General features: G+C 59.7%; 2 protein-coding genes across 4 annotated transcripts in view; both read left to right on the top strand.

Annotated features, from left to right (window-relative positions):
• Positions 1-370: 370 nt before the first annotated feature.
• Positions 371-42,535, top strand: TMC3 (transmembrane channel like 3; the record flags this gene model as incomplete). The annotated part of the gene is given in 24 exon segments (XM_084907445.1): positions 371-459; positions 3,082-3,219; positions 7,326-7,401; positions 8,575-8,656; positions 9,529-9,635; positions 11,166-11,264; positions 12,846-12,988; positions 14,061-14,208; positions 15,633-15,676; positions 16,954-17,101; positions 18,876-18,985; positions 20,341-20,419; positions 24,433-24,612; positions 26,211-26,339; positions 26,554-26,621; positions 28,587-28,686; positions 28,688-28,716; positions 31,444-31,554; positions 33,491-33,613; positions 34,149-34,227; positions 35,119-35,161; positions 38,618-38,834; positions 41,061-41,152; positions 41,676-42,535. Coding segments are annotated over 24 exon segments (3,294 nt in total).
• Positions 42,536-51,723: 9,188 nt separating this feature from the next.
• The window catches only part of STARD5 (StAR related lipid transfer domain containing 5), an 8,518-nt gene continuing 4,559 nt past the window's right edge, over positions 51,724-55,682 (top strand). For all 3 annotated transcript variants that reach the window (XR_014793855.1, XR_014793856.1, XM_084907446.1), the window contains exons 1-4: positions 51,724-51,980; positions 52,444-52,493; positions 53,904-54,036; positions 55,055-55,172. Coding sequence is in view for 1 of the 3 variants with exons in the window: in XM_084907446.1 (XP_084763572.1) it covers positions 51,882-51,980; positions 52,444-52,493; positions 53,904-54,036; positions 55,055-55,172 (400 nt within the window). In the remaining 2 variants the exon portion in view is untranslated. The remainder of the gene's footprint in view (positions 51,981-52,443; positions 52,494-53,903; positions 54,037-55,054; positions 55,173-55,682) is intronic.

A 55,682-nucleotide genomic window follows, 5' to 3' on the forward strand; every position in this document is an offset into this window, starting at 1 on the left:
GGTCAAGGGCATGGACCTTGGTTGCGGGCACATCCCCAGTAGGGGCTGTGCAGGAGGCAGCCGATCGATGTTTCTAACTCTCTATCCCTCTCTCTTCCTCTCTGTAAAAATATTAATAAAATATATTTAAAAAAATAAAATAAAAACAATGCATATTCATGATTACACACATATTCATGAGCTGTGCGCATATTCATGAGCTGCGTGCATATGCATGAGGGGGCGTGCATATTCATGTCTGGCCTCTGGCCTCTCCCTGCCCAGCCCCAGCTGCAGGCAGACCTGCTCTGGTGGAAGAGGGGGAGCAGCTGGCAGCCCGTCTAGAAACTTCCAGACACCTGCTCCCGTGCCGTGCTCATCCTTAGGGACCATGACCCCCTCCAGGGCGTCCCCGCGCCCCAGAGGCCCCCGGAGAAATGCCAGCCAGCCCTACCTGTGCTCGGAGTCCCTGCTGCTCAGGTGAGCCGGGGGGCAGTGCCCATGGGGGGGCAGGGGTGTGGGGTTCGGGAGGGGGGTGGAGGGGCTGGCTCCCATCGGGCCTGAGGGCTGAGTCCCCATCCTGCTCAGGGAGACCCCCCCCCCCCAGGTGCCTGGGCACCTGCCCCCGGGGCAGCCTCTGCAGGTGCAGGGGGCAGGGGGATGGGGGTGGCACTGCCCTCTTGCCCTCTTCCTAGCCAGGGGCCCGATCCCCACCCCCCTGCACCTCCCCCCGCCCCCGGGCTCCCTGCCGGCCAGGCCCCGGGCGCCCCGGGTCCCTCCCTGGAGCTCAGGAGGCAGATAATCATCACATCTGTCTTCATAAGCCCGCGGCGTCTGCCGGCAGGGCCTGCGGGCGGCCGAGGTCTGTCCGCACTTGTCTGACGTGTGCAGGGTGGGTGAGCCCTCTGTGCCCTCCGAGGAGGCAGAGGGCAGAGCTGTCTTTCCAACAAGGACGGGGGGACCCTCTCCATCGCTGGAAAGCGTCTTCCCCGCGCCGGCCGGTGTGGCTCAGTGGGGCCGGCCTGCAGCCCGAAGGGTCCTGGGTTCCATTCCTGGTCCGCTCTGGCCCCGGGGCCCCTGGTCGGGGGCAGGGGGCTGGGGTGTGTGCAGGAGGCAGCCCATCGCTGAGTCTCTCTGCCATCGACGTTCCTCTCTGCCTCTCCCTCCCTCCCCTCTCTCTCTGAAAGTCAGTGGGAATGAACAGGAATAGCGACCATGAAATAACAGTCAAGCACATCCCTGAGGGACAGAGCCCTGCGGAGGGCGCCGATGCCACCCGCGGGGGGCCCTCAGGGCCTCAGGGGCGCCCCCGGGCGTTCCTGGGGTGGAGCTGCGGCTCGCGGGGAAATGAATTCTCCCAAAGAGCCGTGTCCCCGAGGTGCTGGCCCCCCTGCGTTCCCTCCTCCGCCTCCCGGAGGTCAGGTTTCCGAGGGACCCAGGCAGGATGGATGGCCGCGAGGGAGTCTCTGGGGCCAGCGTTTGGGTTTCTAGTCCATTTTATTTATTTCTATTTTTATTTTATGTCCTTGTTCGCTACACACGGAGCGGCCAGGTTATGAGGATCGCTGAAGGCATCGTCATCCGGCCCCTCCGTGTGTGTGTGTGTGTGTGTGTGTGTGTGTGTGAGTGTGTGTGTTAGAGGCCCGGTGCATGCATTCGTGCATGGGTGGGGTCCGGCCAGCCTGGCCAGGGGGAGGGGACATGGGCGGTTGGCCGGCCTGCCTGCTGGTCGGACTCCTGGCCGAGGGGACCGTGTGCATATTGGCCTTTTATTCTATAGGGTACACACAGAGTGGCCGGATTATTATGCGTTCAGAGATCATCCTCATCATCTGGCAACTCAGTGTGTGTGTGTGTGTATTAGAGGCCCGGTGCATGAATCCGTGCATGGGTGGGGTCCAGCCAGCCTGGCCAGGGGGAGGGGACATGGGCGGTTGGCCGGCTGCCTGCTGGTCGGACTCCTGGTCGAGGGGACCATGAGCACATTAACCTTTTATTCTATAGGATATGCACGGAGTGGCCAGATTATTATGCGTTCAGAGATCATCCTCATCTGGCCGCTCAGTGTTTTTCTGGATGTCAGAGAGGAAGGGGGAGGGAGAGAGAGGGAGAGAGAGAGAAACGCCCACGATGAGGGAGAATTAGGGACCGGCTGCTTCCCGCACGCCCCTCCCTGGGGATGTGCCCGCCACCCGGGCCTGGGGCCGGACGGGAATCGAACCCTGACCCCCTGGCGCCCAGGGGACGCTCGGCCACGGGGCCTGAGGCCGGGCTCTCTGTGTTTCCCGCCGAGCTGGGCGGCCCTGTGCCGGGCCCAGCCGCTCCTCGGGGCTGGGAGCGGCCGTGGGGCCACCGAAGGCGCTGCCCCGGCCCCTCTCATGGCGCCTTCGGGGGATGGCTCATCCCAGATGGGGGGCCCGCGCCGGCCCCCAGTGAGGGGGCCCCTGGCTGCAGGTGCTCCCCTTCTCCCTCCTCCCTCCCCCTCCCTCCCCTCCCTCCTCTCCCTCCTCTCCCCTTCCTTCCTCCCCCTCCTGCCCCCTCCCTCCCCTCCCTCCCCCTCCCTCCTCTCCCCTTCCCTCCCTACCCCCTCTCCTTCCTTCTCCTCCCTCCTCCCCTCCCTCCTCTCTCTCCTCTCCCCTTCTCCCTCCCCCTCCTCCCTCCCCTCCCTTCCTTCCTCCTCCCCTTCCCTCCCTCCTCCTCCTCCCCTTCTCTTCCCCCTCCCTCCTCCTTCTCCTTCCTTTCTCCTCCCTCCCTCCCCTTCTCCTCCCCGCCTCCTCTTCCCTCCCTCCCTTCCCCCTCCCTCCTCTCTCTCCTTCCTTTTCCTCCCTCCCTCCCCCTCCCTCCTCTCCCCTTCTCTCCCTCCCCCCTCTCCTTCCTTCTCCCCCCTCCCTCTCCCCTCTCCTCTCCCCCCTCCTTCCCCTCCCTTCTCCCCCCTTCCTCCCTCCTCCCCCTCCTCTCCCCTTCCCTCCCTCCTCCCTCTCCTTCCTTCTTCTCCTCCTCCCGCTCCCTCCCTGGGGCAGGCTGCACAGACCCCGCAGCGCCCCTGGCGGCCAGAGCGCGCGGTGCAGCCCCTGACCCCCCTCCCCTCCCTCCTCCGCGCAGGGAGGAGGGGCTGCCGGCGGACATGGGGGACAGCAGCGACCCCGAGCGCATCTTCCAGAGCCTGCAGTCCCAGAAGGACCTCATGGCCAACATCCGCTGCCGGCCCTGGGCCATGCGCCAGAAGCTGCGGGCGCTCCGGTGAGGCTGGGACGGTCGGACGGACGGTCGGACGGGCTGTGATGGGGCGGGGCTGTGGTGGACGGCTGGAGGCAGACCCTGTGCCATGGGCAGGCAGAGCCTCCGGGTATTTTTATGGATTTCAGGGAGGAAGGGAGAGGAAGAAAGAGAAAGAGAGGGATATAGCCTCAGGTGAGACATTTTTAAAAAATAACAACACTGCCGAAACCGGTGTGGCTCAGTGGATAGAGCGTCGGCCTGAAGGGTCCTGGGTTTGATTCCGGCCAAGGGCATGGACCTTGGTTGCGGGCACATCCCCGATGGGGGGCGTGCAGGAGGCAGCTGATGGATGATTCTCTCTCGTCGGTGTTTCTGACTCTCTATCCCTCTCCCTTCCTCTCTGTAAAAAATCAATAAAATATATTTAAAAAAAAATAACAACAACAACACACACACACACACACACAAAATCACAGAAAAAAAATCCTTTGTCCCCACAAGTGCCCCCCCCCGTCACTGGGGAAGCTAAGGCAGCTGGACGCTGACCCCTGACCCCTGACCCCTGACAGCGGGGACCAGATGGGAGCGGGGGTCCGGTCTGCATCTGGGCAGCGGCCCTGCCCGGGGGCTGTCCCCCACACCTCTGAGCCTGTGGTCAGTCCCCGGATGGGCACTGATCCCCGCTCCCCAGGGAGGCCCCTCTGTCCGCCCACCCTCCTCCCAGCTCAGCCACGCCCGCTCGCTCTCTCTCTCTCTCTCTCTCTGGCTCTCCTCCCTGATGGCTCCCGGGCCCTCCGAGGGGTGTGCCAGGCGGTGTGTGGGTGTGCACACCCCCTCTCTCCCTGCCCGGCATTAGGCTGATGGCGCCTTTTTGCCTTTTTCCCGAAGGAGGTGCTCTGAGTGCAGGGGGGCGGGTGGGGAGGGCCGGGGAGGGGCCGAGGCCCGGTCTGCTTCCAGGAATTCCAGAGGAGTGAGCTCGGATGGCCCCCATGGGAATGCCTCCCCTTCTCCCCCCAGAGAGCACACTCCCTCGGGGTGTGGCACCAACTTTGGCTGCAAGGTCAGTAAGGGACTCTCGGACGGACGGACAGCAGGGCGTGAGCAGGGAAGCTGGGACCCACCTCACGGGCAATGATGGGGCCTGTGTGGTCCTTGTGTCCACATCAGGAGATCGGTGTTACCCGGACCTACTGTGTGTTAGCGGGACCTACTGTGTGTTAGCGGGACCTACTGTGTGTTAGCCGGACCTACTGTGCGTTAGCCCAACCTACTGTGCGTTAGCCTGACCTACTGTGTGTTAGCGGGACCTACTGTGTGTTAACCGGACCTACTGTGTGTTAGTGGGACCCACTGTGTGTTAGCGGGACCTACTGTGCGTTAGCCCAACCTACTGTGCGTTAGCCTGACCTACTGTGTGTTAGCGGGACCTACTGTGTGTTAACCGGACCTACTGTGTGTTAGTGGGACCCACTGTGTGTTAGCGGGACCTACTGTGTGTTCCCATCACAGCACTCAGACCTGCAGAGAGTTTTTTTTTTTTTTAAATATATTTTATTAATTTTTTACAGAGAGGAAGGGAGAGGGATAGAGAGCCAGAAAAGTCAATGAGAGAGAAACATCGACCACCTGCCTCTTGCACACCCGCTACCGGGGATGCGCCCGCAACCAAGGTCCATGCCCTTGACCGGAATGGAACCTGGGACCTTTCAGTCCGCAGACCGACGCTCTATCCACTGAGCCACACCGGTTTCGGCTGCAGAGAGTTTCTGTGAGTGTCTGTGGACAGTTGCCGGGAAGCAGAGCCCCCACGGGTGGGGATGAGGCTCCGGAGAATGGGGTTCCCTCTGTGCTCACACGTCGCCCTCAGAGGAGGGACGCGGGCGGGTGACAGGAAGTCCCTGGGGGACGGACCAGGGAGGCGGGAGCAGGCAGAGCGGGGGCCCTGGGATTGGATAGAAGGTGACATGACGGACACACACTCAGGCGGGTGCAGGGACCGTGCACGTGGCCATGAGGGGTCTGTGGCCTCTGTCCTGGCGCCCAGCACCGCGGGCTGTGCCCTGAGGGGCCCGGGAAAAGGGGGGCACAGGGCACCCCGACCTCTCCAGGGGGTGTGACCCCAGAGGCAGACAGACGGACGGGCTCCGTGAGGGCAGAGGCCGACCTTGTCAGGGAGACGCCGGCCTGGGAGGGGACCCCCCACCCCTGCTTCTCGTCCCAGTTTAATGTCAGACCGCCCTGTGGGGGGCGCCAGGGCTCTGAGTCTGCGAGGCCGCCACACAGGCCTCCCCGGGGCCGTCAGGTCCGCACAGGCCCCTGGCGTCCACACGTGGAAATGGCCTCACAATTATCTCCCCATGACACCGGAGAGCCGTGGTTTGTGTGGCTTCCATTAAAGGGAAAAGGGGAAACAGTGAACAGAGACCTTGCTGGGTCCGTATAAGATATATACCACCACCCCCTATCCGAGACCGGTGTGGCTCAGTGGATAGAGCGTCGGCCTGCGGACTGAAGGGTCCCGGGTTCGATTCCGGTCAAGGGCATGGACCTTGGTTGCGGGCACATCCCCAGTGGGGGGTGTGGAGGAGGCAGCTGATGGATGTTTCTCTTTCATCGATGTTTCTAACCCTCTCTCCCTCTCCCTTCCTCTCTGAAATCAATAATATATATATATATATATATATATATATATATAATATATATTTTAAAATATTAAAAAAATATATATATAGACCCCTCCGCCCTCCATCTTGGATAACCACAGGCCTGATCTCTCAGAAAATACTTAAAACATATATATATATAAATATATATATATATATATATATATATATATATATATATATATATATATATGTGTGTGTGTGTGTGTGTGTGTGTGTGTACTTTTATTGATTTCAGAGAGAGGAAGGGAGAGGAAGAGAGAGAGAGAAGCGTCCATGATGAGAGAGAATCCCGGATCGGCTGCCTCCTGCACGCCCCCCACTGGGGATTGAGCCCGCCACCCAGGCCTGCGCCCTGACCATGAGGACAAAAGGGCAGAGCCTGCTACCGAGGTCCATGCCCTTGACCAGACTCGAACCCGAGACCTTTCTGTCCGCAGGCCGACGCTCTACCCACTGAGCCACACTGGCCTCGGCCGCGTCCCTCCTCTGATGGCGACGTGTGAGCACAGAGGGAACCCCATTCTCCGGAGCCTCCTCCCCACCCGTGGGGGCCCTGCTTCCCGGCAACTGTCCGCAGTTGGGCTCCAATAAACTCACAGAAATTCTTCACAGGTTTCCACGTTTTTGTTTTTTACATTAACACCAGGAATTGAACCCGGGGGACCCTTCGGTCCACAGGCCGAGGCTCTATCCACTGAGCCACACTGGCCAGGGCTCAGAACATCATATATATATAAAAAATCAATATATATATATATGTTTTTTTTTTTACAGAGAGGAAGAGAGAGGGATAGAGAGTTAGAGACATCGATGAGAGAGAAACATCCATCAGCTGCCTCTTGCACACACCCCCTGGGGATGTGCCTGCAACCCAAGGTACATGCCCTTGACCGGAATCAAACTCGGGACCTTTCAGTCCGCAGGCTGAGGCTCTGTCCACTGAGCCACACCGGCCAGAGCTCAGAACATTTAAAAAATATATATATATATTTTATTGATTTCTGTACAGAGTGGAAGGGAGAGAGATAGAGAGTTCAAAACATCAATGAGAGAGAGTCATTGATCAGCTGCCTCTTGCACACCCCCTACTGGGGATGTGCCCGCAACCCAAGGTCCATGCCCTTGACCGGAATCGAACTCGGGACCTTTCAGTCCGCAGGCTGAGGGTCTATCCACTGAGCCACACCGGCCAGAGCTCAGAACATCTTTTTTTTTTTTTTTTTTTTAAAGAGAGTTTCCCAGTAACCAGAACCCGGGAGATGTGAGCCCTGTGCGGAGGCACGCCCCCACCCCCACCCCCAGCGGCCGCCCCGGGGGACCGGGTCCTGTGCCTGCTGGACGGTCCCGCCTTCTGCAGAACCTGAATAACCACAGGCCTGATCTCTCAGAAAATACTTTAATATATTTTAGTATTTTAGCTCAGGGCCGCGTCTGTCGCCCCCGCCACCCCCCCCCCCGCAGGCGGGCCAAGGAGGTCGTGCTGCGGTTCGAGGGCCGGCTGACCAGGACCCGGGGCTACCAGGCAGCGGGCGCGGAGGTAAGGACCCCGAACCTCGGCCTCAGTCCCGGACACCGTCACGTGGCCATAGACCCATCCCGCCACTTCCTGACTCAGCCACCTCGCCTGGGGGGGGGGGGGGGTCTCCCTCACCAGGAGCTCTGGTAAAGAGAAAGGTACAGCCCCGGCAGGTGTGGCTCAGTGGGCAGAGCGTCGGCCTGCGGACCGAGGGGGTCCCGGGTTCGATTCCCCGGTCAAGGGCATGGGCCTCGGTGGCAGGCTCCTCCCTGGCCCGGACCCCTGGTCAGGGCTTGTGCAGGAGGCAACCCGTTGCTGTGTCTGCCTCACATCGATGTGTCGCTCTGGCTCTCCCCCTCCCTCCCACGCTCCCTAGAAATCAATGGGAAAATGTTCTCAAAACAAACAAAAAACACACGTCTTGAAACATTTAGCAATTGCATCTTTTTTTTAAAAAAAAAATATGTTTTATTGATTTTTTTTACAGAGAGGAAGGGAGAGGGACAGAGAGTTAGAAACATCGATGAGAGAGACACATCGACCAGCTGCCTCCTGCATAGCCCCCACTGGGGATGTGCCCACAACTAAGGCACAGGCTCTTGACCGGAATCGAACCTGGGACCCCTGAGTCTGCAGGCCGACGCTCTATCCACTGAGCCACACTGGTTAGGGCAGCAATTGCATCTTTTAAAAAATTTTTAAATTAAATTATTATCTTTGTGCATATACCATCGCCCCCCTCCCTCCTATACATGCCCTCTCTCCCCAGAGTTTTGTATCCATTGGTTGCACTTATAGGCATGTATACAAGTCCTTCGGTTGATCAATTGCATCTTTTTTTTTTTAAAAAAAAAATATATTTTATTGATTTTTGTACAGAGAGGAAGGGAGAGAGATAGTTAGAAACATCGATGAGAGTCATCGATCAGCTGCCTCTTGCACACCCCCTACTGGGGATGTGCCTGCAGCCAACGTACATGCCCCTGCCCGGAATTGAACCTGGGACCTTTCAGTCCGTAGACTGACGCTCTACCACTGAGCCACACCGGTCAGGGCAGCAATTGCATCTTAAGGGTGAAGTCCTCATTGAAGGCCTAAGGTGGTGCCGGGAGCCCCGCCCCCGTGCAGGACTGTGGCACCTGAGGTCAGAGGTCAGGGGTCATCGCTCTGACCCTGCCCCTCCCCCCCCCCCAGCTCTGGCGGAAGTCCGCGCGCCTGGCCTGTAACTTCGCGGTGCTCTTCATCCCCTGGGAGACGAGGATCAAGAAGATCGAGAGTGAGTGGGTGCTGGGCGGGGCGGGCGGGCAGCGGGGCTGGGGGTAAGGGGGGGGGTTGGGGAGGCCACGGGACACACACCCTGGATGACCCCGCTGGTCACAGGACACCGCAGGGGACACTGCCCACCCCCCACTGCAACCCGGGTGTCCCATCCGCTCATTCCCTGGACACCACACAGACCCAGAAGACTGGAGTGAAAAACTGTAGTGCCTGGCCGGTGTGGCCCAGTGGGTAGAGCGTCGGCCTGCAGACTGAAGGGTCCCGGGTTCGATTCCCGGTCAGGGCCTAGGCCCAGGTTCCAGGCTCCATCCCCAGTAGGGAGGGCGTGCAGGAGGCAGCCCAATCCATGATTCTCTCATGGATGTTTTCCCCTCTCCCTTCCTCTCTGAAATAAATATATATATATATATATATATATATATATATATATATATATATATATTTTTTTTTAAAAACACAAACTATATGCTGAAACCGGTGTGGCTCAGTGGATAGAGCGTCGGCCTGCGGGCTGAAGGATCCAGGGTTCGATTCCGGTCAAGGGCATGTACCTTGGTTGCAGGCACATCCCCAGTAGGGGGCGTGCAAGAGGCAGCTGATGGATGATTCTCTCTCATCGATGTGTCTAACTCTCTATCCGTCTCTCTTCCTCTCTGTAAAAAATCAATAAAATATATTTTAAAAAATAAAAATAAAAAAACACACAAACTATAGATCAATCAGAGAGGAAGGCGGGCAGTCGGAAAACAGAAACACACTGTCCCCCGCTGCTCCGAGACCTGTCGCTGTGGGGGCAGGTGACTCGGCTCTCTCTCTCCTCTCTCTCTCTCTCTCTCTCTCTCTCTCTCCCCTCCCCCCTCCACCCCCCAGGTCACTTTGGCTCCGGTGTGGCCTCCTACTTCATCTTCCTACGGTGGCTCTTTGGGGTCAACGTCGTGCTGGCCGTCATGACGGGGGCTTTCATCGTGGCCCCAGAGGTGAGCACCGTCCGGAAATCATTCGTCTTCCGATGAAGAAAAAAGGGCCCCTTAGAAAAACGTGCAGGGAATTCTCAAGACGGAGACCGATACACAGGACACACGGAACAGTGTAGCTTCTGGGGAGAGAAAAGGGTGCCATCGGTTCAAAAAGAACCGTTACAGCCCTGGCCGGTGTGGCTCAGTGGATAGAGTGCCGGCCTGCAGACCGAAGGGCCCCGGGTTCGGCTCCGGTCAAGGGCATGGTCCTTGGTTGTGGGCACGTCCCCGGCCCGGGCACTGGTTGGGGCATGTGCAAGAGGCAGCCCATCGATGTGTCTCTCTGTCTCTCCCTAAAAAATCAATGCGAAAATACCCTCGGGTGAGGATGAACAGCAAATAAAATAAGAAAAATAAGTAAAAAAAATAAATAAAAGAGCCGGGACAGCCCTACCCTGGGCCGCTCGCCCTCCCGATGGGGGTGGGGGTGGGAGTTGGAGGTTGGGGGGCCAGGGTGGGGGGTGCTGGGAGGAGCTGGCAGAGCTCGCACACAGTGAATCTGGCTCACAGGTTCTGAAATCATCCCCTACAATTCTTGTGTCCCAAGACACTGTTCTTCTCTGGAGTTTCCCCACCATTTTCATGAGTTTAATTTGACTTTGTGAATCCTCCCCCGAGGGCATTTCCCCATGGATTTTTAGGGAGCGTGGATAAGAGAGAGGAAGAGACTGGGAGAGAGACACATCGATGGGAGAGAGACACATCGATGGGCTGCCTCCTAACCCTAAGCCGACCAGGGGCTTGTACCTGGCTCGAACCCCAGACCCTTCGGTCCTCAGGCCTGTGCTCTACCCACTGAGCCGCCCGGGCCAGGGCGATCCCCTCCTCTCCCCCCATTTCAGTAAAAGCGAAGCGCATTCAGCTCTCAGCCCTCCAAGGAGTCCTCCCTGTGCACATCAAACCTTCCCAACCCAACTTGATCCTAAGAGGTGGATGGACGGAAGACCATGGGGGCCATTCCGAGCCCTCGGGGAGCCCCGGGCCCTCAGCGGTCCCCCCAAAGGAAACACGTGCAGCCCTGACCCCGCAGGAAGGACTTCCGGGCCACGCCGCTCATGTCCCGTCAGCCAGGGATGGGCGGAAACCCGCCCCCCTGACCCCGGGAAATCTCGCGAGACCTCCCTTCACCTGACGACCCCTCACGTGACGTCCCCTCGCGCTACGTCCTCTGGCAACGTCCTCTCACGCCACGTCCTCTCGCGTGACGTCCCCTCGCCTCACGTCCTCTCGCGTGACATCCCCTTGCCTGACGTCCTCTCTCATGATGTCCTTTCACACCATGTCCCCTCGCCTTACATCCTCTCATGTGACGTCCCCTCATGTGACGTCCCCTCGCCTGACGTCCTCTCATGTGACATCCCCTCGCCTGACGTCCCCTCATGTGACGTCCCCTCGCCTGACGTCCCCTCATGTGACGTCCCGTCATGTGACGTCCTCTTGCATGACGGCCCCTCACACCATGTACTCTCGCGTGACGCCCTCTCTCCCCAGCTCATCGCCGGCCAGCCCTTCGGGAGCACCCCCAGCAAGAGCGTCCCCGCGGCGCAGGCCGCCTCCGCCCAGGACCTGGACACCGTGTGGTCCCTGGGGGTGAGCGGCGGCCGGAGGGCGGTGGCGGCGGTGATGGTGATGGCGGTGGCGATGGGGATGGTGTTGGTGATGGTGGTGATGGTGATGGTGGTGATGGTGGTGGTGATGGTGATGGTGGTGGTGATGGTGATGGCGGTGGCGATGGTGGTGATGGTGGTGGTGATGGTGGTGGTGATGGTGATGGTGATGGTGATGGCGGTGGTGATGGCGGTGGTGATGGTGATGGTGGTGGTGGTGGTGGTGATGGTGACGGTGGTGATGGTGATGGTGATGGTGATGGTGGTAATGGTGGTGGTGATGGTGATGGTGATGATGGTGATGGTGATGGTGATGGTGGTGGTGGTGGTGGTGATGGTGATGGCGGTGGTGATGGCGGTGGTGATGGCGATGGCGGTGGTGATGGCGGTGATGGTGGTGATGGTGATGGTGGTGATGGTGGTGATGGCGGTGATGGTGATGGCGGTGATGGTGATGGCGGTGATGGTGATGGTGGTGATGGTGATGGCGGTGATGGTGATGGTGATGGTAGTAATGGTGGTGGTGATGGCGGTGATGGTGATGGTGATGGTGGTGATGGTGGTGATGGTGATGGTGATGGCGATGGCGATGGCGGTGGTGATGGCGGTGATGGTGGTGATGGTGGTGATGGTGATGGTGGTGGTGATGGTGGTGATGGTGATGGTGATGATGGTGATGGTGGTGGTGATGGTGGTGGTGATGGTGATGGCGGTGGTGATGGCGGTGATGGTGGTGATGGTGATGGTGGTGATGGCGGTGATGGTGACGATGGTGATGGTGATGGTGGTGATGGTGGTGGTGATGGTGATGGTGATGATGGTGATGGTGATGGTGGTGATGGTGGTGGTGATGGTGATGGTGGTGGTGATGGCGGTGATGGTGACGGTGACGATGGTGATGGTGATGGTGATGATGGTGATGGTGATGGTGGTGATGGTGATGGTGGTGGTGGTGGTGGTGATGGTGATGGTGGTGATGGCGATGGCGGTGGTGATGGCGGTGATGGTGATGGTGGTGGTGGTGATGGTGATGGCGGTGATGGTGGTGGTGATGGTGATGGTGATGATGGTGATGGTGATGGTGGTGATGGTGGTGGTGATGGTGATGGTGGTGATGGTGATGGTGGTGGTGATGGTGGTGATGGTGGTGGTGATGGTGATGGTGATGATGGTGATGGTGATGGTGGTGATGGTGGTGGTGATGGTGATGGTGGTGATGGCGATGGCGGTGGTGATGGCGGTGATGGTGATGGTGGTGGTGGTGATGGTGATGGCGGTGATGGTGATGGCGGTGATGGTGATGGCGGTGATGGTGATGGCAGTGATGGCGGTGGTGATGGCGATGGCGATGGCGATGGCGGTGGTGATGGCGGTGATGGTGATGGTGGTGATGGTGATGGCGGTGATGGTGATGGCGGTGATGGTGATGGCGGTGGTGGTGATGGTGATGGCCGTGGTGATGGTGATGGCGGTGGTGGTGATGGTGGTGGTGATGGTGGTGGGCGGGTGTTGGACCGGCCTGCTCCGGCCCCACCGGGCTGACAGGCGCGGTGCGGCCCCGCAGGGCTACCTCCAGTCCTCCGTCCTCTTCTACGGCTTCTACGGCCGGGAGCGGCGCATCGGGAGAGCGGGCTACCGGCTGCCGCTGGCCTACTTCCTGGTGGGGATGGCCGTGTTCGCCTACAGCTTCCTCGTGCTCCTCCGAAAGTACGGGTCCCCTTCCCCGCCGCCCGCCCTGACCCTGCGGCCCCCGCGCCCACCCGGTGACACCCAGCCAGACGTGTGCATGGATCCCTGAGAGGGAGGGAGGGGGGGGAGAGAAACATCCACGAGGAGAGAGAATCACTGATGGGCTGCCTCCTGCGCGCCCCCTGCTGGGGATCCAGCCCTGACCCACAGGGTCCCAGGGGGGCGCTAACCACTGAGCCACACGGGCTGGGCGCGATGCCCGTGTCCACCAGCTCTCCCCGGGCAGCTCCCGTGTGGGGTGCGGAGGGAGCAGAATGAAAGGGACTTAGCAGGCTGGACACAGCGGGGTGGGGGGTACCCTCAGGGCAGAGGCCCTGGGAAGACTGATGTTCTCAAAGGAAAGAATTTTGTTTCACAGGAGCCCCGCTGGGCGAGGCTCAGGGGTTGAGTGTCGACCTAAGAACCAGGAGGTCAGGGTTCGATTCCCGGTCAGGGCACAGGCCCCGGGTTGCAGGCTCCATCCCCAGTGAGGGGCGTGCAGAAGGCAGCCGATCCATGATGCTCTCTCATCGTGGATGTTTCTCTCTCTCTCTCTCTCTCTCTCTCTCTCTCTCCCTCCCTTATTCTCTGAGATCAATTAAAAAAAAAAAAAAAGAAAAGGTAGCCGAAACCGGTTTGGCTCAGTGGATAGAGCGCCGGCCTGCAGACTGAAGGGTCCCGGGTTCGATTCCCGTCAAGGGCATGTGCCTTGGTTGCGGGCACATCCCCAGTGGGCGGGGGGGGGGGAGTGCAGGAGGCAGCTGATGGATGTTTCTCTCTCATCGATGTTTCTGACTATCTCCCTTCCTCTCTATAAAAAAATCAATAAAATATATATATTTTTAAAAAGGTAAAAAAAAAAAAATGATTTCACAGTCACCGCTGCACAAGGTGGCACGGGCTGGCTCAGTGCCCACCCAGTGTCACCCAACCACAGGCCTTGGCCATGTCTCCATGTCCCCATGTCCCCAGGGGCCCGGGTGGGGCGGGCCTGGTGATGCTCCGGCCGCCACCAGGGGGCAGCACCTGGCACCTGTGGTCCCGTTGACAGGATGGCCAAGAACTCCCGCCTGAGCCTCGCCAGCGCCTCCAGCGACAACTACACCTTCTGCTGGCGCGTGTTCTGCGCCTGGGACTACCTCATCGGGAACCCCGAGGCCGCCGAGAGTAAAGCGGCTGCCATCGTGAACAGCATCCGGGTGAGCGGGCCGGGCAGGCCCTGGGGTAGGGCCTGGGGCCCCGGGCACAGAGTCCCTGCAGTTCAGACCAGCGTGGCCAGAGCAAGTGGCATCGGACGTGCCTCGGTCCAGTCCATACAGTGTGGGGTGTGCAGGAGGCAGCTGATCCGTGATTCTCTCCCCTCCTCAATGTTTCTCTCTCCCTCTCCTTTCCTTTCTGGAAGTAAATATTGGAACTCCTGTTTATTTCTATTTTGTTTTTTTAAATATATATTTTTATTGGTCTCTTAGAGTAGGGGTGTCGAACTCAATCAGAGAAGGGGCCAAAATCTAAAATCCAGCCTAAATCGCGGGCCGAATGGTTTACTGAACAGTCATAAACTGACAATGTCATAAACTGACAGCGGAGTGCAGTGATGACAGCGCGGTGCGGGCCACATTGCAAGGCCTTGCGGGCTGGATTTGGCCCGCGGGCCTTGTGTTTGACACATGTGTCTTAGAGGAAGGGAGAAGGGGAGAGAGAGAAACATCCATAAGGAGAGAGAATCATGGACCGGCTGCCTCCTGCACACCCCCCACTGGGGATGGAGCCTGCAACCCGGACGTGTGCCCTGACTGGGAATCGAACCCTGACCTCCTGGTTCCTAGGTCGATGCTCAACCGCAGAACCACACTCCCAGCCTGGCTGATTTTTTAGTTCCTCTCTCTAAAATGTTAATGTGCATATTTTGGGTCATTTGCATAACGTGGCCTGAGGTTCTCCAGCCTGGCACCAGGGCAGGGGGCATGGCCTGTGGCCCCCTGCTCCGGCCCAGTGCCATGCAGCCTTAGGTCCCTGCTAATTGCTCATTAAGGCTCTTTGGGAACTCAGCCTCTACTGTGGTCGAAGCCATCTTGTGTTATGGTGTGACGGTCAATTTGCATATCCCTTTTTATTAGATAGGATTGCCCCTAAATACTATGCTCCTAGCTCCTAATAGGATATTGTAAAAATTAAGTTACGACTCTTTAAAAAAAAAAAAAAAAATATATATATATATATATATATATATATATATATATATATATATATATTTTATTGATTTTTCACAGAGAGGAAGGGAGAGGGATAGAGAGTTCGAAACATTGATGCGAGAGAAACATCAACCAGCTGCCTCCTGCACACCCCCCACCAGGGATGTGCCCGCAACCAAGGTACATACCCTTGACTGGAATTGAACCTGGGACCTTTCAGTCCGTAGGCCGACGCTCTATCCATTGAGCCAAACTGGTTTCTGAAAGTTATGACATTTTTATTAGAGTGTTTTTTTACATACAAAATATTCATTGTGGGCTGCATGCAGTCCATGGGCTGTGAGTGTGACATGCTTGCACTAAAACATTTCCGATCATGGAATACATGTCAAGGTTTACAGTTAAGACGCTTTATGGGTCTCTCCCTGCAGGAGGCAATCCTGGAAGAACAGGAAAAGAAGAAAAGCAAGAACCTGTAGGTGCCCAGGCCTGATCGACGCCTAACAGCTCCCCTGCTGGCCCGATTGCCCCTAACTGCCCTCCCCTGCCCGCCTAGTCACCCCTAACTGCCCTCCCTTGCCAGCCCTATCACTCCTAACTGCCCTCCCCCGACAGCCTAGTCACCCCTAACTGCCCTCCCTTCCAGCCTTATCACCCCTAACTGCCCTCCCCTGCCCCACCCCTAACTGCCCACCCCTAACTGCCCTCCCCCGACAGCCTAGTCACCCCTAACTGCCCTCCCCTGCCCACTTAGTCACCCCTAACTGTCCTCCCCTGCAGGCCTGATCACCCACAAATGCCCTCCCCTGCCAGCCATCTTGTAGCAGCCATCTTATGTCCACTTGTGTGTTGGAGTGATCATCAATTTGCATATTACCTCTTTATTATATAGGAGAGACCCAGTGCACAAAATTTTTGCACAGGGGGGTGGGTCCATCAGCCGGCCTGCACCCTCTTGCAGTCTGGGACTGCTGGCTCCTAACCACTTGCCTGCTTGCCTGATTGCCCCTAGTGACTGCTGGCCTGTCTGATTGCCCCTAATCGCTTGCCTGCCTGCCTGATCACCCCTAACTGCTGACCTGCCTGCCTGATCGCCCCTAACGATTCTGCTTGCCTGCCTGATCGCCCCTAATGACTGCCGGCCTGTCTGATTGCCCCTAATCGCTTGCCTGCCTGCCTGATCGCCCCTAACTGCTGACCTGCCTGCCTGATCGCCCCTAACGATTCTGCTTGCCTGCCTGATCGCCCCTAATGACTGCCGGCCTGTCTGATTGCCCCTAATCGCTTGCCTGCCTGCCTGATCGCTCCCTAACCACCTCTGCCATCCAGAAGGACATCTCAGAAGGTTGTTCGGCTGTCTAATTAGTATATTATAGCTTTTACTATTACAGGCTTTTATTGAATTCAGAGAGGAGAGAGATAGCAATATCCATGAGGAGATGGATCGGCTGCCTCCTCCGTGTCCCCTGCTGGGGATCGAGCCCACCACCTGGGCCTGCGCCCTTGGCCAGACATCGAACCTGGGACCCCTTCGGTCCGCAGGCCGATGCTCTATCCACTGAGCCACCCCAGCCAGGGCGTCCGGGTACCAGACTCTTGTTGACGTGCCTTTCGGGGTGACGTCTCGGACCTGGGGTTCTTCTCGAGGTTCTGGGGGCCACGTTGGGAGGTGGGGCCATCCCGGGAGAAGGCAGGTCCCCGAGGACAGACAGACAGACGCACCTGCTCACGCCCGCCGCCTCCTCCGCGCAGGGCGGTGACCGTCTGCCTGCGGGCCCTGGCCAACGTGCTGGTGCTGCTGTCGCTGGCCGGGAGCATCTATCTCATCTACTTCGTGGTGGAGCGGTCGCAGCGGCTGGAGCAGTCCAAGAAGGAGCTGACGCTCTGGGAGAAGAATGAGGTACCGGGGTGGCCCCTCCCGACCCCCTGCTTCCCGGCATGCCTTCCCCGGGGGCATGGAGATGCCGCTGGTCCCAGAGCAGGAGCCGGGCCAGGCCGTGGGCAGGGCCGAGTGTCTCCTGGGTCTGTGTTAGGAAGACGTTCATTCAAAACAGCCTTGTTGCCGAAACCGGTCTGGCTCAGTGGTAGAGCGTCGGTCTGCGGACTGAAAGGTCCCAGGTTCGATTCTGGTCAGGGGCATGGACCTTGGTTGCGGGCACATCCCCGGTGGGGGGTGTGCAAGAGGCAGCTGGTCGATGTTTCTCTCTCATCGACGTTTCTAGCTCTCTATCTCTCTCCCTTTCTCTCTGTTAAAAATCAATAATATATATATATGTGTATATATATATATATATATATATATATATATATATATATATATATAAAACATTCAAAATTGCCTTGCGCCCCGGCCAGTGTTGCTCAGTGGGTAGAGCATCGGCCTAAGGACCGAAGGGAACCGGGTGGGTTCGATTCTGGTCAAGGGCACATACCTCGGTGGCAGGCTCCTCCCCGGCCTGGGCCCTTCCTGGTCAGGGCAAGTGCAGGAGGCAACCCATCAGGTGTCTCTCTCCGTCGATGTTTCTCTCTCTGTCTCTCCTCTCTTCCATATCTCTCTAAAAAATCAATAGGAAAATATCCTCAGGTGAGGATTAACAACAATAAAACACCTTCATGGCCCTCACCAGTGTGGCTCGGTGGACAGAGCATCGGCCTGCAGACTGAAGGGTCCCGGGTTCGAATCCGGTCAAGGGCATGCGCCTTGGTTTCGGGCACATCCCCAGTCCGAAGTATGTGTGTGTGTGTGGGGGTGGGGAAGGGTCAGTGTAAGCACAGTCTCCAGACGGCCGAAGCCGTGGCGCCTCCCTGTGGTCTTTTGCAAAAAGCTAAGTAGCAGCCCTGGCCACTGTGGCTCAGTGGGTAGAGTGCTGGCCTTCGGGTTCGATTCCTGCTCAGGGCACACGCCTGGGTTGCGAGCTCGATACCAATGTGGGGCGTGCAGGAGGCAGCCGATCCATGATTCTCTCTCATCATGGATGTTTCTCTCTCTCCCTCTCCCTTCGTCTCTGAAATCAATAAAAATATTATTTATTTATTTATTTATTTTTAAATATATATATATATATTTTTTTTTTAAAAATATATATTTTATTGATTTTGTACAGAGACGAAGGGAGAGAGATAGAGAATTAGAAACATCGATGATAGAGAGTCATCGATCAGCCGCCTCCTGCACGCCCCCTACTGGGGATGTGCCCGCAACCAAAGTACATGCCCCTGACCGGAATCGAACCCGGGATCCTTCAGTTCCCAAGCCAATGCTCTATCCACTGAGCCAAACCGGTTTCGGCCTATTTTAAAATATATTTTATTGATTTTTCACGGAGAGGAAGGGAGAGGGATAAAGAGTTGGAAACATCAATGAGAGAGAGTCATCGATCAGCCGCCTCTTGCACACCCCCCACTGGGGATGCGCCCGCAACCGAGGTGCATGCCCTTGACGGGAATCGAACCTGGGACCTTTCACTCTGCAGGCCGACGCTCTATCCACTGAGCCACACAGGTTTTGGCTAAAAATATATTTTAAAAGAATAGGAAAAAAGCTAACTAGCAGAGGGGGTAAAAGCCGCCTGGCCCCAGGCCGGGCTGAGGGCAGATGACGGCGACAGGAGGGGAGGGGGGAGGGGAGGGGAGTGGTGCCCGGGCCCTCGCCCACACGTGTTCCGTCCCCGCAGGTGAGCGTGGTGGTCTCCCTGGTGACCATGATCGCGCCCTCGGCCTTCGACCTCATCTCCGCCCTGGAGATGTACCACCCGCGGACCACACTGCGGTTCCAGCTGGCTAGGTGGGTGCCTGCGGGCGGCGCCGGGTGTGAGTCCCCCTCTGTGTCCCCCGGGGGGAACCCCAGTCCATTGAGCCAAGGCTGCCCCCCCCCCCCCCAGTCCCCCAGACTTAGCTCAGCCCGCCGGCCGGCGTGGCTCCGCGGTTTAGTGTTGACCTAGGAACCAGTAGGTCACGGGTTCGATTCCCGGTCAGGCCTCATGCCCGGATTACGGGCTCCATCCCCAGTGAGGGGCGTGCAGGAGGCAGCTGATCCATAATTCTCTCTCCTCATGGATGTTTCTCTCTCTCCCTCTCCCTTCCTCTCTAAAGCCAATACAAAAATATATTAAAAATAAAAGAACTTAGCAGAGCTTCCCTGTGATGTATCCAAGACGAGCAGGATGTAAAGCGAGAGAAGGGGAGGAGGAGGAGGGAGAAGTGGGGAGGAGAGAGAGAGAGAGAGAGAGAGAGAGAGAAGGAGAAGGAGCGGGGAGGAGAGAAGGAGAGAAGAGGGAGAAGAAATAGAGGGAGCCTAAACCGGTGTGGCTCAGTGGACAGAGCACCGGCTTGCAGACTGAAAGGTCCCAGGTTCCATTCCAGTCAAGGCCATGTACCTTGGTTGCGGGCACATCCCTGGTGGGGGGTGTGCAGGGGGCAGCTGGTTGATGTTTCTCTCTCATCGACGTTTCTAACTCTCAATCCTTCTCCCTTCCTCTCTGTGAAAAATCAATAAAATATTATATATATATACATATATATATATAATATTTTATTATATATATATATATATATATATATATATATATGTGTGTGTGTGTGTGTGTGTGTGTGTGTGTAAAAAAAACACACACACAAACACTTGTATTGATCTCCGTGAGGAAAGGAGAAGGAGAGAGAGAGAAACATCAGTGATGAGAGAGAATCACTGATCGGCTGCGTCCTGCAGGCCCCACACTAGAGATTGAGCCCGCAACCCGGGCATATGCCCTGATCAGGAATCGAACCCGGGACCCTTGAGTCGCTGGCTGGGCTCCATCCACTGAGCCACCCCAGCCGGGGCCAATAAAACCGTTTTAGACCAGACGAGTGACAGGTGCACGGAGGGTCCACTCTCACCTTGGAGCAGTGCCGGCCGGACCTCGGCTCCCCTGTGTGTGAGGCTCAGGGGGGACGGGGCGCCCCCAGGGGAAGGTTGCCCCGCGGCCCCCGGCCCCCGGTGGCTGAGGGGGGCCCTGGCACCCTGTGTTTTCCCCCCCGGTAAGGCTCTGAGGGACCCCGCAAGGCAGCACTGCCCCAGCCCCCCTCCCGCATGGCCCCCCACGGGGAGGTCTGGGACGTGGGTGTTGGGGTGCCCTCTCTCATGGCCTCGCCCCTCAGGGTGCTGGTGCTGTACCTGGGCAACCTCTACAGCCTCATCATCGCCCTCCTGGACAAGGTCAACAGCATGAGCATCGAGGTGAGTGCCCCCCACGGCCTTCAGCTATGCCATGCATGGACAGACGGACGGACACACAGATATACACACAGACACAAGCACACACAGAGACACACAGACAGATATACACAGATATACACACAGATATACACACAGACACAAGCACACACAGAGATACACAGACAGATATACATACAGATACACAGATATACACACAGACACAAGCACACACAGAGACACACAGACAGATATACACACAGATACACAGATATACACACGGACACAAGCACACACAGAGACACACAGACAGATATACACAGATATACGCACAGATACACAGATATACACACAGACACATACACACACAGACACACACAGACAGATATACACAGATATACACACAGATACACAGATATACACACAGACACATACACACACAGAGACACACAGACAGATATACACAGATATACACACAGATACACAGATATACACACAGACACATACACACACAGAGACACACAGACAGATATACACAGATATACACACAGATACACAGATATACACACAGACACATACACACACAGAGACACACAGACAGATATACACAGATATACGCACAGATACACAGATATACACACAGACACATACACACACAGACACACACAGACAGATATACACAGATATACACACAGATACACAGATATACACACAGACACAAACACACACAGACACACACAGACAGATATACACAGATATACACACAGATACACAGATATACACACAGACACAAACACACACAGACACACACAGACAGATATACACAGATATACACACAGATACACAGATATACACACAGACACAAGCACACACAGAGACACACAGACAGATATACACAGATATACACACAGATACACAGATATACACACAGACACAAACACACACAGACACACACAGACAGATATACACAGATATACACACAGATACACAGATATACACACAGACACAAACACACACAGACACACACAGACAGATATACACAGATATACACACAGATACACAGATATACACACAGACAAAACACACACAGAGACACACAGACAGATATACACAGATATACACACAGATACACAGATATACACACAGACACATACACATACAGAGACACACAGACAGATATACACACAGATACACAGATATACACACAGACACAAGCACACACAGAGACACACAGACAGATATACACAGATATACACACAGATACACAGATATACACACAGACACATACACACACAGAGACACACAGATGGATATACACAGATATACACACAGACACACATATATATACACAGACACAGAGACAGATATACACATAGATATACACAGATACACAGATGTACATACAGACGCATATATACACACAGACACACAGACAGATATACACACAGACACATATATACACAGAGACACACAAATATACACACAGACACATACAGACACACATATGCACATAGATATACACACAGATACACAGCTGTACATACAGACTCATACATACGCACAGACACATATATACACACAGATACATAGACAGATATACACATAGATATACAAACAGATACACAGATGTACACACAGACACATATGTACACAGAGACACACAGACAGATATACACATAGATATACAAACAGATACACAGATGTACACACAGACACATATATACACACAGTACACAGACAGATATACACATAGATATACAAACAGATACACAGATGTACACACAGACACATATATACACACAGACACACAGACAGATGTACACATAGATATACACACAGACACACAGATGTACATACAGATGCATATATACATACAGACATATAGACACAGACACACACAGATACACAGTTAGATACAGACAGATATGCAGATAGATAATACACACACACAGACAGTTAGGAGGACAGAGGGATGAGGACAGAGAGACAGAAACGGGGACAGAGGGATGGGGACAGAGAGACTGAGAGGGGGACAGAGGGACAGGGAGACAGACAGAGGGACTGGGACAGAGAGACAGGAAGACAGAGGGATGGGGACAGAGAGACAGAGACAGGGACAGAAGGACAGAGGTACAGAGGACAGGAGGACAGAGGGACAGGGACAGAGAGACAGAGACGGGGACAGAAGGACAGAGGGACAGAGGACAGGAGGACAGAGGGACAGGGACAGAGAGACAGAGATGGGGACAGAAGGACAGAGGTATAGAGGGATTGGGACAGAGGGACAGGAGGACAGAGGGACAAGAACAGAGAGACAGAGACGGGGACAGAAGGACAGAGATATAGAGGGATTGGGACAGAGGGACAGGGGGACAGAGGGACAGGGACAGAGGGACATGGGGACAGAAGGACAGAGGTATAGAGGGATTGGGACAGAGGGACAGGAGGACAGAGGGACAGGGACAGAGAGACAGAGGCAGGGACAGAAGGACAGAGGTATAGAGGAATTGGGACAGAGGGACAGGGGGACAGAGGGACAGGGACAGAGAGACAGAGATGGGGACAGAAGGACAGAGGTATAGAGGGATTGGGACAGAGGGACAGGGGGACAGAGGGACAGGGACAGAGGGACAGAGATGGGGACAGAAGGACAGAGGTATAGAGGGATGGGACAGAGGGACAGGGGGACAGAGGGACAGGGACAGAGAGACAGAGACGGGGACAGAAGGACAGGGGTACAGAGGGACAGGAGGACAGAGGGACAGGGACAGAGAGACAGAGATGGGGACAGAAGGACAGAGAGACAGAGGGAAGGGGACAGAGGGACAGGAGGACAGAGGGACAGGGACAGAGGGACAGAGATGGGGACAGAAGGACAGAGGTACAGAGGGATGGGGACAGAGGGACAGGGACAGAGAGGCAGAGACAGGGACAGAAGGATGGGAGGACAGAAGAGCTGGCCCCTGAGCCATGCCATGAGGAGGGCTTCTCACAGACGTGTGGATGCCCATTCCCTTCCTGCCCCTCCCCTCCCGTCGCCGTCCCGTCCCCGTCCCCGTCCCGTCCCCGTCCCCGTCCCGTCCCGTCCCCGTCCCTGTCCCCGTCCCCGTCCCCGTCCCCGTCCCCGTCCCCTCCCCGTCCCGTCCCCTCCCCGTCCCCGTCCCGTCCCCGTCCCCGTCCCCGTCCCGTCCCCGTCCCCGTCCCCGTCCCCGTCCCCGTCCCCGTCCCGTCCCCTCCCCGTCCCCGTCCCCTCCCCGTCCCCGTCCCCGTCCCCGTCCCCTCCCCATCCCCGTCCCCGTCCCCGTCCCCGTCCCGTCCCCGTCCCCGTCCCCGTCCCCGTCCCCGTCCCGTCCCCGTCCCCGTCCCCGTCCCCTCCCCGTCCCCTCCCCGTCCCGTCCCCTCCCCGTCCCCGTCCCGTCCCCTCCCGTCCCCTCCCCGTCCCGTCCCCGTCCCGTCCCCGTCCCGTCCCCGTCCCGTCCCGTCCCCGTCCCGTCCCCGTCCGCTCCCCTCCCCGTCCCCGTCCCCGTCCCGTCCCCGTCCCCGTCCCGTCCCCGTCCCGTCCCCTCCCCGTCCCGTCCCCGTCCCGTCCCCGTCCCGTCCCGTCCCCGTCCCGTCCCCGTCCCGTCCCCTCCCCGTCCCGTCCCCGTCCCGTCCCCGTCCCGTCCCCTTCCCCGTCCCCTTCCCCGTCCCGTCCCCGTCCCCCCGTCCCGTCCCGTCCCCTCCCCGTCCCCGCCCGTCCCGTCCCCGTCCCGTCCCCGTCCCGTCCCCGTCCCGTCCCCTCCCCGTCCCCGTCCCCGTCCCGTCCCCTCCCCGTCCCGTCCCCGTCCCGTCCCCGTCCGTCCCTCCCCGTCCCCGTCCCCGTCCCGTCCCCGTCCCGTCCCCTCCCCGTCCGTCCCCGTCCCGTCCCCGTCCCCGTCCCCCTCCCCGTCCCGTCCCCTCCCCGTCCCGTCCCCGTCCCCGTCCCCGTCCCCGTCCCCGTCCCCGTCCCGTCCCCGTCCCCGTCCCGTCCCGTCCCCGTCCCGTCCCCGTCCCCGCAGGAAGCAGCCACAGCGGGAACGGGACTCACTGGCCCGGGGCCCCCGGCGGGGGAGACGTGGCCGGCGCTCGGGAGGAACGGCTCCTGGGCCCCCACGCCCGCCCCCGCGCCCCCGGCGGCCAACGGGACGGCCAGCCCCCCGAGCCTGCAGGACCAGTGCTGGGAGACCTACGTGGGGCAGGTGCGTCCCCCGGGCCCCGGGCCCTCGCACCCACCGCAGCTCTGGTGCCAGCACCCGTCTCACAGGAGAGAAAAGGGAGGCTCCGCGCAGGGCCTTCGGTCTCACCCTGCCTCGGGGAGCCCCGGCCGGCGTGGCTCAGCGGATAGAGCTCGGCCTGTGGACTGGAGGGTCCCGGGTTCGATTCCCGGCCAGGCCACGCACCTGCCTAGGTGGCCGGGCTCCAGCCCACGGTGGAGGGCGTGCGGGAGGCGGCCCGTCAGTCCGTGATTCTCTCTCCCTCCCTCCCTCCCTCTCTCCCTCCCTCCCTCCCTCCCTCTCTCCCTCCCTCCCTCTCTCCCGCTTCCTCTCTGAAATCAACCAGAGAATACTGATGAGGAAATCAGACCCGTGCGGCGTGGCCTGTGCGCGGGGGCCCTGTTCCGAGGGCTTGCCCTCCTCAGCTCCTGTGGTCACCCTCCTGTGGGTGCCGAGGAGGAAACTGAGGCACGGAGCGTGCAGGCCCTGCCAGGCACTGCTCCACCTCTATGCTCCGCCCACCCATGAGCGGCCTCCTGTGCCCCGCCCACCCCGTGTCCCACCCACCTGTGCCCTACCCACCCTGTGCCCCGCCCCCGTGCCCCACCCACCCCTGTGCCCCGCCCCCTGTGCCCGCCCACCCCAGTGCCCCACTCACCCCTGTGCCCCCGCCCGCCCCTGTACCCTGCCCCCTGTGTCCCACCCATGTGCCCCGCCCACCCATGTGCCCCACCCACCCCATGTGCCCCGCCCACCACTGTGCCCCGCCCCCTGTGCCCTTCCCGCCCACCTCTGTGCCCCACCCACTCCTGTGCCCTGCCCCTGTGCCCCATCCACCACTGTGCCCCACCCCCTGTGCCCTGCCCCCTGTGCCCCATCCACCACTGTGCCCCACCCCCTGTGCCCCGCCAACCCCTGTGCCCCACCCACCCCTGAGCCCCACCCACCCCTGTGCCCCACCCACCCCTGTGCCCCACCCACCCCTGTGCCCCACCCACCCCTGTATCCTGCCCCCTGTGCCCTGGCCCCTGTGCCCCGCCCACCACTGTGCCTCGCCCATCACTGTACCCTGCCCCCTGTGCCCTGCCTTCTGTGCCCCACCCACCCCTGTCCCCTGCCCCTGTGCCCCACCCACCCCTGTGCCCCGCCCATCACTGTGCCCCGCCCACCACTGTATCTTGATCCCTGTGCCCCACCCCTGTGCTCCACCCACCCCAATACCCCACCCACCCCTGTGCCCTGCCCACCCCTGTGCCCTGCCTTCTGTGCCCTGGCCCCTGTGCCCCGCCCCCTTGCCCCGCCCGGCCCCACACACTAACTGCCTGCAGAGCCTCTGCCCCTGAGAGCCAGTCAGGGCCCGAGCGGTGGGCTCCTGCGCTCAGACCCCCGCGTGGCCCTGTCCCGCTGGCCTGGGACGTCCAGGTCCCCGTGGACCGTGCTGAGCCCACGCGGGCCGGGTGGACCGGAGGCCCGGTCCTGCAGCCTCGGGGAGGGAGGGAGGGCGGGGCGGCAGGGCCGGCGGGGTGCCCCGGACACCGCGCTCCCTGACCTCCCCCTCCCCGCCCCCCTCCCTGCGCTCCCAGGAGATGCTCAAGCTGTCCATCATCGACATGCTCTTCACCGTGGCCAGCGTGCTGCTCATCGACCTCCTCCGCGGCCTCTTCGTCCGCTACCTCAGCGACTACTGGTGCTGGGACCTGGAGCGCAAGTTTGTGAGGAGGAGAGGCGGCCCCCAGGGGGGCGTGGGGAGGGGCTGGACCGGTCCTCCCGGCGTGGCCTGGAGCCAGGGCGGCCCAGAGGGGAGGCCTGAGGCCGGGGAGGGGGACAGGTGCAGGGCCGAGCCTCCGGAGAGCAGAGCTATCTCTCTGTGGGAGCCGCTTCCTGCCGGAGGGGGGCGTGGTTCACAGAAGCCCGTTATCTCCGCAGCCTGAATATGGCGAGTTCAAGATCGCCGAGAACGTGCTGCATCTGATCTACAACCAGGGGATGATCTGGTGCGTGCGGCTCTCAGCTGCTGCTTTCTTTCTTTCTTTCTTTCTTTCTTTCTTTCTTTCTTTCTTTCTTTCTTAAAATATTTTTATTGATTTTTCACAGAGAGGAAGAGAGAGGGATAGAGAGTTAGAAACATCGATGAGAGAGAATCATCGACCAGCTGCCTCCTGCACACCCCCTCCTGAGGATGTGCCCGCAACCAAGGTACATGCCCTTGACCGGAATCGAACCCGGGACCTTTTAGTCTCAGGCCGGCGCTCTATCCACTGAGCCAAACTGGTCCTGGCTCTTTCTTTAATATCAATAAAAAGTATATATATATATATATATATATATATATATATATATATATATATGTATATATATATATATAATCTTTTAATTAATTTTTTACAGAGAGGAAGAGAGAGGGATAGAGAGTTAGAAACATCGATGAGAGAGAATCACCGATCAGCTGCCTCTTGCACACTTCCTACTGGGGATGTGCCCGCAACCAAGGTAGATACCCTTAACCAGAATCGAACCTGGGACCTTTCAGTCCACAGGCCGACGCTCTATCCACTGAGCCATACCGGTTTTTGGCTCAGCTGCTGCTTTCTAAGAATATATGTACCCTGTTTCCCCGGAAAATAAGACAGTTTCTTCTATTCATTTTTGCTCCCAAAGATGCGCTAGGTCTTATGTTCAGGGGATGTCTTATTTTTCCATGAAGAAGAATACGGTACACACTTATTGTTAAATGAACATAAAGGAAATTTATTACCTGTATACGGCACAGCAGTACGGTCGTTGTCAACACAAACCAGACACACTGCGAATCCTACAGCATCAAGAATGTACTCCTTTATTCAATGACAATCATGTCATCATCTTCTGGAACATCATCCTAGCAATCCAATTCCTGAATTTCCTGGTGAATTTCTTCTTGTGACTCCATTTCTTTCAGAATCAGTGGACCGAATCTCTCATGGTTAGCCTGGTGTGGGGGGGGGGGTCTTATTTTCAGGGGGATGCCTTCTATTCCACTCAGAAGGAAACCTGTAAGTAGGTCTTATTTTCGGAGGATGTCTTATTTTCGGGGAAACACGGTACTAGAGGCCTGGTGCATGGATTTGTGCACTGTTGGGGGGGGCGTGGCCTGTGCGAATCAGCCCGCTGTGGGAGCCCACTGACCATTTGGGGGAAGGGAGGGGGGCAGCTCCTGCATTGAGTGTCCGCCCCCTGGTGGTCAGCGCACGTCCTAGCAACTGGCTGACTGGTCATTCTGGTCCTTCCGCCAGAATGGTCGCTGGGCTTTTACATGTATAGACTAGAGGCTGATGGACAAAATTCATGCATGGGTAGGGTTCCTAGGGCTGGCTGGCGATCTGGGCCAATCTGTGGGGTGACCAGTGGGGCGATTTGGGGGGGAAAGGGGGAGGGTCCCTGCTGGCACCTGCCTTGGCTGGACTAGGGCCTGCAGGCTGGGGGCAGCTCCTGTGTTGAGCGTCTGCCCCCTGGTGGCCAGTGTGCATCTTAGCAACCCATCCTTCCACTGGTAGTCCCCCCATTTTGCCGATTTGCATATTAGGCTTTTATTATATAGGATTTTTTGTTGTTGTTGATTTCAGAGAGAGAGAGAGAGAGAGAGAGAGAGAGAGACATCAATGATGAGAGAGAACCATGGATCGGTTGCCTCCTGCATGCCCCACACTGGGGATGGAGCCCACCATCCGGGCATGTGCTCTTGACCGGGAATCGAACCCCTGACCTCCTAGTTCGTAGGTCGACGCTCAGCCGCCGAGCCACACCGGTGTGAGGCGAGGGGCGCGGAGGGTCTGGGGCGCAGGGCCACTGCTCACCTCCAGGAGATGGGGGCGGGGCCTGGGGCCTCCGATCTCAGGGGTCTCCCCCCGGTTCCCCGAGCGTGGCGTTGGCCGGACCACGGCAGACGAGGCCACGTGCTCACGGCCTCTCCCCGGTTCCAGGATGGGCTCCTTCTTCTCGCCCTGCCTGCCCGCCTTCAACGTCCTCAAGCTGGTCGGGATCATGTACCTGCGGAGCTGGGCCGTGCTCACCTGCAACGTGCCCTCACCAGCAGGTGTTCCGGGCGTCCAGGTGGGTGGCACCCCGGCCTGTGGGGTGCAGAGAGCCCATCCAGGTCCCCTGCGGCCAGGGCGCACACACACACACCCTCCCGCCCCCGCCACCAGCCTGACCCGGTTAATTCCCTCCCCAAGCCTTCCGGGACCCAGCCTGGAATTCACCATCACTCCCCGAGAGCTCCCGACACATTAAAAAAAATATATATATATATATCAATATATAGCCGAGACCGGTGTGGCTCAATGGATAGAGCGTCGGCTTGGGACTGGAGGGTCCCGGGTTTGATTCCGGTCAAGGGCATGTACCTTGGTTGTGGCACATCCCCAGAAGGGGGTGTGCAAGAGGCAGCTGATCAATGACTCTCTCTCATCGATGTTTCCAATCTCTCTCCCTTCCTCTCTGTACAAAATCAATAAAATATATTAAAAAAAAATATGTATATATTGTATATTATTGACTTTTTACAGAGAGGAAGGAAGAGAGAGGGATAGAGTTAGAAACATGAATGAGAGAGAAACATCAATCAGCTGCCTCTTGCACACCCCAACCTGGGAATGTGCCCGCAACCAAGGTACATGCCTTGACCGGAATCGAACCTGGGACCCTTCAGTCTGCAGGCTGATGCTCTGTCCACTGAGCCAAACTGGTTTCAGACCGACACACTTTTATTTTATTATTATTATTATTATTTTCAAAGTATATTTTATTGATTTTTTTTTTATAGAGAGGAAGGGAGATAGTTAGAAACGTCGATGAGAGAGAAACATTGATCAGCTGCCTCCTACACATCCCCTACTGGGGATGTGCCCGCAACCAAGATACAAGCCCTTGACCGGAATCGAACCCCGGGACCCTTCAATCCTCAGGCCAACAGTCTATCCACTGAGCCAAACTGGTCAGGGTATGACACATTTTTATAAACTTTTTAAAATACTCCCCCCGAATATATTTTCCCAGTTATTTTCAGAGGGAGTGAAAGAGAGGGAGAGACAGAGAGAAACATCGATGGGGGAGAGAGACACATCGATGGGGGAGAGAGACACATCGATGGGTTGCCTCCTGCACGTGCCCTGACCAGGGCCTGGGCTGGGAGGATCCTGCAACCAAAGTCCATGCCCTTGACCGGAATCAAACCCGGGACCTTCCAGTCCAAAGGCCGGCGCTCTATCCACGGAGCCGCACCGGCCAGGGTTTAAGAACTTTTGCTGGAGTTTAATCACCAGTGGGAAGAGGCTTTCATACACACCCCGTTTGGATGATGTTCGCAGACCGAACGCCAGGGTGTTTTGAGGCCACAGCCCTGAGGGTGGGACGGGAGTCTGACATGGTCCCTGGGTTGTGCTCAGTAGCTGAGGGCCCTGGGCTGGCCTGTCTCGGTTTGAGGGGGGCCAGGCTGGGCCGGGTGACCCAGGAAGGAAGTCCCCAGTTTGCTAAGCTCCTGTGACCCCTGATACCCCTCCCCGGGCAGTGGGGGAGCGGGAGGGGGCAGATGGTGTTTTGTTGGCAGAGTCAGACTGTGGGTTCTGTGTCCTTTGTGGTTCTGTGTCTGACCACATCCCTGGGCGTGTGGCTGTGGTTCTGTGTCCATCCCTGGGCATGCGGCTGTGGTTCCGTGTCCATCCCTGGGCGTGTGGCTGTGGTTCCGTGTCTGTCCCTGGGTCCCTGGGCGTGTGGCTGTGGTTCCCTGCCCATCCCTGGGCGTGTGGCTGTGGTTCCGTGTCCATCCCTGGGCGTGTGGCTGTGGTTCTGTGTCCGTCCCTGGGTCCCTGGGCGTGTGGCCGTGGTTCCGTGTCCGTCCCTGGGTCCCTGGGCGTGTGGCTGTGGTTCCGTGTCCGTCCCTGGGTCCCTGGGCGTGTGGCTGTGGTTCCCTGCTCATCCCTGGGCGTGTGGCTGTGGTTCCGTGTCCATCCCTGGGTCCCTGGGCGTGTGGCCGTGGTTCCATGTCCGTCCCTGGGTCCCTGGGCATGTGGCTGTGGTTCCGTGTCCGTCCCTGGGTCCCTGGGCTTGTGGCCGTGGTTCTGTGTCTATCCCTGGGCATGTGGCCATGGTTCCGTGTCCGTCCCTGGGTCCCTGGGCGTGTGGCTGTGGTTCCGTGTCTGTCCCTGGGCCTGTGGCCGTGGTTCTGTGTCTGTCCCTGGGCGTGTGGCTGTGGTTCTGTGTCTGTCCCTGGGCGTGTGGCTGTGGTTCTGTGTCTGTCCCTGGGCGTGTGGCTGTGGTTATGTGTCTGTCCCTGGGCTTGTGGCCGTGGTTCTGTGTCTGTCCCTGGGCGTGTGGCTGTGGTTCCGTGTCTGTCCCTGGGCTTGTGGCCGTGGTTCTGTGTCTGTCCCTGGGCGTGTGGCCGTGGTTCTGTGTCTGTCCCTGGGTGTGTGGCCGTGGTTCCGTGTCTGTCCCTGGGCGTGTGGCCGTGGTTCTGTGTCTGTCCCTGGGCGTGTGGCCGTGGTTCCGTGTCCGTCCCTGGGCGTGTGGCCGTGGTTCCGTGTCTGTCCCTGGGCGTGTGGCCGTGGTTCCGTGTCTGTCCCTGGGCGTGTGGCCGTGGTTCCGTGTCCATCCCTGGGCGTGTGGCCGTGGTTCCGTGTCTGTCCCTGGGCGTGTGGCTGTGGTTCTGTGTCCGTCCCTGGGCGTGGGGCGTGTGGCTGTGGTTCCGTGTCTGTCCCTGGGCGTGTGGCTGTGGTTCCGTGTCTGTCCCTGGGCGTGTGGCCGTGGTTCCGTGGCCGCACGTGACCCGCGGTGGGCCTGCAGGTCCAACAACTTCTACCTGGCCATGCTGCTGTTCATGCTGTTCCTGTGCATGCTGCCCACCGTGTTCGCCATCGCACGCTACCGGCCGTCCCTGCACTGCGGGCCCTTCAGGTGAGCGCTCACCCCCTCCCCGACAGCCGCCCCTGTCCTCCTCCTCCCCCTCCTCCTCCTCCTCTTCCCCCTCCTCCCCCTCCCCCTCCTCCTCCTCCTCCTCCTCCCCCTCCTCCTCCTCCTCTTCCCCCTCCTCCCCTCCCCCTCCTCCTCCTCCTCCTCCTCCCCTCCTCCTCCCCCTCCTCCTCCTTCTCCCCCTCCTCCTCCCCCTCCTCCTCCTTCTCCGGCTCCCCCTCCTCCTCTCCTCCTCCTCCTCCTCCTCCTCCTCCTCCTCCTCCTCCTCCCCCTCCTCCTCCTTCTCCGGCTCCCCCTCCTCCTCCTCCTCCTCCCCCTCCCCTCCTCCCCCTCCTCCTCCTTTTCCTCCTCCTCCCCCTCCTCCTCCTTTTCCTCCTCCTCCCCCTCCTCCCCCTCCTCCTCTTCCCCCTCCTCCTCCTCCTCCTCCTCCCCCTCCTCCTCCTTTTCCTCCTCCTCCCCCTCCTCCCCCTCCTCCTCTTCCCCCTCCTTCCCCTCCTCCTCCTCTTCCCCCTCCTCCCCCTCCTCCTCCTCCGCCTCTTCCTCCTCCTCCTCCTCCTCCCCCTCCGTGGGCGCTGTGAGGTGGGCCCTGTCCTCCTCCTCCCCCTCCCCCTCCTCCCCTCCTCCTCCTCCGCCTCTTCCTCCCCCTCCTCCTCCTCCTCCTTCTCCCCCTCCTCCCCCTCCCCCTCTTCCTCCTCCTCCTCCTCCGTGGGCGCTGAGAGGCGGGCCCTGTCCTCCGGGCGCCGCCCTGCTGCCCCCCCCCCCCCCCCGCTCCCTAAGGAGAGGCCCGGCCGGCACCCAGAGGGCAGCAGGGTGCTCGGTGCTCCAGAGAGCCCCCCGCCGGCCAGGCCCCCCCAGACTCAGTGTCCCCGAGAGTCCTCCCACCCCCGCTCCACCGTATCCCGTCAGGGCGTGCCGCTCCCCTCCCCGCGGGCGAGCTCTGTCTTTGTCGCTGTCCATCCCCATCTGAGGACAGTCCCATGGACTTTCAGCGAGCGCGGAGGGCGGGGAGAGGCAGAGAGGGAAACATCGATGGGAGAGAGACACGGCGACACTGCCTCCGGCACCCGCCCACCACGGCGGGGATGGAGCCTGCCGCCGAGGCCCGTGCCCCTGACCGGAACGGCCCGGGAGCCGTCAGTCCGGGGCCGCCACTCTAACCACTGAGCCGGACAGGCCGGGGCTACCAGTCCATTTCGATAGCATCTGTGGAGCATTTAGGGCCTGGGTTTGTGTACACTATTCACACTCACACCCATACACTCACATGCACACTCACACTCCTACACACACACACACTTGCACACTCGCACACGTGCACACACACTCTCGCTCTCACTCGCATACTCACACTTGCACTTTCTAGCTCACACTTGCACACGCACACTCTCACACACTTGCACACTCACTCACACTTGCACACGCACACTCTCACACGCACACTCACACACACTTGCACACTCTCGATCACACTTGCACACGCACACTCACACACTTGCACATGCACACACACGCACACACTCACGCGCACACACACTTGCACACTCTCTCACAAACTTGCACACTCGCACTCACACTTGCACACACACTCTCACACGCACACTCTCACACACACTTGCACACTCTCGATCACACTTGCACACGCACACTCACACACTTGCACATGCACACACTCACACTTGCACATGCACACACTTGCACACGCACGCACACGCACACACACGCACACTCATTCACACTTGCACACACCCACATGCACACTCACACCGACACACTCTGACTACAGACCCACCTCCCGCTGCGCAGTGCCTGGGGCTCCTCCCGGGGACCCCCTGTCCCCCCAGAAGAGGCTGGCGTCCTCTGGGCTTCCTCGCTGACCTTGACGCCCGCCCTCTCTGTCCCCCTCCCCCCCCCCGCCCCCCAGCGGGCAGGAGAAGATCTACGACGTGGTGGCCGAGACAGTGGCCGACCTGCCGGCCTGGTGCGGCGCGGTGGTGGGCTACGTGAGCAGCCCCGTGGTGATCCTGCCCGCCGTGCTGCTGCTCTTGTGAGTGCCCCGCCCCGCAGTGCCCCGCACACGGGGCATCTGTGCCCGTCCCCGCCGGCCGGCCGAGGGCCCGAGCCGGGCCTGGGCGAGGGGGGCGGCCCCGCGGCCTGTGGCGTCCTGCCCCCGAGGTCAGCGGCTGCAGGAGGGACCTCCCGCGCACTGGGCTCCTGCCCGCTCTGCAGCCCCCCAGCCGGCCCGCTGGATCCGCTCCATCCGCGCTGCAGCCCGTGCAGCGGAGGCTGCTGGGAAGAGCAAGGCCACAGGAGAGGGCAGCGCCCGGCCCGGGCTCCTGGGGCCTCGGTGCCCACGGCGACTGCTCAGCCCTGGGCAAGGGGCGGGGACCCCTGGCTGGGACCCCAGCGGAGCGGGGCGGGGGTGCACCCAAGCTCTGAGCCTGGAGCCCTGATCTCCCTCTCCTCCCCACCCCCCGCCCCAGCCCTGATACCACCTGAGCTCTGACCTCCGAGCTCTGAGCCCCGAGCCCTGATCCCTGATCCCTCGAACCCTGAACCCTGGCATCTCTCTTCCCTCCCAGCATGCTCATCTACTACCTGCAGAGCATCGCCCGGTCCCTGAGGCTCAGCAACCGCCAGCTCCGCATGCAGATCCAGAACGCAAGTACCGCCCTCCCCGCCGTGACGAAGGGGCAGGTCCCGCCAGCAGGGGGCGCCCGTGAGGCCTCTCATTCCCAAATCCCCCTGGAATCCCAGCTCCCGCAGCATGGGGAGGGGGTGCAAGGCCACCTCTCGGCCTCCTGGCATCGCCCAGGGTCATTGCTGGGAGCCCCCCCCCCCCCGGGGCAGAGGGGCCCCCATTTGCCCAGGAATGAAATGAGGCTGCCCAGCACTTGGATGTCTGAGAACTTGAGCGCCATCTGGTGGCCATGCCCAGCCCTGCAGGCGTGGGCTCTTCCCGGGGCTGTGCTGGGCTGGGCGGGAGAGAAGGGATTCCTGGGATCCATGTCCTTGTTGGACATCGGAGCCAGAGGAGCTATTTAGGCCCAAAGACCACCTTTTCCGTTATCTTTTAGATCCCGGTGGTTCTTTTTTTTTTTTTTTTTTAAATATATATATTTTATTGATTTTCCACAGAGAGGAAGGAAGAGGGATAGAGAGCTAGAAATGTTGAGAGAGAAACATCGACCAGCCGCCTCCTGCACACTCCCCACCGGGGATGTGCCCGCAACCAAGGCACACGCCCTTGACCAGAATCGAACCCGGGACCCTTCAGTCCGCAGGCCGACGCTCTATCCACTGAGCCACACCGGTTTTGGCGCCGGCCCCTCTTTGTCTGTGTCCCAGCCCCGTCACTGGCGGGACCCCACCTCCATCCGGGGGCTGAGTGCCGCCTGTGAGGCATACGCGTTAGCGCCAGGGGTCAGTGTCTGCTCGCTGTCCCCACCCCCCACCCCTCCCGGGGCCAGGGTCACGGCCAAAGGCACTTTCCCCTGCCTGCCCCTGCCTCCTGCGACATCCAAAAACGTGTGATTATCGTCCGTGTTGCAGGCGAGATCTGAAGACAAGAGGAAGGCGGCCCAGATGGTGGAAGGTGAGGGGAAGAGCAGTGAGCGGGTGTCCGTGTCGGCGGGCGGGTAAAAAGACAGCGGTTCCAGGCGCCCGGCTGGCAAGCACCCCCCTGCACTCTGCTTTCCCGGCTCCCCAGGCCCCAGGAAACGGACTCTAGGGACACACGTGGGTTTAAGCATACCGTGTACATGGTATACCCGGCCTGGGAGTGACCCCAGCGCAGGCGTGAAGTCAGGAGGGAACGTCTCTGTCTTGTTCATTTTTGTGCTTCCCTCCATGTCTCTGTGTTCCTGCAAGGCTTCCCCTCAGGCCTCTGCCCTGGCCCCGCCTCCTCAGGCCCAGGCCCCGCCTCCTTAATAGGCCCAGGCCCCGCCTCCTTATTAGGCCCAGGCTCCGCCCTCTTATTAGGCCCTGGCCCCACCTCCTCAGGCCCAGGCCCCGCCTCCGCAGGCCCAGGCTCTGCCTCCTTATTAGGCCCTGGCCCTGCTTCCTCAGGCCTAGGCCCCGCCTCCTTAATAGGCCCAGGCCCTGCCTCCTTATTAGGCCCAGGCCCCGCCTCCTAGGCCCAGGCTCCGCCTCCTTATTAGGCCCAGGCCCCGCCTCCTAGGCCCAGGCCCCACCTCCTTAATAGGCCCAGGCCCTGCCTCCTCAGGCCCAGGTTCTGCCTCCTTATTAGGCCCAGGCTCCGCCTCCTTAGGGTCAGGCCCCACCTCCTTAGGGTCAGGCCCCGCCTCCTAGGCCCAGGCCCTGCCTCCTCAGGCCCAGGCCCCACCTCCTTAGGCCCAGGCCCCACCTCCTTATTAGACCCAGGCCCCACCTCCTTAGGTCCAGGCCCCGCCTCCTTAGGCCCAGGCCCCACCTCCTTATTAGGCCCAGGCCCCACCTCCTCAGGCCCAGGCCCCGCCTCCTAGGCCCAGGCCCTGCCTCCTCAGGCCCAGGCCCCGCCTCCTTAGGCCCAGGCCTCACCTCCTTATTAGACCCAGGCCCCACCTCCTTAGGTCCAGGCCCCGCCTCCTTATTAGGCCCAGGCCCCACCTCCTTATTAGACCCAGGCCCCGCCTCCTTATTAGGCCCAGGCCCCACCTTCTTGGGTCCAGGCCCCGCCTCCTAGGCCCAGGCCCCGCCTCCTAGGCCCAGGCCCCACCTCCTTAATAGGCCCAGACCCTGCCTCCTCAGGCCCAGGCTCCGCCTCCTTAGGCCCAGGCCACGCCTCCTTAATAGGCCTAGGCCCCCACCTCCTTAGGCCCAGGCCCTGCCTCCTAAGGCCCCGCCTCCTCAGGCCCAGGCCCCGCCTCCTTATTAGGCCCAGGCCCCGCCTCCCTAGGCCCAGGCCCCACCTCCTTAGGCCCCTCTTCCCACAACTGCAAGGCAGGGCCCAGCCACAGTCCCAGCCGGGGCCAGGGTCCTGAATAAGGAGCCACACCCATGGCACCCCTCATCCCCTCTCTGCCCCCCACCTGAGCTCAGGGGAGGAGAGACTCCCCAGAACAGGGGAAGAGGGAGGAGCCGGAGTCGGGGCCCGAAGGGGGCCTGGCGGGCACGGCAGCAGGGGGGCAGTCCCCGGGCCCCTCCCAGCTGGAGGGTGGCAGGCAGGACCCGCACAGGGCAGGGTCTCCCTCGGAGAAGGACGGACAGGGGCCCAGAGGGCCTGGGGCAGCCCCGTCTGCTGCTCTCTGAGTGGGGGGAGGGGCCGTTCCCCTGGGAGGAGGCCTGGGCGGGGGGCCCCCCAGAGGAACCCCCACCCTGATGGTCCAGTGTCGCTCAGGGCAGAGCCATGGCTTCCTCCGGTCCCCGTAGCATCCTGGCTGCCCACCTATGTCCACCTAGGCTGTCCCACTGTGTGCTCCTGTCATTCCCACTCTGTGCTCCACTGGTGCCATCCCACTGTGTGCTCCTGGCTGTCCCACTGTGTGCTCCTGGCCATCCCACTGTGTGCTCCTGGCTGTGTGCTCCTGTCATTCCCACTCTGTGCTCCACTGGTGCCATCCCACTGTGTGCTCCTGGCCGCCCTACTGTGTGCTCCTGGCTGTCCCACTGTGTGCTCCTGACCATCCCATTGTGCGCTCCTGGTTGCCCCACTGTGTGCTCCTGGTTGCCCCACTGTGTGCTCCTAGCTGCCCCACTGTGTGCTCCTGGCCGTCCCACTGTGTGCTCCTGGCCATCCCACTGTGTGCTCCTGGCTGTGTGCTCCTGGCTGCCCACCTATGGGCTCCTAGGCTGTCCCACTGTGTGCTCCTGTCATTCCCACTCTGTGCTCCACTGGTGCCATCCCACTGTGTGCTCCTGGCCGCCCTACTGTGTGCTCCTGGCTGTCCCACTGTGTGCTCCTGACCATCCCATTGTGCGCTCCTGGTTGCCCCACTGTGTGCTCCTGGTTGCCCCTCTGTGTGCTCCTGGCTGCCCCACTGTGTGCTCCTGGCTGCCCCACTGGGTGCTCCTGGCCATCCCACTGTGTGCTCCTGGTTACCCCACTGTGTGCTCCTGGCCCCCCCACTGTGTGATCCTGGCCGCCCCACTGTGTGTTCCTGTGATTCCCACTGTGTGCTCCTGGCCATCCCACTGTGTGCTCCTGGCCGTCCCACTGTGTGCTCCTGGCTGCCTCACTGTGTGCTCCACTGGTGCCATCTCACTGTGTGCTCCTGGCTGCCCCACTGTGTGCTCCTGGCCATCACACTGTGTGCTCCTGGTTGCCCCACTGTGTGCTCCTGGCCGCCCCACTGTGTGCTCCTGGCCATCCCACTGTGTGCTCCTGGCTGTGTGCTCCTGGCCGTCCCACTGTGTGCTCCTGGCTGCCTCACTGTGTGCTCCACTGGTGCCATCTCACTGTGTGCTCCTGGCTGCCCCACTGTGTGCTCCTGGCCATCACACTGTGTGCTCCTGGTTGCCCCACTGTGTGCTCCTGGCCGCCCCACTGTGTGCTCCTGGCCATCCCACTGTGTGCTCCTGGCTGTGTGCTCCTGGCTGTCCCACTGTGTGCTCCACTGGTGCCATCTCACTGTGTGCTCCTGGCCGCCCCAATATGTGCTCCTGCCCGCCCCACTCTGTGCTCCACTGGTGCCATCTCACTGTGTGCTCCTGGCCGCCCCAATGTGTGCTCCTGGCCGTCCCACTATGTGCTCCTGGCCGTCCCACTGTGTGCCCCTGGCCGCCCCACTGTGTGCTCCTGGCCGTCCCCTTCCCAGCTCCAGGTCACGCCTTTTCCCCAGAATGCTCTGGGACTGTCCCCCCAACATCGCCATCGCCCTGTAAGCATTCTGGTGTCCAGCCCGAAGCTGGGGATCACCGCTCAGCCTCGTGGTGCGCACCCCCAAAGCCGGGGGCTGGCCTGGCTCCCCCCGCCCCGCCTGCGGCTCTCCGTGGACCAGGGCGTGGTGGCCCCGGACTGCCTGTGGGGAGTCTGACACGTGCAGTCCCATCCCCCTGACCCGTGCCCCCGTCCCCCAGCTCCCTGCTCAGCGCTCACCCCCTCTGCCCGCAGCCCGGATCCAGACCCAGGAGGAGGGCCCCCCGAGGCCGCCCCCGGCCCCCGCGGGGACGCCCCAGGACAACGGCCACGCAGTCAGCGCCAGCGCCGGCTCGCCCGGCGGCAGGAGAGGCCGGGGGGACGCGGCCGGCCAGCCCGCGCCCCACAGCCCCCCGCCGGGGCCCGGCAGCCCCGGCGCCCCCAGGTCCTGGCCGGAGCACAGTGCCCGGAGGTGAGCGTGGCCCCTGCCGCTCGGCGTTGGGGGCCGGGCCAGCCGTCAGCGTGGTGTGTCCGTCATGGGGGGGGGGGGCGGGTATGGGTTTGTCACCCATGGGTGGGATGGGGAGCGTTTTTGTTTAAAGACAATGACGAAGTTAACAAAGACCCCGAGTGAGTCTCCTGTGTGAGGGGTGTGCGGGGCTGGGCTCCCGTCTCTGTGGGGCCTGGGCCGTGAGTCCCGCAGGCCCGGGGGGACTGTCTGTCTGCGAGGCTGGACAGCCGTGTGGCCGAAGGGACGAGGGCATGCTCCTAACCACTGTGTGCTCCTGGCCTTCCCGCTGTGTGTTCCTGACTGCCCAACTGTGGGCTCCTGGGCTGCCCCACTGTGTGCTCCTGGCTGCCCCACTGTGTGCTCCACTGGTGTCGTCCCACTGTGTGCTCCACTGGTGTCGTCCCACTGTGTGCTCCACTGGTGTCGTCCCACTGTGTGCTCCTGGCCTTCCCGCTGTGTGTTCCTGACTGCCCCACTGTGTGCTCCTGGCTGCCCCACTGTGTGCTCCACTGGTGTCGTCCCACTGTGTGCTCCTGGCCTTCCCTCTGTGTGTTCCTAACTGCCCAACTGTGGGCTCCTGGGCTGCCCCACTGTGTGCTCCTGGCTGCCCCACTGTGTGCTCCACTGGTGTCGTCCCACTGTGTGCTCCTGGCCTTCCCGCTGTGTGTTCCTGGCCGCCCCACTGTGTGCTCCTGGCCTTCCCGCTTTGTGTTCCTGACTGCCCAACTGTGGGCTCCTGGGCTGCCCCACTGTGTGCTCCTGGCTGCCCCACTGTGTGCTCCACTGGTGTCGTCCCACTGTGTGCTCCACTGGTGTCATCCCACTGTGTGCTCCTGGCTTTCCCGCTGTGTGTTCCTGACTGCCCAACTGTGGGCTCCTGGGCTGTCCCACTGTGTGCTCCTGGCCGCCCCACTGTGTGCTCCACTGGTGTCGTCCCACTGTGTGCTCCTGGCCTTCCCGCTGTGTGTTCCTGGCCGCCCCACTGTGTGCTCCTGGCTGCCCCACTGTGTACTCCTGGCCGCCCCACTGTGTGCTCCACTGGTGTCGTCCCACTGTGTGCTCCTGGCCTTCCCGCTGTGTGTTCCTGGCCGCCCCACTGTGTGCTCCTGGCCTTCCCGCTTTGTGTTCCTGACTGCCCAACTGTGGGCTCCTGGGCTGCCCCACTGTGTGCTCCTGGCTGCCCCACTGTGTGCTCCACTGGTGTCGTCCCACTGTGTGCTCCACTGGTGTCGTCCCACTGTGTGCTCCTGGCCTTCCCGCTGTGTGTTCCTGACTGCCCAACTGTGGGCTCCTGGGCTGTCCCACTGTGTGCTCCTGGCCGCCCCACTGTGTGCTCCACTGGTGTCGTCCCACTGTGTGCTCCTGGCCTTCCCGCTGTGTGTTCCTGGCCGCCCCACTGTGTGCTCCTGGCTGCCCCACTGTGTACTCCTGGCCGCCCCACTGTGTGCTCCACTGGTGTCGTCCCACTGTGTGCTCCTGGCCTTCCCGCTGTGTGTTCCTGGCCGCCCCACTGTGTGCTCCTGGCTGCCCCACTGTGTACTCCTGGCTGCCCCACTGTGTGCTCCACTGGTGTCGTCCCACTGTGTGCTCCTGGCCTTCCCGCTGTGTGTTCCTGACTGCCCCACTGTGTGCTCCTAGCTGCCCCACCGTGTGCTCTTGGCCACCCTACTGTGTACTCCTGGCTGCCCCACTGTGTGCTCCACTGGTGTTGTCCCACTGTGTGCTCCTGGCCTTCCCGCTGTGTGTTCCTGACTGCCCCACTGTGTGCTCCTAGCTGCCCCACCGTGTGCTCTTGGCCACCCTACTGTGTACTCCTGGCTGCCCCACTGTGTGCTCCACTGGTGTCGTCCCACTGTGTGCTCTTGGCCATCCCACTGTGTGCTCCTGACTGCCCCACTGTGTGCTCCACTGGTGTTGTCCCACTGTGTGCTCCAGGCCACCCTACTGTGTACTCCTGGCTGCCCCACTGTGTGCTCCACTGGTGTTGTCCCACTGTGTGCTCCAGGCCACCCTACTGTGTACTCCTGGCTGCCCCATTGTGTGCTCCACTGGTGTTGTCTCACTGTGTGCTCCTGGCATTCCCACTGTGTGTTCCTGACTGCCCAACTATGGGCCCCTGGGCTGTCCCACTGTGTGCTCCTGGCCACCCTACTGTGTACTCCTGACTGCCCCACTGTGTGCTCCTAGCTGCCCCACTGTGTACTCCTGGCTGTCCACTGTGTGCTCCACTAGTGCTGCCCCACTGTGTGCTCCTTACTGTCTCACTGTGTGCTCCACTGGTGCTGCCCCACTGTGTGCTCCTGACTGCCCCACTGTGTGCTCCACTGGTGCTGCCCCACTGTGCGCTCCTGGCTGCTCCACTGTGTGCTCCTGGCTGCCCCACTGTGTGCTCCTGGCTGCCCCGATGTGTGCTCCTGGCCGCCCCACTGTGTGCTCCTATCTGCCCCACTGTGTGCTCCTGGCCGCCCCATTGTGTGCTCCTGACTGCCTCACTGTGTGCTCCACTGGTGTCGTCCCATTGTGTACTCCTTGGCTGTCCCACTGTGTGCTCCTGGCCACCCTACTGTGTACTCCTGGTGCCCACTGTGTGCTCCACTGGTGATGCCCCACTGTGTGCTCCTGGCTGCCCCACAGTGTGCTCCTGGCTGCCCCACTGTGTGCTCCTGGCCGCCCCACTGTGTGCTCCTGGCCGCCCCACTGTGTGCTCCTGGCCGCCCCACTGTGTGCTCCTGCACCAAGGGGCCACAATAGGACCTGTGAGCCGGGGAGAGGCCTGTGTCTGGGTGAGCATCCTGTCCCCAGGGGACACCCAGCGCCGCAGTGAGACCTCCCGGAGCCACCGGAGCCGCTCCGGGGCCCGGCGGCGGGGGACGGAGAGCCCCGGGCGCACCGTGACCACCCCGTCCCACAGGCGCCCCCGCGGTCCGCGGGCGGGCCCCGGCGGCCGGCCCCGGAGCAGGCCCCGCGCCCCGGCGACGTCTGCAAGGCGCATGGAGGACGTCCGCCCCGAGGATGGCCCGCGGGGCCACGAGCGCGTGCGTCCGGGGGGCGCGGCCCCCAGGTTCCACCTGGTCCAGGAGCAGGACCCGCGCGAGAACACGCACCCGGTGCTCTGGCCCCAAGGCCCCTTCAAGGTCGTCGCCTCGGGGGCCCTGGTGGAGGTGGAGGCGTGCCCCAGGAGCATGCGCTGTGCGCCAGGGGCCCCCCAACGTGCAGGCTCCCCGGGGCGGAGCGACAGCGAGGAGGAGGAGCCCCCGAGGCCTCTGCACCCCCGCTCCCTGCGCGGCCTGCCCGGGGCCCCCCACTTCTGTGCTGGCAACGGGCCCAGCAGCTGGGGCTGGGGGCACGCCCTGTCTTGGGACGAGGGTTTTGGGGGTCCCCTCGACGCTGCTCCAAGGTCTGTGCAGAAGAAGCCGCGCCCCCGGAACGCCGCGCACCCCCACCCCCCGCTGCGGCCCAGGGGGAGCCCCCGGTCCCAGCCGCCCCTCGCGGAATCGGACTCGCTGTCCGCGTCCAGCAGCGACGGCGCCGACCAGTACCTGCAGGTCCGCCGCGGGCCCGGCCGGCCGCCCCGGTGCGCGTGCCCCGCGGGGGGCCGGGGCCAGGCCCCCGGGAGGCGGGAGCGCGCGGATCTGAGCGGCCTGGTCTGCTCACGCGTCTAGCGGGGCTTCCCGTGCAGGGGTCCCCGAGATCAGAGCCCCCCGCCCCTCGCCTCCCGAGCTGTGTGCTCCTGGCTGCCCCACTGTGTGTTCCTGGATGCCCAACTTTGGGCTCCTGGGCTGACCCACTGTGTGCTCCTGTCATTCCCACGGTGTGCTCTTGGCCACCCTACTGTGTGCTCCTGGCCGCCCCACTGTGTGCTCCACTGGTGGCATCCCACCGTGTGCTCCTGGCTGCCCCACTGTGTGCTCCTGGCAGTCCCACCATGTGCTCCTGGCTGCCCCACTGTGTGCTCCACTGGTGGCAACCCACCGTGTGCTCCTGGCCACCCCACTGTGTGCTCCTGGCTGGCCCAATGTGTGCTCCTGGCTGCCCCACTGTGTGCTCCACTGGTGGCATCCCACCGTGTGCTCCTGGCTGCCCCACTGTGTGCTCCTGACTGCCCCACTGTGTGCTCCACTGGTGCTGCCCCACTGTGCGCTCCTGGCTGCTCCACTGTGTGCTCCTGGCTGCCCCACTGTGTGCTCCTGGCTGCCCCGATGTGTGCTCCTGGCCGCCCCACTGTGTGCTCCTATCTGCCCCACTGTGTGCTCCTGGCCGCCCCATTGTGTGCTCCTGACTGCCTCACTGTGTGCTCCACTGGTGTCGTCCCATTGTGTACTCCTTGGCTGTCCCACTGTGTGCTCCTGGCCACCCTACTGTGTACTCCTGGTGCCCACTGTGTGCTCCACTGGTGATGCCCCACTGTGTGCTCCTGGCTGCCCCACAGTGTGCTCCTGGCTGCCCCACTGTGTGCTCCTGGCCGCCCCACTGTGTGCTCCTGGCCGCCCCACTGTGTGCTCCTGGCCGCCCCACTGTGTGCTCCTGCACCAAGGGGCCACAATAGGACCTGTGAGCCGGGGAGAGGCCTGTGTCTGGGTGAGCATCCTGTCCCCAGGGGACACCCAGCGCCGCAGTGAGACCTCCCGGAGCCACCGGAGCCGCTCCGGGGCCCGGCGGCGGGGGACGGAGAGCCCCGGGCGCACCGTGACCACCCCGTCCCACAGGCGCCCCCGCGGTCCGCGGGCGGGCCCCGGCGGCCGGCCCCGGAGCAGGCCCCGCGCCCCGGCGACGTCTGCAAGGCGCATGGAGGACGTCCGCCCCGAGGATGGCCCGCGGGGCCACGAGCGCGTGCGTCCGGGGGGCGCGGCCCCCAGGTTCCACCTGGTCCAGGAGCAGGACCCGCGCGAGAACACGCACCCGGTGCTCTGGCCCCAAGGCCCCTTCAAGGTCGTCGCCTCGGGGGCCCTGGTGGAGGTGGAGGCGTGCCCCAGGAGCATGCGCTGTGCGCCAGGGGCCCCCCAACGTGCAGGCTCCCCGGGGCGGAGCGACAGCGAGGAGGAGGAGCCCCCGAGGCCTCTGCACCCCCGCTCCCTGCGCGGCCTGCCCGGGGCCCCCCACTTCTGTGCTGGCAACGGGCCCAGCAGCTGGGGCTGGGGGCACGCCCTGTCTTGGGACGAGGGTTTTGGGGGTCCCCTCGACGCTGCTCCAAGGTCTGTGCAGAAGAAGCCGCGCCCCCGGAACGCCGCGCACCCCCACCCCCCGCTGCGGCCCAGGGGGAGCCCCCGGTCCCAGCCGCCCCTCGCGGAATCGGACTCGCTGTCCGCGTCCAGCAGCGACGGCGCCGACCAGTACCTGCAGGTCCGCCGCGGGCCCGGCCGGCCGCCCCGGTGCGCGTGCCCCGCGGGGGGCCGGGGCCAGGCCCCCGGGAGGCGGGAGCGCGCGGATCTGAGCGGCCTGGTCTGCTCACGCGTCTAGCGGGGCTTCCCGTGCAGGGGTCCCCGAGATCAGAGCCCCCCGCCCCTCGCCTCCCGAGCTGTGTGCTCCTGGCTGCCCCACTGTGTGTTCCTGGATGCCCAACTTTGGGCTCCTGGGCTGACCCACTGTGTGCTCCTGTCATTCCCACGGTGTGCTCTTGGCCACCCTACTGTGTGCTCCTGGCCGCCCCACTGTGTGCTCCACTGGTGGCATCCCACCGTGTGCTCCTGGCTGCCCCACTGTGTGCTCCTGGCAGTCCCACCATGTGCTCCTGGCTGCCCCACTGTGTGCTCCACTGGTGGCAACCCACCGTGTGCTCCTGGCCACCCCACTGTGTGCTCCTGGCTGGCCCAATGTGTGCTCCTGGCTGCCCCACTGTGTGCTCCACTGGTGGCATCCCACCGTGTGCTCCTGGCTGCCCCACTGTGTGCTCCTGGCCGTCCCATTGTGTGCTCCTGGCCGTCCCATTGTGTGTTCCTGGCTGCCCCAATGTGTGCTCCTGGCCATCCCACTATGTACTCCTGGCTGCCCCACTGTCTGCTCCACTGGTGCCATCCCACTGTGTGCTCCTGGCGCCCCACTGTGTGCTCCTGTCATTCCCACTGTGTGCTCCTGGCTGCCCCACTGTGTGTTCCTCCTGGCCGCCCCACTGTGTGCTCCTGGCTGCTCCACTGTGGGCTCCTGGCTGCCCCAATGTGTGCTCCTGGCCATCCTACTATGTACTCCTGGCTGCCCCACTGTGTGCTCCACTGGTGTTGTCCCACTGTGTGCTCCTGGCCGCCCCACTGTGCACACCGTCCAGCAGCGACCTGTAGAGCGGCTGATTGCAGGAGATGCTGTGTTTGGGGAGGAGAGCGGGTCTCCTGTATCTGGGGGGGAGGTCCCCCAGGTTAGACACTGGTTTCCAAGACACCAGCCCTCGCCCCATCAGGAGCCCGCCTCCCTGGAGTCTGTGCTTGTCCGCATCCTGCAGACAAACGCTGTGGGTTCCCATCAGCCCGGGGGGAGGGGCCGCCGTGGGTGGCACCGCCTCCGTGGGATCGTGACTGGCCCCTGTGCCTGTCAATCAGGCTGGACACCCACTGAGTGAGTCTGGAGGTGGCGGGACCTGCCAGGTTTCTCGCCCCTCGAACCTCGAACCTCGAACCTCTCGAAGGACAGGCTTCGGGCTCAGCTGGATCCAGGACCTCCGAGGTCTCCCCGCTCAGCTCTGCTCCTGCTTCTGACTGTGCTCTCCTGGGGCCACGGGTTCCAGTTCCCGGCCCCTCCCACCAGGTCTTCCCTGGAAGCTGAGCCCCTTCCGCGCTGTGATGGGGGGCTGGGCAGCGTGGGCCCCATGGCAGATTAGCCAGATGTCCGACCTCCTGTTTCCACGGCAACCACCACTCCTCCGTGCCTCCTGCCCCTGACTGAGCAGGGGGTGGGGGGGGGGCACACCCCAGTGGCTGGCACCTAAGACAGGAAGTGATCGGGAATGCCAGGGGCACCCTTGCATGCCGCACCTGTGCCAGGGGCCGGGCCCCGGCTCCGGGGACACCCCGCAGTGCTGGGGGCGGCCCTGCCTCTGGGGCGGGCGGTGCAGGGTGTGAGGGGAGAGCTCGGGCCCAGCAGGCCCTGGAGGGTTCCCACGGCCAGGACACACCCGGCCGCAGCACCCAGTGCCTTTCGCAACAGCTCAGCTCTCAGTTCTCAGCACGGGGCCCAGTGCGCCCGGCGCTCAGCACGGACTGGTTAACGTAGGGGTGTCGAACTCAATCAGAGAAGGGGCCGAAATCTAAAATCCAGCCTAAATCGCGGGCCGAATGGTTTACTGAACAGTCATAAACTGACAATGTCATAAACTGACAGCGGAGTGCAGTGATGACAGCGCGGTGCGGGCCACATTGCAAGGCCTGGCGGGCTGGATTTGGCCCGCGGGCCGTGTGTTTGACACATGTGGACATGCAGGCCAGCAGGCGCCTGGCGGGCCAACACCCTCTTTACCTCTAGCAGCAGCAGCAGCAATAGCAGTGGCAGTGTGACAGCGACACAGTGATGACACAGTGATAGTGTCCCGGATGTTACAGAGGCCACCAAAGTCCACCCCCTCTAGCCTCACGGCTCCCCCACCGCCACTGCCGAGTTTGGTGTATGTCCATTCAGTTTGTGGAGCATAGTCACATACATGTGTACATGTGTGTTGTGTGTGTGGAAATGTATATGTTATACATGTGTGTGAAAATATAGACACGAGTGTAAATGGATGCTATATGTGTGTAGATGCCCATGGGATGTGTGTAAACATACATGTTATATGACTGTGTGAATGTAAATGTTACATATGTATAAATATATCATACATGAGCAAATGTATGCTATAATCTGTGTAGATGTACGTGTTATATGTGCGTACATGTTATAAAAGTATGTGTAAATGCGTGCTATATACCTGTGTAGACGTACACATTACATGTGTGTATAAATGTACACGTTATAAAAGTATGTGTAAATGTGTGCTATATACCTGTGTAGATGTACGCGTTACATGCTGTATAAATGTACATGTTATATGTGCATATATAAACGTACATGGTATATAAGTATGTGCAAATATATGCTACATACGTGCGTAGGTGTACATGCTATATGTATGTGTGTATATGTACATGTTATAAACTATGTGAGAATGTATGCTGTCTGTGTATAGATGTACATGTTATATGTGTACAATATAGATGTACATGTTATAAAAGTCTGTGTAAATGTACACTACATATGTGTACAGGTGTACATGTTATATGTGTGTATAAATGTATATGTGAATGTAAATGTACATGTTATATGTGTTTATATAAATGTACATGTTATATGTGTGAATGTATGCTGTATATGTGGGTGTACATGTTATACATGTGCATATAAATGTACGTGTTATATAAGTATGTGTGAATATATGTTATACACATGTGTATGTACATGTTATATGTGTATATAAATGTATACGTGTATATAAATGTACGTGTTATGTACATATGTATGTAAATGTGCATGTATGTGCAGAGGCATCTGTAAAGGTGCACACGCCTGTGTTTAGCTCAGCAGATCTGTCACATGCACACACGTGTGTGGGGCCCGCTTGGGTCAGACAAAGCAGCTCATTCGTGCGGATAAATCGCCCCCTGCCCACCGCTTCCCATCGGCAGGCATGGAAGTCACCTGTGCAGGTGCCAGCCCCCAGCTCTGCCCCCCACTGCCCTGCTGCCCCAGGTCCAGCCCCCGCAGACCCGCAGGCAGGGGGCGGGGACCGTTCTTCTCTGGCCGCCCGCCGGGCGGGACCTGCATCCACATGGTCTGCAGGAACTTGCGTTTCCTGGGTCCGCGCCCACCCGGCTGGGCCGGCAGCGGCCGCAGGGGCAGCGGGAGGGAGCACGCACCTGCGCTCCCCATAAGCCCCTGCGGGGGGGGGGGGATGGAGAGCGGAGAGGACAGGGGGGCGGGAGGGAGTCAGAGGAGTGAGGATGGGAGCCGCCTGTTCAGATCTCTCTCCCCCTGACCGCCTGGGGGACAGGCTCCCCGGGGCTCAGATCAGAGTCCCCACTCATAGGAGGGCTGGGTCCTTGCTGAGGGGGCCTAGGGGGTCCCCCAGGTCACCCCCAAACTTTGGAATTCCTGAGGGGCAGCAGCTGCAGAGAGAAGCCCTCTGTGGGTCCCTAAGACTCACTCCCCGGGTCTGGGGTGCTCCTGGGACTCATCCTCCATGTGTGCATGTGTGTGTGTGCGTGTGCATGCGTGTGCGCGTGTGCGTGCGTGAGTGTGAGTGTGTGCGTGTGTGTGCGCCTGCGTGCGTGTGAGTGTGGTGTGTGTGTGGTGTGTGTGGTGTGTGTGGTGTGTGTGTGTGTGTTTCTGCTGTACTTTTTATTTATTTTATTTTTATTTTTTTTAATATTTTTTTTATTGACTTCAGAGAGGAAAGGAGAGGGAGGGAGGGAGAGAGAGAGAGAGAGAGAGAGAGAGAGAGAGAGAGAGAGAGAGAGAGAGAGAGAGAGAGAGAGAGAGAAACAGCAATGATGAGAGAGAATCCTTGATTGGCTGCCTCCTGCACGCCTCCCTATTGGGGGGTGGGATTAAGCCCGCATTCTGGGCATGTGCCCTTGGCCAGAATCGAACCCAGGACCCTTTGGTCCACAGGCCGGCGCTCTGTCCACTGAGCCAAACTGGCTAGGGCTCTGCTGTACTTTTTTTAAAAAAATATTTTTTTTATTGATTGAGGGAGACAGAGAGAGAAACATCCATGATGAGAGAGGACCATGGATCGGCTGCCTCCTGCACGCCCCTCACTGGGGATGGAGCCCAAAACCTGGGCCTTGACGGGGAATCAAACCTGGGACCCTTCAGTCCTCTACCCACTGAGCCACACCAGCCAGGGCTGCTCCACCCTTTGCCCATTGCCGGTCCCAGGGTAAACACCGCATCTCCCTGGAGGAGGCGGCAGGCAGAAAGGACAGGAGCAGACATTAGCCAGAAGCTGGGCGTGTCCGGCTGAGGACCAGCCCTGTGGCCCCCCTCGGACGCTAGGGCGAGCCTCAGTTTCCTGGCCTGGGAAGTGGGGTTGTGGTCCCTGCCTCTCGGTGCCCCAGCGCCGCCCTGAGGGGGGGAGTGGCACCTCAGGGGTCAGGTGCTGAGGGAGCGGCTGGTGCGTTGCTAAGTGAGGAGTCAATAAACACACGCCCCTCCCAGCGCTGCCGCTGGCACCTGCCCAGCTCCCCAGTCTGCACAGAACAGGGGCACCACCCCCCTCCAAGAGCCGGGCTCCCCATGCCTCATCCATCTTTAAAAAAAAAAAACACATACATATATATATATATATATATATATATATATAATATATATACATATATATATATCCTATTTCCCTGAAAATAAGACAGTGTCTTATATTAATTTTTGCTCCCAAAGATGCGCTAGGTCTTATTTTCAGGAGATGTCTTACTTTTCCATGAAGAAGAATACGGTACACATTTATTGCTAAATGAACATAAAGGGAATTTATTATCTGTATACGGTACGGTAGTACGGTCGTTGTCAACACAAACCAGACACACTGTGAATCCTACAGTATCAAGAATGTACTCATTTATTCAATGACAATCATGTCACCATCTTCTGGAACATCATCCTAACAATCCAATTCCTGAACTTCCTGGTGAATTTCTTGTGACTCCATTTCTTTCAGAATCAGTGGACCGAATCTCTCATGTTTAGCAATAGCACTGTCTTTAAATGAGTACTTCTTGACAAGGTAGCCTGCTCGCAGTGCATTTGCAAGGCAACTGTCAGGGATTTCCTCCCATGAATTCCTCACCCAAGTCACAACTTCTTGCAGTTTAGGTTTCACAAAGTTTCCGAGACAGAGCCTGGGTTGCCTTATTTTCGGGGGGATGCCTTATATTTCACTCAGAAGGAAACCTGTAAGTAGGTCTTATTTTCGGGGAAACACGGTATATGTCAAAACCGGTGTGGCTCAGTGGATAGAGCGTCGGCCTGTGGACTGAAAGGTCCCAGGTTTTATTCCGGTCAAGGGCATGGACCTTGGTTGCGGGCACATCCCCGGTGGGGGCTGTGCAGGAGGCAGCTGGTTGATGTTTCTCTCTCATCGATGTTTCTAACTCTCTGTCCCTCTCCCTTCCTCTCTGTAAAAAAATCAATAATATATATTTAAATTTGTATTGATGTCAGAGAGGAAGGGAGGGGGAGAGAGAGCATCATGGATCGCCTGCCTCCTGCACACCCCCCAAGGGGGATGGAGCCCGCACCCCGGGCATGTGCCTTTGAACCCGGGGACCCTTCAGTCTGCAGGCCGACGCTCTACCCACTGGGCGACACTGGCCAGGGCTATGAAGATATTTTTAAAGTTAAGTGTAAAATACCACTCATCTCATCTGCAGAGAGCAAACTGCTCCGGTTAGAATGATCTGCCCCCATCAGCTCCAATTTCCAGCCTGGCCTGGCTGGCCCGAGCACCTCAGGGTGCCAACCCCGCCCCCACCCACACCCCGGGGTGGCCCCTAGGGAATATCCGGTATCCACACCCAGGGCGTCTGCACTTGCAAGTCTTGCCTTTGCGTGGGAGTGATTGGGTGGGGAAAAACACACACACAGAGAAGTTAACTTTTTAATGTTTTACTTTTTTAAAAAAATATATATTTTATTGATTTTTTACAGAGAGGAAGGGAGAGGGATAGAGAGCTAGAAACGTCGATGAGAGAGAGACATCGACCAGCTGCCTCTTGCACACCCCCCACTGGGGATGTGCCCACAACCAAGGTCCATGCCCTTGACCGGAATCGAACCCGGGACCTTTCAGTCCGCGGACCGACGTTCTACCACTGAGCCACACCGGTTTCGGCCAGAAGTTACCTTGTTAAAAATAGTTTTACTCTTAGAAAGTGCACCAGGTATGTACGCTCTCGCACAGCACACATGCTCCTCCCAGGGAAAAGGGCCCCTCTAGTTTGGACATGGGGTTCCCTCTGTGGGAGGAGGTGCCCCCCACCCCCTCGTTTGCCCGGTTCCTGCCAGGGGTGTGTGCATGCCCACCCCGTGCCTTCCCTTCTGAGTATTGTCTGAAGTCCTGGTCTGTAGGGACACTGCGTGTACTGACAAAAGTTACTTCTAGTTCAAACTGGCTCTGGTTTTTCTCCCAGATCTGACTTACTTATTATTTATTTATTAAATATTTTTTTATTGAGGGGAAGGGAGAGGGAGAGAGTTAGAAACATCCATCAGCTGCCTCCTGCACACCCCCTGCTGGGGATGTGCCCGCAACCAGGGTCCATGCCCTTGACCGGAATCGAACCCGGGACCTTTCAGTCCGCAGGCCGACGCTCTATCCACTGAGCCACACCGGTTTCGGCTCTGCTGTACCTTTAAAAAAAAAAAACCCTTTGTTATTGATTGAGGGAGACAGAGAGAGAAACATCCACGATGAGAGAGAACCATGGATCAGCTGCCTCCTGCACGCCCCCTTCTGGGGATGGAGCCCACAACCGGGGCATGTGCCTTTGGCCGGAATCAAACCCGGGACCCTTCAGTCCACAGGCCGGCGCTCTAACCACTGAGCGACACCGGTTAGGGCCCAGATCTGATTATTTTATTTTATTTTATTTTATTTTATTTTATTTTTTTAATGTTTGAATCGCTTCATTGTTTTTTGCATTTATGGCTCCTGGCTCTCCGCCCGGGCCCTCGCAGGCCCCGCCCCTGGGACCCCGCCCCTGGGGCCCCGCCCAGCGCCTGTGTGGGCGGAGCTAGGCTTTGCCGGCCCCGCCCTGGGGTGATGTGTCCTGCAGAGCCCGTCCTGCCAATCTCAGCGCTGGGCGGAGCCGGCCTGGGGGGGGGGACCTGGACCAATCGGAGGGCAGGATTGGGGCCGGGGGGCGGGGCTCCGCGCTCGGTGCCTCAGGTCGGGGCGTTTAGGCTTCCGCTGAGCGTTCCCTCCCCTGCAACCCGAAGCCTGGACGCCCTGAGCCCGCGAAGCACCCGCCACCTCCCAGCCCCCCACCCCGGGGCGCGATGGACCCCGCGCAGGCGGCTCAGATGAGCCAGGCGGCGGCCGAGAAGGTGTTCCGGTACCGGCGAGACGAGTCGGGCTGGAAGACTTGCCGGGAAGGCGTGAGTGCAGGCGGGCGGGAGGGAGGGAGGGAGGGTCCTGGGGTTTCCCCGCTGGTGCTGGGGTCCACTAGGGCCGCCGGCTCCTCCTCTCCCCGCTGCTTTGCGTGCTCCCAGCCCTGGCGCTGGATTGAGGAGAGGAGAGGAGGGGAGGGGGGTAGAGGGGTGAGTAGAGGACAGGGAGGGGCTCCTCTAAACACAAACACTGGATCCTTGTGCTTGCAAAGGAGGCGTGTGCAGGCTCCCGGCTGAACCTGTCCTAGGTCACCGGACCGGGACTGGCTGGCTGCCCATCACAGGGCGAGCCCCGCCCCCTGCGTGCCCAGTTCGCAGGAGGGTGTCCTGGGCTCAGCCTCTCGCACCTGGCGCTTCCGAGGTTGCTTGGACACCAGGGGCCTCCCCTGGGCCGACCCCCTGGCCTCCCCTCCCGGCCCTGAACCCCGCGCGGTTGTTTGCCTTTTGACAGAACGGAGTGACAGTCTCCTGGAGGCCGTCCACGGAGTTCCCGGGGAACTTGTAAGTGCTCGGGGCTGCCGCACCTCCCCGGGGGACTTGGGGTTCCTTCCAGTCGGCACCGGCCGGTGTGGCTCAGTGGATAGAGCGCCGGCCTGCGGAACACCCACCGAAGGGTCCCGGGTTCCATTCCGGTCAAGGGCACATCCCCTCCGCCCCCCCCCCCCCCCCCCCGAGGTTGCAGGCTCCATCCCCAGGGTGGGGCGTTGGCAGGAGGCAGCCGATCCGTGATTCTCTCTCATTGTGGATGCTTTTTTAAAATTTTATTTATATAATATATTTTTTAATATACATATTTTATTATTATTATTATTTTATTTATTTATTTTTTTTTTTTTACTCTCACTGAGCCACACCGGTGTGGGTGGTTTTGTTTGGTTTTAACCTATTTTTATTGATTTCAGAGAGGAAGGGAGAGGGAGAAAGAGTTAGAAACATCGATGAGAGAGAAACATCCATCAGCCGCCTCCTGCACGCCTCCTACTGGGGATGTGCCCGCAACCAAGGTACATGCCTTTGACCAGGAATCAAACCCAGGATCCTTGAGTCCACAGGCCGACACTTTATCCACTGAGCCATACCGGTTAGGGCTATTTGTATACGTTTTGTTAATCCTCAGCCCAGGATACTTTTCCATTGATTTTTAGGGAGAGAGGGAAAGACAGAGAAACATCGATGTGAGAGAAGCATATCCATGGGTTGCCTCCTGCACATGCCCTGACCATGGCCTGGTCTGGGGAGGGGCCTGCAACCAAGGTGCGTGCCCTTGATCGGAATTGAACCCGGGACCCTTTGGCCCACAGGATGATGCACTACCCATTGAACCACACCAGCCAGGGCTCATTATGGATACCTCTCTCTCTCTCTCTCCCTCTCCCTTCCTCTCTGAAACCAATAAAAATAGGTTAAAACCAAACAAAACCACCCACACCGGTGTGGCTCAGTGGATAGAGAGTCGGTCTGCGGACTGAAAGGTCCCAGGTTCGATTCCGGTCAAGGGCATGGGCCTTGGTTGCGGGCACATCCCCGGCGGGGGGGTGTGCAGGAGGCGGCTGGCTGATCAATGTTTCTCATTGATGTTTCTAACTCTCTATCCCTCTCTCTTCCTCTCTGTAAAAAAAAAAAAAAAAAATCAATAAAAATATATTAAATAAATAAATAAATAAGACCTAGCGCGTCTTTGGGAGCAAAAAAATAATATAAAAGACACTGTCTTATTTTCGGGGGAACAAGGGTACCCTCATTCCCAGGAGCTGCGTCCCTGTGTGCAGGCCCGTGGGCTGGGGCTGGCGGCTCAGCCGGCTTCCTGGCACGGCTGGCTGGCCGGCCGGCCGGCCGGAGCAGAGAGACCGATCCTCGCGGGTCAGACGGGCCGGTGGGGGCCGCCCCGTCAGCCCCGTGTCTGTGCCGCAGGTACCGAGGCGAGGGCGTGGTGGACGCGGCCCCGCGGGACGTGTGGGCCTACGTGAAGCCGTTTCCCGGGAGCCTGCGGGAGACCTGGGACGAGAACGTGAGCAGCTTTGAGGTCCTCGAGAGCATCAGCGACGTGAGTCTCCCCGGACGGACCCCGCCCGGGGGTGCCTGCCCCGATGATGCCCCAATGAATGAATGATCTGCCTAGATTTAGCGGGACAAACGCAGGTGACCGGGGGTCAGCAATAACGGCCTGTCCCCTGGCGCCGTGGTCGGCAAACCGCGGCTCGCGAGCCACAGGCGGCTCTTTGGCCCCTGGAGGGTGGTGGCTCTTCCACAAAATGCCACGGCCTGAGCGCATCTATTTAAAAATATATATATATATTTTTTAAATTAATTTTTTACAGAGAGGAAGAGAGAGGGATAGAGAGTTAGAAACATCGATGAGCCAAAACTGGTTTGGCTCAGTGGGTAGAGCATCGGTCTGTGGACTGAAAGGTCCCGGGTTCGATTCCAGTCAAGGGCATGGACCTTGTTTGCAGGCACATCCCCAGTAGGGGGTGTGCAGGAGGCGGCTGGTCGATGTTTCTAGCTCTCTATCTCTCTCCCTTCCTCTCTGTAAAAAAATCAATAAAATATATATATATTTTTTAAAAATAAGAATTAATTTGGAGCCGAAACCAGTTTGGCTCAGTGGTGGAGCGTCGGTCTGCGGACTGGAAGGTCCCAGGTTCGATTCCGGTCAAGGGCATGTACCTTGGTTGCGGGCACATCCCCGGTAGGGGGCGTGCAGGAGGCAGCTGGTTGATGTTTCTCTCTCATCGACGTTTCTGGCTCTCTCTATCCCTCTCCCTTCCTCTCTGTAAAAAATCAATAACAGCCGGGACCGGTTTAGCTCAATGGATAGAGCGTCGGCTTGGGGACTGAAGGGACCCGGGTTCGATTCCGGTCAAGGGCATGTACCTTGGTTGCGGGCATATCCCCAGTAGGGGGTGTGCAAGAGGCAACTGATCGATGACTCTCTCTCATCGATGTTTCTAGCTCTCTATCTCTCTCCCTTCCTCTCTGTACAAAATCAATAAGATATATTTTTTAAAAAAAATCAATAACATATATTTAAAATAAGTGACACCGCCGTGCTGGCCCCGCAGACGCTGTGCGTGACCCGGACCGCCACGCCCTCGGCCGTCATGAAGCTCATCTCCCCGCGGGACTTCGTGGACCTGGCGCTGGCCACGCTGCAGGAGGACGGGACCCTGGTCTCCACCGGTGAGTGCCCGGCGGGCAGGTTGGGGCTGCGGCCGCTCCCACTCCCGCCCTCTCCCTCCGCACGGGGGCGGGGCCGCCCTGCTCTGTCCAGGGCGGGCAGGCACCACCCACCACCGTCAGAGACCGCAGGGTCAAAGACCATCCTTTCATTATTTTATTTTATTTATTTACTTTTTTAAACATTTTTTTTTAACTTCTATTATTCTTTTCTTTTTTATTTTCCATCTTTTTTCTTTCTTTCTTTTTTTTAAAAAAATATATTTTATTGATTTTGTACAGAGAGGAAGGGAGAGAGCTAGAGAGCTAGAAACATCGATGAGAGAGAATCATCGATCAGCTGCCTCTTACACACCCCCTACTGGAGACATGCCCGCAACCAAGGTCCATGCCCTCGACCGGAATCGAACCCGGGACCTTTCAGTCCGCAGGCCGACGCTCTATCCACTGCGCCAAACCGGCTTCGGCTATTTTATTTTATTTTTTAATATATTTTACTGATTTTTGTACAGA

This window comes from Pipistrellus hanaki, assembly GCF_964339955.1.
Source record: "Pipistrellus hanaki genome assembly, contig: scaffold_84, whole genome shotgun sequence".
Classification (NCBI taxonomy): Eukaryota; Metazoa; Chordata; class Mammalia; order Chiroptera; family Vespertilionidae; genus Pipistrellus; species Pipistrellus hanaki.